This window comes from Gymnodraco acuticeps, unplaced genomic scaffold (genome assembly GCF_902827175.1).
Source record: "Gymnodraco acuticeps unplaced genomic scaffold, fGymAcu1.1, whole genome shotgun sequence".
Classification (NCBI taxonomy): Eukaryota; Metazoa; Chordata; class Actinopteri; order Perciformes; family Bathydraconidae; genus Gymnodraco; species Gymnodraco acuticeps.
In genome coordinates, this window is record NW_022991985.1 from 150,967 (window position 1) to 203,245 (window position 52,279).

The 52,279-nt window shown below is 44.0% G+C and overlaps 1 protein-coding gene across 1 annotated transcript; it reads right to left on the minus strand.

Annotated features, from left to right (window-relative positions):
- Window positions 1-35,929: 35,929 nt before the first annotated feature.
- Window positions 35,930-37,239, minus strand: LOC117536276 (protein ALP1-like). Its single transcript, XM_034201072.1, has 5 exons — window positions 37,234-37,239; window positions 36,965-37,107; window positions 36,738-36,900; window positions 36,499-36,619; window positions 35,930-36,418 (listed from the first exon to the last, which is right to left on the minus strand). Exons 1-5 carry the CDS (start codon window positions 37,237-37,239, stop codon window positions 35,988-35,990), a joined length of 864 nt encoding a protein of 287 aa, XP_034056963.1. The 3' UTR covers window positions 35,930-35,987.
- Window positions 37,240-52,279: the final 15,040 nt, after the last annotated feature.

Consider the following 52,279-nt stretch of genomic DNA (forward strand, 5'->3'; position numbering starts at 1 on the left):
GTCTGCAGTTCGGTGGACTAAGGATTGCACCACTGCTTTTTGCAGATGATGTGGTTCTAATGGCTTCATCGGTCTGCGACCTTCAGCACTCACTGGATCGGTTCGCAACCGAGTGTGAAGCGGCTGGGATGAGGATCAGCACCTCCAAATCTGAGGCCATGGTTCTCAGCAGGAAACCGATGGACTGTCCACTCCAAGTAGGGAATGAGTCCTTACCCCAAGTGAAGGAGTTCAAGTATCTCGGGGTCTTGTTCTCGAGTGAGGGAACAATGGAGCGTGAGATGGGCCGGAGAATCGGAGCAGCGGGAGCGGTACTGCAGTCGCTTTACCGCACCGTTGTGACGAAAAGGGAGCTGAGCCAGAAGGCAAAGCTCTCTGTCTTCCGGGCCATTTTCGTTCCTACCCTCACCTATGGTCATGAAGGATGGGTCATGACCGAAAGAACGAGATCGCGGATACAAGCGGCCGAGATGGGTTTTCTCCGCAGGGTGGCTGGTGTCTCCCTTAGGGATAAGGTGAGAAGTTCGGTCATCAGGGAGGGACTCGGAGTTGAGCCGCTCCTCCTTCGCGTCGAAAGGAGCCAGTTGAGGTGGTTCGGGCACCTAGTTAGGATGCCACCTGGGCGCCTCCCTAGGGAGGTGTTCCAGGCACGTCCAGCTGGGAAGAGACCAAGGGGTAGACCTAGGACCAGGTGGAGGGATTATATCTCTTCGCTGGCCTGGGAGCGCCTTGGGATCCCCCAGTCAGAGCTGGTTGATGTCGCCAGGGAAAATAAAGTTTGGGGCTCTCTGCTGGAACTGCTGGAACTGCTACCCCCGCGACCCGACCACGGATAAGCGGGAGAAGATGGATGGATGGATGGATGGATTTACCATGCAGCATTTCATAATCTACCATGAGAAAGAAATGTTTGTCTTTAGGCTGCTTCAGTTGAGCATCATAGGCATTTCATTGTGCTGCATTTTCAGTTAAAGATGTGCTTGGCTGAAAACAAAGCTGATTCGGTATGGAAAGGATACTCCACACGTTCTGAGCCTGCAGTCGACCAAAGCTTCTCTTTGACAGAGTTTCTGAGAGAATAAATGAGTTCAATTGTTATCTTTGCAGTAATAGAGCTACTTATCTCCCGTTGTTTAAAATAAGTCATATTATTAATTATGAAACATAAACAAACCCCTTAAGTCTTAGAGACGGTTTCTTTTCAGACTATTATGTTTCCTTTGCGTGCATGGTGTTTGAATGTATAATGAAGTAATTACAACAAGTAAAGCAAAACAGAAACGAACATCAAATATTTTCTTGATCTATAGGGTACAATAAAAAGCTGGCATAAAATATTCTTCAGATAACGATTTGTCAACATTGCCTTATCTATAGGTTAGTGTAGTGATGACGTAGTTTTAAGCAATGGAATTTCCCCATTGGATTTTGGAATGGTGCAGAAAAATAAGTTCTGTGGCAAACACACGTTTATGAACCTCAACACGTTTCGTTCAGTAGGATCATCTTCAAATAAGCCACTATTTTTGAAGAGTAAAATGCAATCGCCAGAAGTAAAAAGCTAACACTAGGCTATAAACAAACTACATCACGGTCGCATTGCCTATCACTTCCACTGAGCTCAAGGCTGCTGATGTTTAGCGTGTTGCGTTTGTAGTCACTTGTCAGTAGGGATGGGTATCGTTTGAAATGTATCGATTCCGATTCCGGTTCTGCTTATCGATTCCGTTTCTTATCGATTCCCCGTTTCGATTCCAACATTTTAAAAGAAAGAGGTCAAATGTTTAGATAACAAAAATATCTTTATTCTTTTAAGCTTTATCTGACATTTTTACAAATAAAAAATGTCTGGTCCCTCTCCCTGTGTTTTTCCTCCTGTCGTTAGTTTCCCTGGTGTCTAATTGTCTGATTGTGTTCACCTGTGGCCCTTGTGTTTCTCCTCCCCTGCCCGGCTGTTTCTCGTCCTGTGATTACCCCTCCCTGTATTTAGTCTCTTCTTGTGTTCAGTGTTGGTTCGTCTTTTGTTTGTGACTGAGTTCACCGGTGAGTGTTCTGTTTTGTCCAAGTTATTTTCATATTCCTTGAAATAAAGGTTAATCAGAGTTATCTGCATTTGGGTCCTGCTTCCTTCACTCAACCGTAACAGTACGAACCAACCACATATGGACCCAGCAGATGATCCATTTGAGGTGGAGTTATATTCATTTACCTACTTGCTGGCTTGCAGCTATGGTGAATGGAGAGGAGCAACCAGTGCGGAGCAAAAGAGGGCTTCCCTGGCAGAGGCGTACCAGAGGGCAACAGAGAAACCAGGGTTAGTGAAGTTCTTAATTGGCTGGATTATGGACTTCCTCCAGACATGCGTTTCCCGGCCTGCTAGCCCCAGGCATGCTAACCCCCTGCCTGCCACAGTTCCCAACATAGCTTATTTCGAGAACGCTTTTGATGGGTCTCGTCTGGCTGTTGGAGGTCCACGGAGCCTCCAAAAGGCTCCCAAGAGAAGGAGACACAGGTCCAGGCTACCAGCCCAAGCCCCTGCAGCCATGTTTCCGGCTCCAGCAGCGGCCCCTGCAGCCATGTTTCTGGCTCCAGCACCGGCCCCAGCCGCCATGGTTCCAGCCCCAGTTCTGGCCCCAGCAGCCATGGTTCCGGCTCCAGAACCGGCCCACACAGCCATGGTTCCAGCCCCAGTTCTGGCCCCAGCAGCCATGGTTTCGGCTCCAGTACTGGCTCTCCGGCCGACGCCAGCTCCCCATGTCCTGTCGGCGTACCGGCCAACTCCAGCTCCTCGTCTCCTGTTGGCTCTCCGGCCGACGTCAGCTCCCTGTGTCATGTCTGTGGTTCGGCCCACTCCAGCCCCTCGTGTCCTGTCGGCGTTCCGGCCGACCCCAGCTCCCCGTGTCCTGTGGGTGTACCGACCGACAAAAGTCCTCTCTCAAGTTTCCTCTCTAGTCTCCTCTCGAGTCCCCTCTCGAGTCCCCTCTCAAGTCACCTCTCAAGTCTCCTCTCGAGTTCCCGCTCAGGTTCCTTCTCGAGTCCCCTCTCAAGTTCCCTCTCAAGTCCCCTCTCAAGCCTCCTCTCGATTTCCCTCTCAAGCCACCTCTCGAGTTCCCTCTCAAGCCTTCTCTCGAGTCTCCTCTCGAGTTCCCTATCAAGTCACCTCTCGAGTTCCCTCTCGAGATCTCTCTCAAGTCACCTCTCAAGTCAACTCTCAAGTTTCCTCTCGAGTTCCCTCTCAAGCCCTCTCTCTCCCTACTCAAGTGCCGTTGGAGGTTCCTCTGGGGGTCCTGCCAACTCCATGTCCTGTCCCGTTGGGCGTCCCGTCAACTGCTCTCCTACCGGGGGTTCTGCCAACTCCATGTCCTGTCCCGTTGGGGATCCCGCCGACTGCTCTCCTGCCGGGGTTTCTGCCAACTCCATGTCCTGTCCCGTTGGGGGTCCCGCCGACTACTCTTCTGCCGGGGGTCCTGCCAACCCTGTGTCCTGTGCCGTTGGAGGTCCCGCCGACTGCTCTCCTGCCGGGGTCCTGCCAACTCCGTGTCCTGTCCCGTTGGAGGTCCCGCCGACTACACTCCTGCCGGGGGTCCTGCCAACCCTATGTCCTGTCCCGTTGGAGGTCCTGTCGACTACTCCTCTGCCGGGGGCCCTGCCAATCTTATGTCCTGCGCCGTTGGAGGTCCCGCCGACTACTCTTCTGCCGGGGGTCCTGCCGACTACTCTTCTGCCAGGGGTCCTGCCAACCCCTTGTCCTGTTCCGTTGGAGGTCCCGCCGCCACCTGTCTCGCCGGGGGTTCTGCCAACTCCTGGTCCTCTTCCGTGGGGGATCCTGCCGAAGCCTGTCCCACCGCCTCCAGTTCCTGCCCGGCCTCTGGAGCTGTCCCGTCAGCTTCACCCTCGAGCCCGGCCCCCTGAGAGCCGCGGTCTTCGCCTTCAAGCCCGGCCCCCTGAGTACAGCGGTCTTCGCCCTCGAGCCCGGCCCCCTGAGAGCCGCGGTCTTCACCCTCGAGCCCGGCCCCCTGAGAGCCACGGTCCTCACCCTCGGGCCCGGCCCCCTGACTCTTCCTGCCGCTGCCTTCGCCCTCATGCTCGGCCCCCTGAGTTCGCCCGCTGTGGTCTTCGCCCCTACATGGTCTCTGCTCCCGGGCCGTCCGCCCGAGACCCCCACCATGGACTCTGCCTTGCCCCCGGGCCGTCCGCCCGAGACCCCCACCATGGACTCTGCCTTGCCCCCGGGCCGTCCGCCCGAGACCCCCACCTTGGACTCTGCCTTGCCCCCGGGCCGTCTGCCCGAGTCCCCCTTCTCGGCTTCTGCACCTCGGGCCGTCGGCCCGAGATCCCTTTCGGGCCCTCCGCTATGCTCCTGGGCTGTCAGCCCAAAACCCGTCCTCCAGACCCCCTCCACCCACCCTGGTGGCCCTAGTTTTGTGTCCCCTCCTCCGGACCCCCTCTTTTTTTTTTAGGGACGTCTGGAATCTGTCCCTTGAGGGGGGTGTTCTGTCACGATTCTCATGTTATGTCACGTTTGTAGTTTTGTATGTTTGGGTTTATTTTGCTGTTCGGTTCTCCCTGTCTTGTTTTCCTCCTTGTGTAATGTCTGGTCCCTCTCCCTGTGTTTTTCCTCCCTGTCGTCAGTTTCCCTGGTGTCTAATTGTCTGATTGTGTTCACCTGTGGCCCTTGTGTTTCTCCTCCCCTGCCCGGCTGTGTCTCGTCCTGTGATTACCCCTCCCTGTATTTAGTCTTGTCTCTTCCTGTGTTCAGTGTTGGTTCGTCTTTTGTTTGTGACTGAGTTCACCGGTGAGTGTTCTGTTTTGTCCACGTTATTTTCATATTCCATGAAATAAAGGTTAATCAGAGTTATCTGCATTTGGGTCCTGCTTCCTTCACTCAACCGTAACATGACTAAGCTCGTGAACTGTCTACGGGAGGGTGGGGGGAGCCTTGCTGCGGGGCAACTGTGGACCTCTGTCGCCTGTCAGTGCAACTTACATGATGCCGTTTAAAAAAATGAAGGGCAGTGCCGGCCGCCAGCGAACCGAGCCGGTCGTCAACGGCCCGCTGACGACCGGCCGTTCTGTGATTCCCCAGAACACACAGATGGCCAGTCCGCCCTTACCCTGTATTCCACCGGGTCACCGCGGCGTAGACGGACCCGGTGGAATACAGAGTCTACCGCGTTTAGGAACCGTTAAGCAGAACCGAAATTGTGTATTTTGTATGGGTACCCGGTACCCAGCATTTTCTTATCTGTTCTCATTTGGAACCGAGTTTCGGTTCCCAACCCTACTTGTTATCAACTGCCATTTTTATGACACAAAGAAACTTCGGAGAATTACGAGACTTGAACATTTCTACAGCTTGTTTCACCTTCAGACCTTATTTCAGGCTTCTAACCACAACCACTGGTAAATGGTTAAATGTTGACACATCTGGGTTTTGGAACTTTTTTCAGCACCACTGTACTGTATATTGATGTTATACTAATTGTATTTAACTTAGTATGTTCCTGTTGTGTTTCTGCTGCTGCCTTTAAAAGATGTCCATGGTTGTTGCAGGTATATCCAGAAAAAGTCTTATATTTATTATATTGCACAGTATACTGTAATAATACATTACATGTTATTTAGCCCCCACTTTAATCCAAAGCCTCTTACATAGACGTCAATAGACAAGACCACCGGATCTTTGTAGGGTTCAGTATCTGGATCAAGTATACTTTGGCATGTTGACTGCAGGAACTGGGATTGAACCACTCACCACTGATTAGCAGATCAACGCATTAATCCCACAGAAGCCGCATACTTAGTATCAAGTGATGAATCTGCAGAGAATTATCAGCCGAATCTGCAGCTCTGCGCGACTTAACACAGCTTTATGGTGAGTTCCAGCTCACTTTTTCGGTCCGTAGCTTTACAGGGGTCTTGCAGAATGATCGGTGAGTCAGAGCTTTTTCTAGAGTCCCTGTACATCAGATAGTTACAGCGGTTATCTAGCTCCATGTATAAAATGGTGTATTTGAGCCTCTTCCTAGAGTTTGGAGGTTAATGGTCCCAAGACATAGAACAAAGCGGTCTAAAAACCGCTTTGTTCCAGCAGTCATTGCTCAGATGAACAAGTGGTAGCAATGCTGCAGAGATGCTGTCGAAGCATCCCCTATTCAATTATTTGAGTGGTCATGTTTGTTTTGGTGGTTTTTAAAGCATTGTCTGTTGTCTGTGTTGTTTATGCTAAAATAAAAGGAATAATGGCCTATAGGGGTGTAACCGTTCACAGAATTCACGGTTTTGGGGTTACGGTTCGGTACGGGTTCGGTACAACAAGAAAAAGAAAAGAAAAGTCCCAAATGCATAATTCCAGGTTTGTTTTTTATTTATTTTGAACAGTAGTGCAAGTTTCAGTTTAAAAATAAGGAACTCTTAACATTTTGAATAATGAACTGGAAGAAGATTGAAGAATATTTAACTTATTGTCATTACGTAGTACAGGTACTATGTAATCAATCAATCAATATTTATTTATATAGCCCAATCCCAATGTAACAAAACGGTTTCTCTGCGTTTGACCGATCCTAGTGTTAGGAGCAGTGGGCTGCTATTATGTACGGCGCCCGGGGAGCAGTGTAGGGAACGGTGCCTTGCTCAGGGACACCTCGGTAGGACTTGGTCTTTCCGGGACTTGAACTGGTGACCTTCCAGTTGCCAAGCCAAGTCCCTATGGACTTCACCACCACTTGATTTCCAAGAGTAATAGTGTTTTTTCACACTGTCAATATACTCTCAGAAGAGACCTGTTGATATAGATGGCTGAGGTCCTATTAAGACTCATTGTAATTCCAATAAAGTGTTTGGGCTGTGAGCAGAGTGTTGATGGAAGCACTGGGACTGCAATTCATCCCGGGGCTTGGATATTGAAAGGCCAAATATGTTTTGGCAGTTATATTAACATTTAAACAGTTTTTGAGATATAAAGAGAATGTATTATAATTATACTAAAGACCTTCAAACCACTTCAGGATGTCTTGCTAAGACCCGCCAGGCAAGAACACTAAATCTGAGAATACCACTGCTCACTTATAGCAAAACGTGTGCAGATAGTCATCAGAGTGCTAACATAGTTACACATGCTCACACATACACAGAGACCCTCTGATATGCAAAGTAATAAAAGTAAAAATACAATGCAGTCCCTGTGAAAATGACAAAAACTAGAATCATTCCAGATTGGGAGGGCTGGTTTCTCCTCTCAATATTGAGAGTATTAGATTGGCTGCAAACTACTGACATCAGATAATAAAAAATAAACACCGTATGAATGGATTGTTCACAAAATCATTATCCTGTGTCATTTTATTACATATCAGTATAAATCATATCAAGGAACCGTATAAAGCTTCATACCTAATATCTTTAGATGACCTGTTAGACTTTTCAAAAATGAATCTAGAAATGTCAGATTTTGTTTTGAGTTTCAGATTTTAATTGGCCCCTTGTAAAGAACAGCTGATCTCAGGTAGACCCTCAGGATTTAACAGGGTATAACCACCACTGCCATAAACTCTGCTTTCAAATGAATGTCAATCCATCAAGTAGTTCTCAAAATGTGTTCATTTGATTCATTAAGTCATAATAATAATAATCCTTACCATTCAGTGACCAATTGTAACTTGTTTGGAAGTCTATATTTTTTATTTGCAGGTTCTAATTGGTCAGTCTTTCTACTGGTGAGCTAAAGATCAATCTTGAGCAGTTATTCAGACCAGTAAGGTTCAAAGGGGGATTAGGAGCATTGAAGGAATACCCGGTTAATATTCTTACAGAACTATTACTTAGGTACACTAACTGAAACTTGTATATGTTGATGTAAAATATGAGCATACATACATTAAACTGGGGGGTTATGGAATTTGTCAGTTTGCCTTTGGTAAATTTTCTATTTTACAAATGGAGGGGTGCTATGTTAATGCACCATTAGTCTGCGCTCGGTGAGGTTCAGCAGGTTACGGAAAGGTACCATCAGATAATGTAACCAAAAGGCCACCAAAACACAGCTGTGTGATATGGGCTGTCTGATGCAGAGAGGGGCATGGCCCAGTGCAGGACGCTCAGCAGTCGGCCTATCTGAAGGACAACAGCCTTTCAAATCAAATCAAAGTGCATTTTTATAGCCCAATATCACAAAACACGTTTGTCTCAGTGGGCTTTACAGAATAACAAACATAGATGAAATTGTAAAATATAGTTAAAATTACAAGAACAATTATAAAAAACATGATAGAACATGTCATGAATGGATTGACGTTGATGGGACAATGTTGTCTCATCAACATTGCGCGGAAGTCGGAAACAGTACCGAAGGAGTGGCAGACCGGGGTGGTGGTTCCCCGATCAGAGTGGGGATCAGAGGGTGTGTGCCAATTACAGAGGCATCACACTACTCATCCTCCCCGGGGAAGTTTACTCTAAGGTACTCGAAAGGAGGGTCAGGCCGATTGTCGAACCTCAGATTGAGGAGGAACAATGCGGATTCCGTCCTGGTCGTGGAACGACGGATCAGCTTTTTACTCTTGCAAGGATCCTGGAGGGGGCCTGGGAGTACGCTTATCCGGTCTACATGTGTTTTGTATACTTGGAGAAGGCGTATGACCGAGTTCCCAGGGAGTTACTGTGGGAGGTGCTGCGGGAGTATGGGGTGAGGGGGTCTCTACTCAGGGCCATCCAAAGTCTGTACTCCCAAAGCGAGAGCTGTGTCCGGGTCCTCGGCAGTAAGTCGGACCCATTTCCGGTGAGGGTTGGCCTCCGCCAGGGCTGCGCTTTGTCACCAATCCTGTTTGTAATATACATGGATCGGATTTCGAGGCGTAGTCATGGGGGAGGGGGTCTGCAGTTCGGTGGACTAAGGATTGCACCACTGCTTTTTGCAGATGATGTGGTTCTAATGGCTTCATCGGTCTGCGACCTTCAGCACTCACTGGATCGGTTCGCAATCGAGTGTGAAGCGGCTGGGATGAGGATCAGCACCTCCAAATCTGAGGCCATGGTTCTCAGCAGGAAACCGATGGACTGTCCACTCCAAGTAGGGAATGAGTCCTTACCCCAAGTGAAGGAGTTCAAGTATCTCGGGGTTTTGTTCTCGAGTGAGGGAACAATGGAGCGTGAGATGGGCCGGAGAATCGGAGCAGCGGGAGCGGTACTGCAGTCGCTTTACCGCACCGTTGTGACGAAAAGGGAGCTGAGCCAGAAGGCAAAGCTCTCTGTCTTCCGGGCCATTTTCGTTCCTACCCTCACCTATGGTCATGAGGATGGGTCATGACCGAAAGAACGAGATCGCGGATACAAGCGGCCGAGATGGGTTTTCTCCGCAGGGTGGCTGGTGTCTCCCTTAGGGATAAGGTGAGAAGTTCGGTCATCCGGGAGGGACTCGGAGTTGAACCGCTCCTGCTTTGCGTCGAAAGGAGCCAGTTGAGGTGGTTCGGGCACCTAGTTAGGATGCCACCTGGGCGCCTCCCTAGGGAGGTGTTCCAGGCACGTCCAGCTGGGAAGAGACCGAGGGGTACACCTAGGACCAGGTGGAGGGATTATATCTCTTCGCTGGCCTGGGAGCGCCTTGGGATCCCCCAGTCAGAGCTGGTTGATATCGCCAGGGAAAATACATTTTGGGGCTCTCTGCTGGAACTGCTACCTGTGAGGTATCTATATTACTTTGTAAGGGTAAAACCCCAGCTCGGTTCAATTATACCAGATCCAGTGAACAGAGATAACAGTACTCGAGTTTCAAGTTTACTTGCTGCAAGGAGAATCGGCGAGTGACATGCAATGTCAACTCCTTAACCAACTCCGCTCGCCTTCTCCCATTGCATTCTTTTTATTTCAACAATACAGTAACATGACAATCATGTGGTGTTGACCAACGCCTTATTTGTTAGTGTGAATCTTGTGACTCTCAGTCATGTGAATCTGTGTGTGTGTGTATGTGTGCCATTTGAACAGACTATTCTCTGTTCCTCCATTAACACATTTTATGAGAACACATTATGAAAACACAGTTATGAAAACACTTTTATCCTTCAATAAAATCTAACATTCCCTCCTGTTTTTCATAATTACTAGCTGGTTACAGTGTCTTTATTACTTTCAGAATTAATTCACTTGTTTTTGACATTTTCGAACCATTCGTCATATGACAGACAGTAACCTAGCTTTAAGTCTTACACATTGGAGGTTAGGTGAGTATATTCGTCCTTCTGAGAGGGGTCTGTGTCAGTATAGTCACCGTTATCTGTCTGTTGCAACATCGTTGAGTAGTGACCATTTTTTCTCTCGATGGACTTCTTCTTTTGTTGAGGATTCCTCACTTAATTGTCTTATAGTCATTAGCGTCAGACCCAGCAGGGTCACTACAAACAACACCTTTCCCAACATAGTCTATTTGTGATAGTGGTTCTGTTGTTTTCTTCACCAGGGTTGAGACCAGTATTTCCTAATGAAACACCGCCCTTTGTAGCCGGACTTCCACCACTTATCCGTCGTTAAGTTGGAGAGGTATTATCTTTTTGCAGTGGTTCTGATGTATCCACGTAGTTCTTTCGGCGATTTTTAGTGCAGTCGGTGTTGTCAGCAGTACCGTGTAGGGACCGTCCCACCGTGGACAGTGCCAATGCTTCCTCTTAATCACCTTCACAAGGACCTGGTCACCAGTCTGCACTCGAGTATCCTGTAAGGGAGTAGAAATGTCTGGCAAGTTATTTGTTCGAGCTATCTCATTGCTTCTGAAGAGTCTGCTCATCCATTCAGCTAATGTAGTCTCTGCCTCAGCATCATCCTCCTCCCTCACCTCGTCTGTGATTGGTAGTCTGAATTGCCTTCCTGTTATGATCTCAAAGGGAGACAACCCTTTTGCCGTGGGCGTGATTCTCATGCATGTTTCTACTAGAGACACACATTCCACCCATGGTCTTCCTGTTTCCTCCATTGTTTTCCTTAGTCTTAACTTTACTGTTCCGTTTGTTCTTTCCACTAAGCCTGCACTCTGTGGATGATATGCACAATGGTTTTTTAATGTTATCCCCATATGTTCGGACAGTTTGGTAATAACCTGATTTACAAAATGGGAATCATTATCACTGTACAGTTTCTCTGGAATACCTCTGTTTGGTATTATTGTCTTGCATATGGCTTTTGCTACGGTAATAGCGTCTGCATGTTTTGCTGGGAATATTTCAACCCACTTTGAAAACGGACATATCATTACCAAACAGTATGTGTACCCTTGGCATGGTGTTTAGTTCGATGAAGTCCATCTGCATGTGTTGAAACGGGTATGTTGGTGGAGGGAACTTTCCTCTCTGTGGTCGCTCATTGCCTTGAGCATTGTGTCTGCAACATACTACACAGGCTCTACAAAAGTTTTTAGAAAATGTAATGTAGTTGTATGTATGGAAGTGTTCATTTATTATTGTCACCATCCCTCCTGTTGAGACATGGCACGGCCCATGACTCAAATGAGCTGCTGTTTTGTAGAGACTAACAGGGAGTACTATCTTGTTGTATATTCTGAATGTTCCCTCAGGGTCTGTGGTTAGTTTTTGGTCTAACATGTATAGGTTTTGCGTTCACCATGCGACCTACATCACATTTTCCTTGTGACCATACGCATGGCGGCACCGTTTTCAGGACCTCTAAGGCCTCTTCACTTAGCATACATCATTGTTGTTCAGGGTCGTCTAGGTGGGCGCGTGGTGTCATCACTAGGGTAAACCCTAGAGTTTTGCGCTTTAACCCGCCTCCAGTTTGCCAACCGTTTTTGTCATCTGTCCATTTTGTTATCCTGTTACCTCTAGCCACTAATAAACCTAAGTCTCTCCATGAAGTCTCTGGGCCCCTAGCTACTGATATGTGTGGCGTGGAACCTGGTTCCATTATCAAGGCAGTGGTTGATGGGACCCTAGCGTCAATTACAATATCCCCGTGTTGGTTTGCATACATCGAGTGGAACACTACCCTCTGTGGTGTCAGTCGATGCACGAGCACATCATAGTCCTTGTCTGGGCCAGGGGTGTTCTTGTACTTTAGTGTAACGTGCAATGCGTCAGGTTTCATTACTTCTTGGCCATGTTGTGGGGTGAATAGTGTTAACAGGTGTTCACCTGTGTTTGTCACGTCAGGTTGTGGCATGTCTAGTGACCAGTATTAGTTGGGGGTGTTTATGGATTTTTGAAGGAAGACCTGGTCTTCCACCTTTTCTCCGGGCCCTACTGCTCGCATTCCCCCTTTGACTGGTACTACACTGATTTTTCACATTTCCATGCCGTCTCTCCCTAGCAAATTGACAGGGCAGTTTGAGATGAACACAAATTTGAGGGATGCCTGGAGGCCTGAACTTCTATCTTCCATAAAAAGTGGCTTTGAAATCGACTTCTGATTTATGTGTCCATTTGCTGATTTTACAAACATAGTGCCAGTTGGTGGCCACATTCTTTGGACCTCTTTTTTCACTACTGATGAGTCTGCACCGCTGTCACATAATAATTCAAATTTTTCCCCATTGATTTCGATTGTCCTGGTAGGTTTAATACTGTTGTCTGACAGATTCAGTAATACTTCAGAAAGGTCAATGTGATGTGTGTGGACGTCCTCTTCTTCCTTTTCTACGTCTAGTCAGTTGTCATAACTATGTAGGTTATGTGAAGGGGGGGGGGGGCATGTCTTTCGTCTTTGTACTGTCCCTTTTGTCCCCCTTCTTTGTTCTGTGGTCTCTGTTCCTCACAGTCTCTCGCCATGTGCCCCTCCTTTCCGCACCTGTAGCAGAGGAATTTGCCTTCTGCGTTTCTGCCACCTCCTCTGCCTCTGCCTGTTCCTCTACCATTCCCTCGTCCTCTGTTAAACCCGCCTCTCCCCTGTCCTGGTCCCACAAAGAAAATCTGATTTTCTTCCCCATCTTCTCCTATGAAGAAAGCTGATGCTGACGCTTTCTTATGTCTTTTTTCTTTGATCTGGGTTGCTGCATGTTCTGCATAATTTAGGCACTCTTGTAAGTCGCATGTCCTATGGTTAACATTATGCTTGCGGATAAAGTCAGCAATACCTGGGTGGAACCCATTCATCAGGCTTTGTTTCAGCTGCTGCACATATGGAGAGTCAACAGCATTGTTGGGTGGAATTCCGCTATGGATACGGAAACAATCTTCCATTCTGATTCTGAAATCTTGTACTGACTATTTTTCTCCCTGTCTACACCCTGAGACTTTAGTAAAGTCTCGTGTCAGTGCAAAAACCCTCTCGATTGAGATATTTACGGGAGCGAGTGCATTTATGAGGTCCTGCTGACCTGGTTCCAGCGGGTTTCCATTGGGCCAGGACCCGGTGAAATCTCCCTTTACCCTGGCCCATTCGTGGCCAAAGATTGTCATAAGGGTTCTTAAAACTTCATGTCCATTTAAACCATATGACGCTATTAATGCAGTATGGTCAAGGACAAACTGCGCCGGGTCCTGTTTGTATGGAGTCAGTCCCTCACAAGCCTTTTTACACTCATCCATTGTCCATGGGCGGAACACTCTTAACATTCTTTCTCGGTCCTCGTCAACTCCATAGTGCGGGTTGGCCACTTGTACTAATGGATAAGCGTCACCCTAATATGCTGTTCCGTCGAAGGATTGTTCTGCTTCTCTTAATTCTTCAACAGGATATAACTTGGTTACCCCCTTATTTTTTCTGGTGTGCAGTGGGCTTAATGCATCTGCCATTTCTTTGTCGATGCGTTTTTGTGTCTCTCTTTCCCTGTCTTTTCTCTCTTTCTCTTGCTTCCTTTTTATTCTTTGTTCCTGCGCTTTGTGTTCTTCCACTATCGCTCTCTCTTTCTCGCGGCGTACAGCGTCAACTGACCCTGAACGCCCTGTCTCCTCGTCTGCTTTCACTGAAACAGCCGCTGCTATCATACCTTCTTCTGCTCCACCTGTCCTTTTATGGGCTTGTTCAGCCCATAAAGCTGCAACCCGCAGTTGAGCTTCTAACTTCTTTCTTTTCTTGCCTTGTGTTGTTCCAGCTGTTGCTGCTCTCAATTTGTCGCTTAATTCTCTTACTGCTGTTTTCTCCAACTTTCCTCGGAAGCCGTACAGTTTATACCATTTGCTACAATAACTGGTGCTGCCATGACTATATATTTCCATATATCTCATGTCCCCTGTAGCGGCAGGCTTACTCCCATTGGACCCCATGATTCTAGCTTGGTGTTCCTACTGGACAACGTGCCGGTCAGAACATAATTCCTAATTCACCACTACGTGTACTTCAACAGACCACAGAGTTTGTGTTATCACCGTTAGGTTTCCACTCTGTGCGCTGATTCCACTGGTGACACTTTTACACACCGCTTTCACTCAATCACTCATAAGTGTACCCAAAGGCACGTCGATCCTCCTCCAAGGCGGAGTAGCCTTTCTCTATCAACGTTTTATCAACCTCCTTAATGGCGGAGTAGCCTTTCTCTATCAACGTTTTATCAACCTCCTTAATGGCAGAGTAACCGTGTATATCAACGTTTTATCAACCTCCTTAAGGGCGGAGTAACCGTGTATATCAACGTTTTATCAACCTCCTTAATGGCGGAGTAACCGTGTATATCAACGTTATATCAACCTCCTTAATGGCGGAGTAACCGTGTATATCAACGTTTTATCTTACCCGTTATCTGTGGTCACTGGTCCGGTTGGATTCCGTCAATCGTGCCTAGGATGAGGGAGGTTGGACATATAAGCACCGGCCCGGCCACGAATTCTGCGTCCCGGGTCTTTCTCGGGGTCGGCTGATGATCCCGGCTGTCGACAGACTGCGGCGTGTCTTTTCCCTCCTCCTTCCCGTCACGATGTATTGGAATCCGGCTCCGAAGGACCAATTAATGTGAGGTATCTATATTACTTTGTAAGGGTAAACCCCCAGCTCGGTTCAATTATACCAGATCCAGTGAACAGAGATAACAGTACTCGAGTTTCAAGTTTACTTGCTGCAAGGAGAATCGGCGAGTGACATGCAATGTCAACTCCTTAATCAACTCCGCTCGCCTTCTCCCATTGCATTCTTTTTATTTCAACAATACAGTAACATGACAATCATGTGGTGTTGACCAACGCCTTATTTGTTAGTGTGAATCTTGTGACTCTCAGTCATGTGAATCTGTGTGTGTGTGTATGTGTGCCATTTGAACAGACTATTCTCTGTTCCTCCATTAACACATTTTATGAGAACACATTATGAAAACACAGTTATGAAAACACTTTTATCCTTCAATAAACTCTAACACTACCCCCGCGACCCGACCACGGATATGCGGGAGAAGATGGATGGATGGATGGATGATAGAACATGAAATACCAATAAAAAAGATCAAATGTGATAAAATACAACAAAAATACAGTAAAAACAATAAAATAAAAGGAGGACAAACATAGGGGCATCTAAAACCAGCTCTAACTATAGGCTTTATTAAACAGGAAAGTCTTCAACACACTGTTAACATTTTGGACGCTGTCGGCCTCCCTAATAAAACAAGTTGGTTCCAGAGAAAGGGAGCATGGTAGCTAAACTCTGGGAATCACTAACTGACCTACATTCAAATATATTTTAGGTACGATGGTGCCTTTCTATTTAGTGCTGTGTAGGTTAGAAGAAGAGTTGTCAATTTGATTTTGGACTTTACTGGGAGCCAGTGTTGAGCTGCTCAAATTGGAGTGATGGTCCTTTCCTGTGAGTAGAGGGGCTGCAGCATTTTGTACCAGTTGAAGATTTTTAATGGATGTGATGGGACAGCCTGATAATAGGGTTGCAGTAATCCAGCCTAGATGTTATAAAAGCAATTAGTTTTCCTGCAACGTGTGTCAGATTGTGTGTGATTTTAATTATCACGGAGATGAAAGAAGGCAGGTGAAACGTGATTCATGTGTGATATGGAGGACAAATCCTCGTCGAAGATAATTCCAAGATGTTTTACTGTGGAGCTGGAGGTCAAGGTAATACCATCAAGAGTAGTTGTGTTAATTGATGCTTCATTCCGGATTTGTTTTGGGCCAAGTGAAATGACTTTGGTTTTGTCAGTGTTTCATAATGAATAGTTGCAGGTCATCCATGCTTTTATATGACACACATTCTTGTAGTTTTGATAATTGATATTGTTCATCTGGCTTGAAAGATAGGTACAACTGTATCGTCAACATAACAATGAAACATAATTGTAATATTGCCCAATTTGATTGTTACTATGCAGCTGAAATATGCTAATTGTATAGTTTCATAGAGCTCTTAACCCTTAGATGCACGAGTGACTGGACAATACACTCTTCCATAAGTGGGTGTAAAAGGACCCGTATTAGAATAATATGTGTTTTTATGCCATGTTTGTCATTTTGGTTAAGAAAAATCACTTGTATAATATTTAGTATTATATTTTGGTTCACATTAGAAATATTTTACATTTAATTTATCACAATTTATAATTTTAGACGTTTTATTTACATTTTGAAAAAAAACGTCTTCATCATATTGTCCCAAACATCTCCGCTATTCTGAGACCCTCACAGTATTCCAGTCCCTTTTCAAAACTCATCTCTTCTCCTCTTGTCTACTCATAGCCCCCCCCTCCCCCATCAATCCATGCCGGTTGATCAAGTTTGATAGTCCTATACCCCCCACCCTAACCTTCCCTTATATTGTAAAGTGATTTTGAGTCCTTGAAAAGCCCTATAAAAATATAATGTATTATTATTATTATGATTATACTGACAGGTATCAGATCTTGCTGTGTAAAATAATCTTCCTGAGAGGTGTCACTTGTGATGTAGTATGTGTGGTCTACAGTGAATGTATTCCTGACAGACACAGGTGATAAGAATCAAAGGTTCCCAGAGGATCCCATAGGAAATGCATGCGGGTCATTTTTGACCCACTTATGGAAGCTTGGGGTAGTAATAAAAAAAACTACAATTTCTTAAAATTTAAAAGGCATGATAACCAAAACTTGTTTTTTGAGGAATAGCTGGAATATGAAATGATAAAAAAATGTAATTACAAAGATACTTCAAGAAAACCACCTCAACGGGTCCAAAAATACCCACTTATGGAAGCTTGGGGTAGTAATACAAAAACTACAATTTCTTAACATGTACATTTTAAATTTGAATGGAATGATATCCTGTATATTTCCTGCAGTCAAAATTGTTAAAATTCACAGACCTGGTAGAATTCCAAACTGCACAAATCATGTTTAAGGCAAATAATAACGTTTTACCAGGAAACATCCAAAAAGTATTCACTCAACAAGTGGGGGGATATAGTTCAAGGAGACAATTTCAATTTGAAATTCATAGGGTCCGTACAACCAGAAGAACTTTTTGTATCTCAGCCTGTGGAGTGAGACTATGGAACAGTGTGAATGTGGAGCAAAAGCGATGTCCAGACATTAACCAGTTCAAGAGGAAATACAGAGAAATTATTTTCTCGAGGTACAGGGATGGGGAAGGTGTTTGACTATGTGTATGTGTATATGTGTGAGTATGTATGTGTGCATATATGTATATCAGTGTATGTATGTGTGTATATGTATATATGTCAATCAACAGGCAAAGCAGATTAATAATAATAACAATAATAATGAATAATAATGATAATTATTGCAGATTATAGATTATAAATAAATCATTTAGGGACAAGGGGGTGAGATTAAATAAATTATACTTCTTCTCACTACTTTTCGAACACTAGATGTGGGACTGTTTATGTTGCTAATGCTGCTGTTGTTGTTGTTGTTGTTGTTGTTGTAAATGTCATTTTTTTGTTTTTATTTATCTTACATGACTATGCACTGCAACATTTGTTTTGTTTTGTAATTATTTATTTTACTTGTTCAAAATAAATGTATCAATCAAATCAATTAATCAATATCCAAAACATGTTTTTTGAGGAATAGCTGGAATATGAAATGATAAAAAAATGTAATTACAAAGATACTTCAAGAAAACCACCTCAACGGGTCCAAAAATACCCACTTATGCATCTAAGGGTTAACTGGCAGTAAACTCTTAGTCTTACCAAAATACCCAATTGTAAAGGTTATTAGTCAATGAAATCATTAAACCTAGTGGCTGAAAACTGATGTGAACAACTAGACTTGAAAAATCCACATTATTTGTTCTTTACAAAAGTGCATTTTCCAAGGTTAAGCAGAAGTTCATTTGATACTTCAGATACTAAGGAATAAAATATAGCGGCTATCCTCATTAGGGCAGTCATGTGAGTGGATGCTGGTGTTCTGACCACAGGCCTGTACTACGAAGCTGGATTTTCGCTTAGCGAGCTAACTTCAGGGAAAACTCTGGGTTTCCGGTCCTACGACGCTGGTTCTCTTTTTACCGGGCTAGATCTCCATGGTAACTTATGCTGAGCGGCTTGCCTGGTCGGGACCAGGTTAGCTATCGACCATTGAAATCTCTGTGAAAATGGCGTCGCCATTTGTCGATGACACTGTGGAGCTCGGAGTGATAATTTTGAGAGGCGCTCTCAGGCGGGAGATGATCTTTAGGGACAGACTAAAACCTTTGGCTTTCTCTGAAGAGTATTTGTGTGAAAGATACAGGTTCTCGTCAGAAGGGCTGACTTATCTGTGTCAGCTCCTCGAGCCATATATTGCTAATGCCACACATCGGAGTTGTGCCCTTACAAACCTTTGACCGTGTGAAAGTAATCAGAGATAATCAATTAAAGCAACATGTCCACACCCTCTCTGTCTGTGTTAGGGCACATTGGAAACTTCATATCATTGGTAACAAAATACTAAAGTGTACCGCCAGAGCACTCTCCGAGCTGACCGACAGCGTCTCATCATCATTCTAGGCCCTCCTGAAAAAAAGAAGAATTTTTTTTATCCATATTCAGTGACCATATAGGTGACATACCAAAGGTTAAGTTACCTCTGTATGAGGTAGTTGGTGATTAGGGGGGGGCAGCAACACCACGTTCTCCCCATCATCTGCAGAACAATAAAATAGGCCAACATGTTACTTACTCCCACAAAAATAGATATATAATTGTGTTTTATAGCATCCCAGCTGTTTAAAGCTCCCTGACTCTTACCCTGTATAAAATTGTAGTGGGAGCTGCTGCCACCAGGGTCTGTAGAGACCCCCCCTTCCACCCCTACCATCAAGGGCCAACCCTCATTGTTACTGAGGGCCAGCTCCTCGGCAGGGGTGAAATCTGGCGGATGAGGGCCCCCTCCTGTCTTCCTCTTTTCATTTTTTCCCCCTGTTGGCTGCAAGAATTGGGAAAAAATGTGATCGCTTTCCTTACAGTTATGAAACACAGACTAATTGAAGCAATACAAAACTTGTAGTTGTATTTTTAAGATCTCAAAAGAGGGAAACTTACCAGATTGAATGATGTTCTTATATTTTACTTTCATTTGTTCCCAGGGGCCTCATTTATAACGCCGTGCGTAGGATTCACGTGGGAAGGTTGCTTATGTAGTAGAAATCCAAAAAATAGGTACAGAAATTTTCCGACATTTTCCGATTCACCAAACATTGCGAACCGGCGAGGAAAGTGCGTACGGCACTTCCTACGCCGGTTTCCCTTTATAAATCACAATCGACTCGAAATGCGGTGCAGCTTTTGCGGGCTTCACGTAACGCCCATATTTGCCTATAAATAGTCAAAGAAACGCCCATTCATTCATTCTGACTGACTTTATGAAGAAGATCGCAGGAAATGACGACAGAACAGCTAAAAAAGACATCTCACACCGTGTCAGATTTTGGTTATTTTGGGGAGGTGGAGATAAATCATATTGTTTGGTGGATGCCGTTTGAACCAGAGTAGCAGCATGGAGGTCGGATCGTCACCAAAAAAATAAATAAGTGGTCCGAAAAAGGTTAATGACAAAATAAATACCTTCCTCAGGCAGTGTGTTTGTACCGAGGACAGGAGACCCTCCCTTGATGAGAGACTGTAAGAAATGATCGGAGAATCCCTCCGGAGTGGAGTCATGACGACTGGATCTGAATTATGTTTTTGTATTTGGTGGTTTGTGTCCCAGCTGTCGATCAGCTGTGCGCAGCATCTCCACTGCAGCCTGTGCATCTAAACCCCCCCCCCCTCCCCTCAGCAACTCTATATCAGTGACGTGCGGTGAGGTTCATGGCTGGTGAGGCACTGACTCTTTCAGAGTCAGATTTACAAATATTATATTTTGACCTTAATCGAAATGTTCGGTTATTTTCAAAAGCTTTTTTAGTTTGATGCTTCGATTCATTTTAAACAGACCGTTCAACAAAAGGATACCCACAATCTAAATATTGGATTGTTCTTTCTTAGTAAGATCCCATGTTCATTACAATTGTGGTCTTACCTTGACTTGAAGATGAAGTCCATGCTATCCTTCTGGACAACAATCTCCATTACATTTTTGTAAAAGTCCTCCTTATCTTCCTCTAGTTTCAAAAGTCTAGCTTGTTGTTTGCCTCTGCGTAGAATAACAGTAGCAACAAGAACCTGTGGGCTCACGTGCGCTCCCTTCAGTGCGGTAGAGGTTATGGCTGCCTCCCCTGGTGCTTTTTTCATTGCCGTTGTATGATGAGACCAGCGGGCCTAAATATATACGTGAAATAAGTTATTTAGAGACTATGGATGGCGAGGATAAATGTAATAAAGGGATCTATAAACATTACATTGGTGACATACAGTGAGATGGTGCAGGCATGCACTTAGGGCCCGCCTTCCAGACAGTTTCTGTGGGGTGACGCATTCTGAGGTGAGGCAGATCTCATCTGTTACTGTTTGTTCCTCCGCGGTGAAATATGTTGCTCTAGGCTCCTCCATTATTCCGATTGATCGAATGCGCCAAATGCCGCCCCTTTTATGTGAACACGCTCATAACAAGATTGGGCAAACCTGGCTTGAGTTACCGAGTTGATAACCAGCGTCGTAGGACCGCTTAGCAAGAGCACGTTTGTTTTGGCCAGCTAACTCAAACATATCCAGGGTATGTTGAACTGGATTCGTAGTACATGCCTCTGGTAACACAATAACATTTGAACTTAATGTGTGAAGTAATAAAGAGAACAAACCTGTCCAAAAAGAACATTTCAATAGAAAGCCGACCTCAGCTGAGCACACACTGACCTTGCTCCAAGGCCATGGTATTCTTATTTGAAAAACATGAAAAGATACAGGTTAATTGACACTGAATAGCGCACATCTATATACTCGAACAAGTGTTTGATTTTAATAATAATAATTTCAATTTATATAGCGCCTTTCACGAAACCCAAGGACGCTTTACAATGGATCATACAGATACATAGGCTGAAGAAAACAAAACAGGAACAGGTTGCTGAGTACTGTATATTAGTTGAGGCCAAAGGCCTGAGTGAACAGATGGTGTTTGAGGTGTTTTTTGAAGGTGTCCAGAGTGTCTGCATTCCTGATTGCAGAGGGGAGAGAATTCCAGAGGGTGGGGGCTGCGACACTGAAGGCTCTGTTGCCAAATGTTTTCAGCTTGGAGCGCTGGATGGAGAGCAGCCCTTTGTCAGAGGACCGCAGGTGACGAGAGGGGGTGTAGGGCTGAAGGAGGTCAGAGATGTATGGAGGGGCTAGGGAGTGGAGAGATTTGTAAGTTAGCAGGAGGAGTTTGTACTGGATGCGTGACTTGACCGGGAGCCAGTGAAGGTGGATGAGGGTAGGGGTGATGTGTTGCCAGGGCTTAGTGTGGGTGAGGAGCCTGGCTGCAGAATTCTGGAGCCTGTCCAGGGCTTTGCTGGTGACCCCAAACAGAACTCCATTGCAGTAGTCCATACGAGAGGAGATGAAGGTATGAATTAATGTTTCTGCAACGGGGTCGGGGAGAGAGGGCCGGAGTCTGGAGATGTTTCGTAGGGGAAAGAAAGCGGTTTTGACAGTAGACCTGATGTGGGAGTTGAAGGTGAGGCTAGAGTTAATTAAACAATTATAGACCCATCTCTAAATTGTCAGTTCTGGCCAAGGTTCTTGAACGCCTAGTGAGTGAACAGGTAAAGGTGTTTTTATGTAACAATGACATCCTGTCTAAACATCAGTCAGGCTTCAGAAAGCAACATAGCACCATCACTGCCACAATGAAAGTGGTAAATGATATTACGAGTATTTTAGATAATAAGCAGAGTTGTGCAGCTCTATTTGTTGAACTATCCAAAGCTTTTGATACTGTCGATCATCGCATTTTGAAGCAAAGACTGGTCAGTATAGGCAGTTTTGATGGGCTGTCTTCTGAGTGGTTAAACATCACTAATGGTGTACCACAAGGTTCAGTTTTAGGTCCGCTATTATTCTCTATCTATATTAATAGTTTAGGTGAAAATGTCGAAGCAGCAACCTTACATTTTTATGCGGACGATACCGTTATGTACTGTGCAGGTCCCTCGATTAACGAGGCTGTTGTTAAATTACAGGCTGTTTTTAACATTATTCAGGCTCAGCTCTCTGAGCTTAAAGGGATAGTGGAAATCCGCGAATTTTGGGTTTAACTTGTGTATTTTATTAAAAATAAGCATAATAAACCATTTTTTTTTATTTCATGCGCCTAGTTTCATTTTATTTTCAATTTTACTGCGCCCTCTCAATGAAACGAAATACTTCGGGAATCGTCGGGAATCTTCGGGTGATGACGAGAGCATAGGAAGACGGGCACAAACAATGGCGGACATTCAATAGCATTTGCATGTGAATAGCCGACCTTTATTATGGTGAATAGATGTGTTTTGTATGGCTGTAGTGCGACAGCAAATGCAGAGAATGGCGTATCGACGCATGCGTTTCCAAGAAACCCAGCCATTCGTCGTCAGTGGGTGAAATTTGTTCAGATAACACGGGCAAACTTCACGGAGCCGAAGCTGACGAGTAATTCGGCAGTCGTGTGCTCCCGTCATTTTACTGACGATTGTTTCGAGATTTCTCGGTCTCTAGCTCAAATTGAAAGTGGAATACATAAGAAGTGAGTATTTTATTATGTTTTCTTGTTGATTTAATGCATCATTAGCCTGTACCATTTTGTACAACGCCATTTATCCGGTACACAGTGTCGAATGTGTACACTACAGTCATCATATAGACATGATAGACTAACAGTACTGTGAGTACAGCCTACACTTGACAGGCAGCCTGGCTAGCCTAGGATTAGGACCCTACTACGTCAAAAGACCGATTGGCTCTAGCTGTATATCATGCTAGTATACAATTCATTTCAATTTATTCATGTAATTAATGCCCATAAGGCTGTTAAGGCATGGTCACACTGCCCAAAACGCATGAATTACGTAAAAATGTTGTTAAGATTTGGTTGTGCGTGATTGTTAGTGGAGAATTTGACAATTTTTGCTGATTTACGTGATGAAAAATCACCGATGAATTGCGCAAGAACTACGGAAATGTCACGTACAAATCACTAACAAGCACGCACTTCAGCGCAAATCAGAGCATAGCCCCCAAACATGGCCAATAGGTGTTTGTGAACGACGAAAGCTCCACGCATAACCTGCGCTCTATCACTAATGAACTGCGGTCGCGCATGAATCACGCAGGAATCACTTATGGATCGCTCATGAGCCGCTAACAACGGGCGTCACTATCGCATCCGCTCCGCGCATATATAAGCTGGCACTGACGGGGGTGTGGCATTACCGTTTCAACAGTCGAAGCCACCACATCATACTATAGAGAAGAGACCATGCCTCCCAAGAAAGGCCGTCAGCCATCCAAGACCAGGGAGAAGAAGAGGAAGGCCCCAACTGCTCCAGTAGATGTGCCTGTAGATGCTCCAGTAGATGCTGTGCCTGTTCCTACTGAAAATAATGCCGCTGAAGATGAAGATGAAGATGAAGAGGTCGCCAGGTCCCCGAGCCCTCCACCTGCTCTTGAAATCCAAGCCGAGGTGCATGCTCCCCCTGCTGCTGCTGCTGCTGATGACGCTGCTGCTAAATCTGGTGCTGAAGATAACCGTCCTGAACCCTCTGCAGGCAAGGGCAAGGGCAAGGGCAAGTCCAAGGGGAAAGCAAATCCCAAGCATGACTACTCCATTGAAGCAGAGAAGGAAGAAAGTCTGCTTGAGTGGATGGCAGAGCATGAAGCAGCGTGGCGGCGGGGCCATCGAGACTACAAGAAGCGCAGGGAGATCTGGGGTGCCAAGGCTGCTGAGATTGGTATGTCTGTAGAGCACATCATGGGCTGGTGGAAGTCTGTGAAGGACTGGTATGTCCGGCTCAACAAGGTGAAGTCTGGCCAGGCATTGAAGAAGTACACAGACCGGGAACAATTCATCATCGACAACTGCAAGTTTTACAAGACCCAGTTGCCATCTACCAAGTCAGCACCCATGGTCAACTTGCAGATGACCACGTCCACCCAACCAGCCCGTGTCAGTGACTCTGAGCCAGACAGTGACCAGGAGCAAGCACCGACTTCCCTTGATGCCAACCTGGAGGTGGTGGAGAGGACTTCAGCCGAGGCAGCCGAGGCAGGCCACAGTTCCAGACCCATGAAGAAGAGGAAGAGGGAGAGGGGCGACCAGGAGGAAGAGTGGATGAAAGAGCTGAGAGACACCATGAAGGCGAACCAAAAACTGCTAGCTCAGCTCATACAAGAGAAACCTGCCCAGTCCTCTGAGCGTGAGGTGTTCATTAAATATGTGTCGGACAGCCTGCGTGCAGCACCAGCAGAGCAATACCAGCAGCTGAAGACCCGCATCTCTAATCTCCTTGACTCTGCTTCCCAGGACACTGCTCCAGCTCCTCAGCCTGCAAGACCTGCCCAGGCCACGTCTGCTCCACCTGTCTTCCACCAATCACAGCAGCAAGTTCCTCTGTACCAGCAGCAGCAGGATCCTCACTACCAGCAGCAGCCTTTCCAGCAGTACCAGCATCAAGGTCTTCAGTACCAGCAGTACCAGCAGCAGCAGCCTAGTCAATACCAGCAGCCTCACCAGAGCCAGAGTCACACTTCCTCTGCTGCTTCTGGTGAGCAGCGCTTGTCGGCATCCAGTTTCAATCTTCTGCAAACAAGCCAAGAAGTTCTCGATGGGTCAATAAACCTCTCCGCCTTCAGCCTTGACAGCCAGCTCTTGCCGACCCCCAGCTCCAACAGACCCAGCACACAGTCCCTGAATACACCTCCAGCTCCTCAGCGTGATGAGAAGGACAGTGACTCTGACTAGAACTAGTTGCAGCAGAAGATTGTTATTGTTATTGTTGAATAAATGAAATTTTCTTTAGCTACTAGTTATTTGTTTTGTGTGGAAGTTGGTATGCTTGACATGTGAATATGAATAGACATGGTGGTGTGAAGTGTTATCAATTTTGTAATAAATAGTCTTTAAAAGAAATGAAGTACAGTACAAAACACTAGACAAAACATGAAAAAAGTTCTTCAACATACCACAATAAACATATACTACATATAACAAACATACAGAAACATACAAAATACAAATTATTTCATATTCCATTATAACAATAAAACATAACAGCCTCCTGACTCCAGGTTGTCTAGACGTCCACCATCCGGTCTTGCCAGGGGACAGCACCTGCTGGAGAGTTGCACCAATGCCTCAACAAGTTCCTTTGCCTCTTGCCTTCCTTGGATGCTCTGTTGGGTGCCTGAACAACACGGGTGTCTTCCAAGTTTCTCCCCTCTCGCCAGGCACCAGGTTGCAGGTTGCCATTCGGGCCTTGCACATCGACCAGGCGATTCTGAAGCACAGGGTACCGAGTCCGCATGAGGTTGTGTAGGAGCATACAGGCCTTGACGATGAGCCTTACATTATCAGGGTGATGGATCATGGTGCTCAGAAGAACTTGGAATCTGTTGGCAAGGATGCCAAAAGCATTTTCCACCACTCTTCTGGCCCTTGACAGCCTGTAGTTGAAGATTCTTGGTTCCCTGTCAAGGTTCCTGGTACCGTAGGGCTTCATCAGGTAGGTTCTCAGGCTGAAGGCGTCATCTCCCACCAGGAAGTATGGCACATCTTGAGTGTCGTGGGTCAAAGGCTCTGGCTGTGGCCATCCCATGATGTTGTTGTGCTCCAGGCCTTCACGCAGCTCGCTGTTGTTGTAGATATGAGCATCTGAGGAGGAGCCATTACCAGACACGTCTACCCACAGGAACTTGTAATCAGACGTCACCATAGCAAAGAGGATGATACTGAAGAAGCCTTTGTAGTTGTAGTACTCAGAACCAGAGTGAGGGGGAGCCTTGCATGCCACGTGCTTGCCATCAATAGCGCCGATGACGTGGGGGAAGTTCCATCTCTGGTACCAGTCATTTTCCAGTTCCAGCCAGCCTTCTTGAGTGGTGGGAGGTGACATCTGCTCATCTCGGTACTCCTCTATGATGGCCTCGCAGACTTCTCTGACAACATTGCTGATAGTGTTGTGGGCGACCCTCCAGGCATACTGCATGTCACGGTACTTGGCGCTAGATGCTAGGTGACGAAGGGTAAGGGCCACCTTCAGACCAGGATCAAGGGGAGCTCTCCAGTTGGTTGTCTTCTTGGTAATTCTGGGGGTCAGCCTCTGGACAATCTCGTCAAACATGTCTGGAGGCATACGCATGAAGTTCTGGAAGGATCTTGGGTCTTCATTGCGGAGCTCCACCATCAGTCGATCATACAAGCCCAGCTCTGGTCTTCTAAAGATCCACTCTCTCACCCAGATGTTTCTAGCTTGTCTTCTCCTCCTTCTTCTCCTTCTCCTGGCCAACATCTCATGAACGTGCAGCAGCTGATCATTCTGGTTTTGGAGCAGGAATACTAGGACATCTCTCCTCTGGGAGTTCATGCTGATGAGATGTGTACCCCTTGGTGGCAGGACTTGAAAAAATAGCCGCTTTTATATAGTGCCAATCATACGTGAGTTGTTAGTGATACATCAGTGACTCATCAGTATTTCATAAGTATTGCATGCGCTTATTTACGTGTTCTGTTAGAGGTATATACGCCAATAAAGATTTTTTTTAAGTGATTGTCAGTGATTTTAAGTGAAATATACGTGTTACTAGTGCGGAACATGCGTGATATGTCTGTTATTCTTCAGTGAAAAGTCATCGATGAACGCGATAGCGGCAACATTTTCGCGAACAATCACTAATATTCTACGCATATTTCGCGCATTGTCCACGTAAGAACTACGCAACCTACGCAGAAATAACGTAAAAACAGCTTAAAACTGCGTAACCTCTTACGCAAACCGATTTTTGAGCTGCTCAAAACCAGGAATCGCGTAAAACGATGATCGGGCGTACATCCACATACAACCACTAAGGTTCCACGTCAGAAAAAATGATGAAATACGCAAATGACAGATGTATCGCGTAAGACTAAAAATGTGTGCGAAATTCATACGTAATTCATGCGTTTGGGCAGTGTGACCATGCCTTTACATATACAATAATAAATGTGACAAGATAATTTATGTGAACCTGACCCTGGTATGTTATGAAATGTACCCTACATGCAGTGATCCTCGGGCATAGCCATAGGCCTACAGTACATGCATGCCAACTTTTGCAATATATAATATAGCGCCTAGAGCCTACTCCTAGTTACTGTGCTTTTTTCTGTGGGACCAGTACTACTACTACTACTCAGTCTAACTGTCTAGGGCTTGGATGGTGGCCTTCAAAATGTCATGAGGAGTTCAGCATTAGGCCTGCACCTACAAATGATTACAATCCAAGGCTCAAATCCATGCTGCATTCAACTGTCCAATAATCATGATAATTAATAGCTAACACTTCAAAGTCTAGTCACTAGGAATACTATACCAAATACATGTAGTACCATTCACCATACTCCATGTTAACACCATCAACTTTTTTTATAGTTATGTACACTTATTTTCTAGTATATTGTATGACTACTGTAATTCATTGATGTAGGTTTAAATAGTCAATACAATTAATTTAAATTAACAGGGTTAGTAGACTAAAAGCTTTAGGAATCCAAACTATAACATATAATAAGTACCCTGTATCAAGATTGATGCAAAACAAGTGAAATTTGACCTTTTTAAAGAGGTTTAGAAAAATAAAGTCCAAGCGGACTCACCTCTGGGTAATTTGGGAACCAACAGTTCCATTTGACCTTTTTCACTGTAAAAATCATTTTATTACTTAGAATTTTCACTATAGGTAATACTATAAGACTGTAAGACGGCAATACTTTATACATAGTATATTGCCATAAATATGATGATTGATTATCAGTAAAAAATTCTACGTGACACAACGACATTGGATTAACCTTGAGATGCGTTTTTATTCCGTTGAACACAACTTTTGATCACAAATCAAAAAAGGTAAGACGTAATTATTGTAATATTTTTGGAACCGGATGTTGTTTACTTTCTCTTTTCTGGCTGATAGCTCCAGGAATTCGAGGTCTTACAGTGATGACATTACATGTGTGGAATCTGTGGAGTCTCAGCTTTAAATCGTATATCTTGTTTGTGCAGTTAAGATAGTAATAAGGGCATTTCTACCGTGTGTTGTGTGTAAAAAAGCGTTAGCATTAGTTAGCATTTTTTCGCTCAATGCTAATTCAAAGGCTTGGTATTACTCTTGTGTTTTTTCTAGCTAACAATTGTTCTTATTGTCAGTTAGCGGAGTTTCTTACCTTTAAAAGGGTATGAAACATTAATAGTTTCATAAATGTTAAGAAGCCCTGAGACATGTGAGAGAAAAAAAACTGTGGGAGGGGTCCACTGGGGGGACCTTCGGGCTTAACTGGTTAACAATGATTACTATTTGTAAAGGCTACAGGTGATCTTAAGATGCGTGAGCTATGCTTAGGGACCTACCAGTCAAGATTATTTGTGCGTAGGGGTGCATCATCTGGCGCCTGGTCCTGGTCATCCTCGCCATTGCCCATGCCGTAAACCATCACCTCGGGCTCGGGCTCGAACAAATAAGGACGTAATGGTCCATCGTCTGGCTCAATATTGTCACCATCGTCGCTTACTGAACCGGATTCAGATTCAGTTCCTAAAACGACATTTCGTAGGAAAGCCGAGAGGATGTTTCTGACTCGCTATCATCACTGGATACCTCGTACAATCCTTCTTCTTTGTCTGGTATATTTGCCCTTCCACGTTCATTCTGCATAGACGCCATGGTTTGTTATCGTATCGTCTTCCTAAGTTTTCGTCACTTCCGGTTTGGCTGAGTCGAACATTTCGTTTCTAAAAAACTTCGGGGAAGCTGCAATAAAGTAACTAACATGCGTAAGGCAATTATTATATTTTTTTAATCAGGTGTGATTGTTTTGGTACGTAATTATGCTTGTATATAAGTTAAAACGAAACTATTTGAGGTTCCATTTCCACTATCCCTTTAAGCTTCTTTTAAATGTGGATAAAACCAAGGTAATGCACTTTTCGAAAGCTAAAGCTAAAAATACACCAGAGACTACTTTGGATATTGTAACTACGCAAGGAATACAACTTGAAGTGGTTACCTGTTACAAATACTTGGGTATCTGGCTTGATGACTGTCTCACTTTAAACTTCATGTCAATAACCTGCTTAAAAAGCTGAGGGTTAGGCTAGGTTTCTTTTACAGAAATAAGTCCTGTTTCTCGCTTGAGGCCAGGAAAGGCTAGTCACTGTGACCTTTTTACCTGTGCTGGACTATGGTGATTTGTTATGAATGCACCTGCCAATTACCTGAGCAAGTTAGATGCTGCGTATCACAGTGCACTGAGATTTTTGACAAATTGTAAAGCACTTACGCATCACTGTACCCTGTATACCAAGGCGGTTATGCCATCACTTACTGTACGGAGGCTCAGTCACTGGTACTTTTTCATTTACAAAGCCATGTTGGATAAACTACCATCTTATATCTGCTCCCTGATCTCTCTGCGAATTGAAAGTACTTATTGCCTGAGATCGCATACTGTGGTTTTATTAAATGTGCCAAGTGCTAGGACTGTCTTAGGGAAGAAAGCTTTTAGATGTGCAGCTCCACTAACATGGAACAGTCTGCAAAAAGAATGGAAAATTACCAAGCTAGTACCACTACATGTTTTTAAAGCTCGGTTGGATGCTACAAAATCAGATGCTGTTGGTACCTGTACATGTGGTTAAATATGTAAATTGTAATCCCTGTACATTTTGCTGTATGATGTCCTTTTGTTGTTCTGTTGTTTATGTTTTTATGTCTTCTTGTGGAACCTACTGCTGCAGGTCTCCCTTGAAAAAGAGATCATTGATCTCAATGGGATTTTACCTGGATAAATAAAGGTTTTGAATTGAATTGAAGAGTCCAGAGTGACGCCCAGGCTGCGAACCTCAGGGGAAGGGTGGATGGAGCCGCCATCGATGGTGAGGAGCAGATTTCCAACCTTCCGGAGCAGTGTTTTTGGGGCCACAACCATGAGCTCTGTTTTGTTATTGTTGAGTTTAACAAGATTTTTTGACATCCAGGCTTGGATGTCGTGGAGGCAGTTGACAAGTGACAGTGGGGGTAGCTGGGATGATGGATTGGTACTGATGTAGAGTTGGATGTCGTCGGCATAGGAGTGGAAGTTGAGACCATGTCGGCGGATGATTTCACCGAGGGGGAGCATGTAGATGTTGAATAGAAGGGGGCCGAGCACCGAACCTTGCGGCACACCTTGGTTGACATGGGCTGGGGCAGAGCTGGATTTTCCGATGGTCACAAACTGTTGCCTGTTGGAGAGGTAGGAATGGAACCAGGAGAGGGCTGTACCAGAGAGGCCAAGGTAGACGGATAGGCGGTTGAGTAGGATAGTGTGGGAGACTGTGTCGAATGCGGCGGAGATGTCCAGGAGGATAAGGATGCTGACGGCGGCTATGAGAAGGTCATTGGTTATTTTAATAAGGGCCGTCTGTGCTGTGGTTGGATCTGAAGCCTGATTGGAAGGGTTCGTAGAGCTCATGGTCGGACATATGATGGTGGAGTTGGGCAGCAACTGCTCTTTCCATGATCTTGCTAAGAAAAGGAAGGTTGGAGATCGGCCGGAAGTTGCTGGGGTCCTCAGGGTCGAGACCAGGTTTTTTGACGATGGGGGGTGACAGCTGCTATCTTGAGGACGGCGGGAACCTTGCCTGATTCCAGGGAGGAGTTGATAATTTTAACAATGGTGGAGCAGAGGATGGGTAGGCAAGTGTTGACCAGGGCAGAGGGCATGGGGTCGAGGGAGCAGGTTGTAGCCTTAGCTTTTGAGACAAGTTTGGTAACCTGTGTGACATCCACTGGTGCAAAGGAGGAGAGACAACATTGAGGCAGATGTTGAATTGAACGAACAGTGACTGGAGGTGGTGTGGCATGTAGATGGGATGGGGCAGAGGCCTGGAGTTCCTGGTGGATGGAGTTGACTTTGTCCTCAAAGAAGTCAAGGACCCTGGTGCAAAGCTCGGGGGCGTCTGCTGGGTTGGGGGGGTCAATTGGGTGGAGTAGGCGGTTTATGGTGGAGAAGAGCATACGGGGGTGGTGTTGCTGGTTACCGATGAGTGAGGAGTAGTAGTGTGCCTTAGCTTTTGAGAGGGCGTCCTTGTAAGATTTGACATGCTCTCTATACGCCTCCAGATGGACGGTGAGGCCAGATTTTTTGTGGATCCGCTCCAGTTGGCGGCCAGAGGCTTTCATGGCACGGAGACTGGTGGTGAACCAGGGGGCTGAGTGGGTGAAGGAGACAGTGCGAGTAATGAGGGGGGCAAGTGAGTCGAGACTCAGGGAAAGAGCAGTGTTTTACTGGGCTACCAGTCCGTCAACCGAGGTGTCAGGGGGATCGGAGGCCAGGTGGCTAGCTATGAGGCTGGTTATGGCTGGTGCGCTCACTGATTTTAAGCTCCTGTAGGTAATTGTCCGCAGTACAAGCTGTCTGGGGAGGGCGATAGGCACAGTGAACAGGATGGCATGATGGTCGGAGACAGCCAGGTTGAGGCACTGCAGGTGGGATGCAGTTGTGCCAGTGGTACATACCAAATCCAGGGTGTGGCCTTTGGCATGGGTGGGATCATGGACATGCTGTTCAAAATTGAAGCAGTCCAGAAGTGCCAGGAAGTCAGAGGCAAATGTGCAACAGGGTGAGTCCACATGAATGTTAAAGTCTCCAAGAAGGAGCGTAGATTGGGACATGGAGCAAATTGAGGTGAGTAGCTCAGATAGTTCCGACAGGAAGATGGCGGAGGCTGAGGCTTTGGGGGGGCGATATATAAGAACAGCCTGGAGCTGTGCAGATCCAGATAGAGTGAAGGCAAGACATTCAAGTGAGGTGGTGTTGGGTACAGGAAGCTCTTTGATCGAGATGTCTGCCCTGTATATTACAGCCAGCCCACTGCCCTGACCAGTGGAGCGGGGCTTTTGGAGGTAGACATAGCCAGGAGGTGTGGCTTGGTTGAGTAATAGGAAATCCTGTCCAGTTTATCATGTTTCGGTTAAGCAGAGGAAATGAAGTTTATGATCAGTGATAATGTCATTGATCAGAGGTGCTTTTTTGTTCAGTGATCGAACATTCTGCAGCATGAATGTTGCATTGTTGTTTGTAGTTGTTGAGGCAGAGGGGGTGAATGGGCTGATGACGTCGATACAGCTGAGAGGTCTCAGATTACAGCTATGCACGTAGGGTGTGCTCTGATGATGAAGTGCGACGGACCGCCTGTCTGTCTGTGTGGTGGGGATGTCATGGGCTGCTTCTCAGGTCGACTATTTTCATTTCCTCGCTCCTCGGTCCTCGGTCTCACCAGAAGTTGATTTGCCTGCGCCATCTTGAGTACCGTCCCATGGCTCTTATTTCTGCCGGAGGACCGAGGATCGAGGAGCGAGGAGCGATGATGGAGGAGCGATAACCGAGGAACCACCAGACCATCCTCCGATGAAATCCTCAGATACTCACCCCGCCCCCTTACTGAGTATCGCTCACTGATTGGACGAGGCAGTGCATGCACTGATCTGATGCTTCTTGACATGAGAGCAATACCCCAGCGGAGTGAAGAAAATACATGAACCTCACGGGACTCACTCCTCAGTTTATACCGTGTTTTGTTTCAATTAATGTATCATTTAGTTACAAATATGTGATCTGAACAAAAGTGGTCAAAAATCATTATTGGAAACATTTTCATGATCGATTTTTTCGTTTTACAGTTTCATTTATTGTCATTTCCATTCAATCACAGCTGAGGCATGAATCCTTGATTTCACTCGGTTTAAAAGCCCTGCCTCCAGCATGCAGCTGGCACATTTGAAAGACATGGCGGCAGAAAAACTACACAAGTGTAAGTACCTATTACTTCATGTTATTTGTATGCCTACAACGATACCGTTACGATAATGCAACATCTGTTCACATGTATTTAACCCACAACTCATATATTTCTGTTATTGAACGCTTTATATTTTCTCAACAATGTTCATGTGAAATGCCAAGGCAAGATTTGCAATAGGCTACATAACGTGCGTATACACACGCAGCATTCGTTATTTATCGGACATATTTAGGTTGGAAACCACTTGTTTCTTCATTTAACTAGGCTACCTGCCACATACAGACGTAACTAAGGTACCATCATTCATTTGGCTGGCAGTCACAATGTATTTGTAATACATAATTCAATACATTCAAATCGGCTCAATTCAATAATTAAGCTGTCATTTATATGCAGCATTATGTGAGTGAAATGTTAATGGCTTAAGGTTTCCTTTTGCTGATGTATGTATAACATAATTCTCCTTAAACAGGGACGGAGGCCCACACCAGAGCCCTCATTCTACAGAGGACTGACAATGAGCACCTGTTTACAGGAAAGAGGTTCACAGCCAAGAAGGCCTGGGGGTGAGCTACAGTCCTACATGAGTTGTTTGACAATGTTGTTTTGGTGCATGGTATGATAATCAATGTAACCACTACTGTGAATGAACCACAGTGAACCTGAGTGTGTCATGGAATTATTATGCATGAAGCATATTGTCAGAAGTAATCAGACTTTGCATGCCTGGATGCTATAATTTAAGAAATGGTTTACTCCACAGATGCCCCTTTCACACCAGTGCTTTTTCAGCTCCGGCTCGGAGCTGGAGCCTGAAAAGCGCCGGTTTTTCCTGTTCACACCGCAGTGGCGCCGGCTCTTAGCTCCGGAATCCGGTTCACTTCCAGCTCCAAAAAATTGTCGGTCTAGAGGCAAGAGCTTCGGAGCTAAGAGGTGGCGTCGCTTACGTCTCTCTTACGTCAGGCGTGCAGGAAACTAAACCCACCTCCCCTGAACATGGGTCGACTGTCATGCCTGCCTACAAGCAGTAGTGCTTATAAACACACTTTATAAAGTCAGGCAACACTAACCAGGCTTCGTGTGATTCTGTTTATTTGTACCTTACTTTGACCATCCGTTCATTGTTATTGATCATTGTGGAGAGAGGCAGACGTTTTGTTTTGTATTATAGCAGCTATCGGATGGAATCAATACATGGGCTGCACAGGTTGTCGTGTCCGACTATCACAAGTAGAATCATAATAAAAATACGCCGGTAAAATGTGCCTGTAGAAAACGGTTTATGCCACAATAGGATAGCAATAGCAAGTAGTCAGTTTAGCTTCGGTTGCTATGCTAACATCACCCATTTTATACCAGAGAAACTTTCATAACAGCGTTGTGATACCAAACAGCGTCAATTCAGACTGACACACATTCACTTAGGCTAAGGGGAACTGGGGATATGTATCAGCTGCTTGTGTGAGTCGGACAGTGAATACTTTAGAGCGGCCGCAGCAGTGTGAGCTAACCGGGAGCTAACGGGAGAATAAACTCCCGTGGAAGAGCAGCCAACACTGCTGCGGTCGGTAAATGCTGCAGAAACACATTAATAAACAATGAACCACGGCACTCTGGAGCAAAGTATAAGGTTGGAGAAGTCGTTATTTAATTTATTCTGGCTTCGTGTGATTAAAAGCAACACGATCATCGACCCGACGCAGTTCCCCGTTGTTGTTGTGAGCGCCGTAATGCCGTTGGGGAGCAAATCAGCAATGTAAACGGTGACGTCATGACGCAGCAGCGGCAGCACCAGTCGGGTGCTGGGCGGTGTGAACAGAGCGGGAGCAGAAAAGGGAAACCGGAGCTGAACCAGAAAAGCTCTAGCTCGGAGCTAGAAAGGGAAAAGCGCTGGTGTGAAAGCCGCAAGAGAGGTTCTGCAGAAGATGGAGTTGGAGGAGTTGCTCACTCCCACCCAACTGGCAAAAAAGTGAGACAACCTGAAAAGAAAATATAAGGTGAGATATTGTATTTCTAGATGCATACAATGCAGCTATTTCTATTGTGTCTTCATCTGACTCATAGATTCCTTGTTCTCCCTCAGGAGCTGAAAACCCCCCCTACAGGGACGGGGACAGATGCGGGGGAGGCCACGGCAGCCACATGGTCGTGGTTTTCCCTGATGCATGAAGCCATTGGGAGTCGGCCCTCCATGGAGCCTCCAGTCCTGATGGACTCGGCTGATGTGACCCCCAGTGGGATTGGCTCTTCATCCAGTGGAGCTGGGGCTGCTCCTTGTGGCCAGGCAATGGAGGAAGAGGAGGATCCTGGGCAGCCTGGCACAAGTAGCAGCACCACTACACTGGATGAAGAGCCATCCACCTCTCTCAGTCCCCCGCCTGCCAAGAAGAAGAGGGCAAGTAGGGGGGCCTTATTAGAGTTTTTCAAAGAGGAGGCCCAACGAGAGCAGGAACGCTTTGAGGCCAATCAGGCTAACACAAAAATATTTTTGGATTTATTTGAGAAATTGGTAAATAAAGGATTTTGTTTCTAAGTTTTTGCAACATTGTTATTGTTCCATTGAGATACACTTTGTTTGTCAAAACATTGTTCCTTTATTTGTTAAATTATAAACATCACAATGCAATAAACCGCAAATGAAGGCACACAGCTTTTCACACAGTGTGGTGTCCAAGGCCTTCGTGTCCCCAAGTCCTACAAATAATCATGTTCTTGTAGTTCAACTGGTTGCACACATGGAGCAGAGAGCAGCCCTGCCAGTCGGTCTCGCTGGCCATGTCCGCCTCGATCCCCCCTCACCAGACGTGGTGGAACCACACCAATGTCCCCAACATCCTCTTCAGGCTCCAGGATGTCCCCCGCTGTGAGACAGATGTTATGGAGTACTGCACAGGCGGTGATGACTGAGGGGACAAAGGTGTGGTGGACCTCCAGAGCCTTGAAGAACAGCGATCTCCACCTGCTTTTCATCCTGCCAAAGGCCCGCTCTATGATGGAGCGAGCCCTGGCATGATGCTGGTTGAAGCGGCTCTGCACCCTCCCTTGCAGTGGTTCTCTATATGGGGTGATGAGGGCCACAGGTCCTTCTATGCAGGGGTAGCCACCATCACCCAAAAGGAAGAATCCTAAAAAGAGAGAGAACATATTTAGTATACTAAAAGTCATTGATGGATTTTGATGTATAAACAAGAATATTTGGTGTCACCTGAGGGAGGATACAGAGCCTGTTTGTAAATTGCGCTGTTCTTCAGGACTCTGGTGTCATGGACTGAACCAGGATCCCCAACAAAGGTGTTGAGAAAGAAGCCCTTCCCATCACACACTGCCTGCAATTGTATGGATGGGAAGAGCTTTCTGTTGAGGTAATCCTGGCCCAGAGGTCCTGGGGGGGGTCTTTATGCGGACATGGCAGCCATCAATGGCCCCCACACACCTGGAGAATACTGGGCTGTTGGCCAGCCTTGCAAACTCTTGGCCAACCTCCTCCAGTTCTCCAGGGGGGGGCAGTTTGATGACCTCCTGGCGAAGGGCTGCAATTTGTTGTACTCCAGTGTGCACCAGTCTGCAGACGGTGGACTTGGGGACATCAAAGGCCCGGGACACCACACTGTATGACAAGCCGTGTGCCAACCAATAAAGGGTAATTAAAATATTCACCTCATGTGACCAGCCTTGTGTGTTCTTTGATGGCAGGATCCTCAGCAGGAGACTGGCGCCCCAGTCTGTAGTCCTGCATGAGGTCCTTCTGGCCATCAAAGAACGCCGCAAGGACTGGCACATGAGGGTTTAAAATAGCTATGGGATCGACATCCGTCTGCAAAATAAAGATACATGTTACCTTCAGCACCTAGCTTTTATTAAACTGACAATTAATTGATCTTACATGAAATTGCTGTTGTTGGTGAAACCATTCATACTGCAACAGACTAGTGATGCTTACCTCCATGAAACCAATAGCCTGTTGTAGTCGTGCCCGACGGCACCTGGACTGCTCCTGCTCTTGCAAGAGCGCATTATATACATCAAGGTCTACTGCAATGCACGCCATGGTATCAGACATGTTGTGTTTGGAAAGGTTAAACCTCTTTCTATCCAACATGTATATTGGAACCTTCTTCCTAAATGACCTTAATGGGTTTCAGCTTGTAGTTTTTCACTGACCTGCTTAGCTTTTAATTCAGCTGCCAAACCGCAGTCATTAAGTCCTATTTAAAATGTTAATTTGCTCCACACAAACAAACAAAGTGTGCAGTCCAATGAATGTTAATCTAACTGGGTTTTGTTAACATATCTGTTTTTGTTCTCTGAATAATTGTATTCCTATTGTGCACTCTAATTAATATTAATCAAACTATTATTCGTTTAAGGGTTAGAGAGAGAGAGAAACAGCACAGAAAACACGATTTTTTTGGCTACGAAGTGAAGCGGCGACAAACACGCCTGCGTCCTCACTCACGCAACTCGTCAATGCCATCATTGGGCTTATGAAATATTCCTTTTCTTTTATTCCAGGTTAGGGGAATATTTTACCATTCTATGGCCATACATGACGTGCGATTCATGCACACATATGGAGAGGAAAAGAAACATCTTACATGCTGTTCATCTGTGTTTTTAAACAAGAAACCAGGCTCCTATGCTTCCACTTTATTACGTTATAGTGGAGCTGCAGTACTACGGTGAGAAAGGCATTAAGCTTATTGTCCATGTGCTATGTACAGTGTTGTGCTAGTTACTGAAAACCAGTAACTAGTTACCATTACTAGTTACTTAATGCAAAAAGTAACTCAGTTACTTTACAAGTTACTTAAAAAAAAGTATTGCGTTACTGTGAAAAGTAACGTTTCCGTTACTTACAGAAAATGTCTCCCATTAATGCCCTTATAGCCTTCCTTTCAGTACTGTTATTGCATTGGAGAATAATACAATCTGTTGATCAACTTGACATGCATTATATGCAATCTGGATTGCATCAATATTAGCTGGCTTTCCATTTTTGTATATTCTTTCTCCAGGTAGTTGGAAAAAGTTTTCCGTCCCATATGCCGTGTGCCGCCCGGACATGCTATCATGCTAACTAGCTCCCTGAAAGCGGGTGACTCCACTGTAGCAATAGCCTGCATGTGTTCTACAACATACCGTGCAATGGCTTTATCGACTTTTCCCTGGCTAGCAGTCCCTTGGTTAAAATCCAGCCGCTGTTGCTTAGGTGGAGGTGGAGTGGCGTCGGCTGAGTCTCTGTGGTCTTAGCTACTAGCTTCGTCCCAGCATGTTGTTTTTGCAGATGTTTTAAGAGATTTGAATTACTGGTTTGGGCAGTAGATAGGATCTTTGACCCGCCAGGACACAACTTACATTTAACTAAAACGTTCTTTTCTTTGTGCTCGACAAAAGTGAAATAGTGAGAATATCTCCAGGTGGAGAAACTAGACTTGAGCTCCGCCGCTGCCATGATAGTCTTGTTAGTCAACAACACAAACACGCCCACAGCCCGTCTCCGCAACTCCGAACTGTACTTAAGTACAGTTCTCATCTCTGTTCGCCTGGCTGTTGACTATATAAAAAAAACTAACGCAGTAACGGAGTAACGCACCATGTAGTAACGGTAACGGAGTTACTGAATTTAAAAAGTAGTGCGTTAGAGTACTAGTTAGTCCCAACACTGGCTATGTAGAGTCATACAATAACAATGTGTTATGATCGCGGAAAAGGTAGGACCCAAAAGCAGACTACAAAAAGAGGTAAAAGGTCTAGAAAACAAAAGCGAGCTTTATTTTAAAAGCTGATGGCAAATAACATGGCATAAAACACAACGTTAGTACAAGGAAGATACATTACCAAAAACCTGACCGTGACTGACATGGAGGGAGACAGGAAAGACAAACAATGAACCCACGGGGGAACACAGGGAAATACAAGACTAAATACAGAGAGGGGTAATCACGGGACGAGAAACAGCTGGGTAAGGGAGGCAGAAACACAAGGGCGACAGGTGAACACAATGAGACATTCAGACACAGGAGGAAAACAAGAGACAGGGAGAACAGAACAGCAAAATAAACCCAAAACTGAACACACAAAACTCAAATCATGACACAATGTGAACACAAATATTATGTTTCTATTAATATTTCATTTGTAAAACATATTGGACAGTCTTTTTATCGGGCTGGACCCGTCCAATTCCAGTTTTGTAAAGTCTGCCATTGTTCCATTCCATTTCATATAGCTGTTTGACGCTCAGCGTAACCTTGTCGCACTGTCACTCCAAGATCCAATCACAGGGCTTGATGACTAATCACGGGGTTTGTAAAGCAAGGCGGATGTTATAGTCCCAAACGATAGCTGGGGATTCTGGGTAGTGTAGTGTCTTCGGACACTGTAGTGTCTTAACTCCGAAAAAACTATTTGTTTCTCTGAATCGAAGGTTAAAAACACAAAAGCATTGTACACAATTTAAACCAATCAATATTGTGTAATTAACAAGGATAAACTGATGTTTCTTAGTGGATGAGTAATGCAGATATCACTGTGTAATCATTTGACAGTGAGGGGAATATATCCGGTTTTATTATGAAAACTTCGAGACCGGAAAAACTGTTTTCACCCACGCTAACTTTACATGGAAGCTGCATACACGTTATCCTGGCGAGACCTCAAATCATCTTCGTAATATCTATCAAACTATAGATCCTACACATCCACTGGACGTGGATTCTAAGAGTACAATATACACTTCTCGCCAGAAATCGAATCAAAAAGCATTTTAATGGCCAAACTATTCCAAAATGTAGGATTTTCCAGAGAGGGTTATTTGTGAATAAACGTCCCTCCGGAGCGTGTGCAATGAACGGGCCGGGAGCATGTTGTTTCTTACACGACCACTAGAGGTGCTCTAGTGGTCGTGTAAGAAACAACATACACTTTAAAACTAGGGATGTCCCGATCACCTTTTTTTTTCTCCCGATCCGATTCCGATCATTTGATTTTGACAATCTGCCGATACCGATTTTTCCCGATCCGATCTTTATACAATGCATTAAGAGAAAAAAAGATAACAGATAACGGCTGGTCATCTAACGCGATGAATTCAGCTATCTTGGCTGTTATTTTTGTTGGCCTTTTCACTGTTCTGGGGCCGTTTCTCTTTCCTTTTAAAAGTCTCTGAAAGTGTCGGTTGTTTCAGTGCCGTTACCTGAGTGGCCGCTGTGTACTCGTCGTGTTGTTGGTGTTTGCTTCTCAGGTGGCGTATTAGATTGGTCGTGTTGAACGTAGCTCTGTTCTTTCCACCACGCGGAACCTCCGCCTTGCAAACATTGCATCTGGCTGTTACACTGCCTTCGCTTTCAATTTTATAATACTTCCAAACTCCTGACATTTTCTCTGTCCCGACTCCCGAGTCACCAGCTGAACGTAGCCTCTCGTTAGCTTACTGCTACTATTAGACACTGCGCCCACTCTGTTGCCAGATTTGAGAGAAATAAGCAACCAGGTCTATGAAAACAAGCCCAAAAGAAGCAACACATACATGATGTTGTGTAATTTTAAACCAAAACTAAGGCCTCAGGATGACTTTAAGACGTGAACATGGTCATTTTTGTTTTGTAACATTACATAAAATAATAAAAATATTTTATAAAAAAAATCCCGATCCCCGATTTTTTTCTCCCGATTCCGATCTTTTGCAAATCACGTGATCGGCTCCGATCCCCGACCACGGATCAGGACATCTCTATTTAAAACGTGTCTCTGGGTCGTAATAAGGGCATGAACAATTTGCCTATATCAGGGGTGGCCAACCAATCAGAGGTAAAGAGCCAATAATTGTCCTGTGTTACTGCAAAGAGCCACATCATACAGTACACACAGGCACACATGTCCCCCGACCTCTCTCTCCTTCTCTCTTTTGCTCTCAGCCTTTCTGTGTGCTCCCTCACTCTCTTCCTCTATGTGCCCCTCTCTATCTCTCACACATACAAAATGAAAATCTAAAAATGAACAATAATTGACACACACACACACTCACATACAGAAACACATACCTCCGCTCAGCCAGATTTCCTATAAATGTCACAGTCCATGATATTGACAGAAATTGACTTAAACCTCTCCTACCAGTATTAAGACCAGAGGCCAGTTATAGTCAACCATTAATATTGTGTCTCACACAAACTCTCAGTTAAAAACATTTGAAAAAAGTAGTTATCTTACTATGCATGTTGCTTCTTGAAATTTGCAGAGGATGTGAAGGGGCTCAAATGCATGAAAGGGCACATTTGCGATCTTTGCGATTTTTTTCTCCATGTCTGTATCTCACACACAGATTCATGACAGTTATTTAAAAATAAATGAAAATAAATAAAGTGTATTTTTGTTAATTCTCCTCACATGACATCTCAACTTTTACCTTACCCTCTGACTGACAGAAGCTCTGCTAACAGAGATGCACTTTCTCTCTTGTTTATTTCTTTACCGCGAATCACCAAATTCGGGAGCCCTTCTGTGCCAGTAGCCAGCTTTCCGGGAGCAGGCCTTCTCACATACACATATACATCTGCAAATTGTTACCGTTTTGATTTGACAACATTATATTGAGTTATTACGGTTTTATCTGAGTTATATTTCTGCCAATCGGAAGCCGATCTCTCCCTTCACTGTCACATCGCGAGTGCAGTAAAGCCCGCCTCCAGTACTGCAGGATCTGCATTTTGATTGGCTAAAGCACTTCTTTGTTGAAAACTCTGTGTAACGATTGGGCTGGAACTTGTGTGTTGTTAACCCTTTGTGGACTGGGATACATATGCGCAAAAAAAAAAAAAAAAATTCAAATTCGATATGAACTGAGGAGCCGCATGAGACTGGGCAAAGAGCCGCATGCGGCTCGAGAGCCGCGCGTTGGCCACTCCTGGCCTATATGGTCGTTTTTTGTAGGAGGACAGGCTGGTTCTAACGTGCCCCACGAACGGCAAGTTTTATGACACTTAACCTGTTAAGCCCGAAAGACCCCGGTACCGTGACCCTCCTGCAACATCTTGCAGGAAACAGTGTCTGAGGGCTAGTGCTGTAGCGACGACTTCAAAATATCGTCGACGACATATTTCCGCGTCGACGCGTCGCTACACACACGTGGGTCACCCAAAGCAACAAGCAGTTCGCAATCGCACTTCAAACACAATGGAGACTGAAACGGCTACCACCTCCTCCTCACAGGATTGCGCACGAAGCCCTGCAAAAAGCCCCCAAACAAAAACATCTCGCCCTAGGTCTTCAAAAGCATGGGAATATTTTTAAGTTAGTCCAAAACGCAAAGATATTGTCATTTGCAGTATTTGCCAAATGGAGTTGGCATATCACACAAGCACTGCCGCATAGCCTAGACCGGAGGCAGCAGCTAGCTGTGGTGGCTACCATTAGCAGCTAGCATTTGCTCTCCGATTTTTACATACAAATGGAATTATGGATTATAAATTCAATCATTTTTTTATACATAGACGTTTAAAAACCTATTGATTAACCGATTCAGCCGCGTTTTTTCTCATTGTAATGCCATTGAACACGTCTTTTGATCAGATTGACAGCTACGGTGGTGAGACGATCTCCCTAGAAGCTCTGTAAAGGTACGTGTTGTGATGACTGTATTTGCTTCCCCTGTCGCGAGTCCGGATCACTCAGTGATGATACTATATACCTACATAATCTGTGGAGTCTCAGCTTTAATCGGATATATTGTATGTGCAGCTACGATAAGTAATAAGGGTACTTTTATCTTGAGTTCTGTGCCAATGTCCGTTAGCATTTTTCACTCAGGGGTCATTTAGATGCTTCTTATGAGACTTGTGTTTTGTTTTGGTAAACATGGTTTGTATCGTCAGTTAGCTGAGATTATTTCCGTTAATCTGGTATAACACATTAATAGGTTCTTAAATATTAAGATCCCCTAAGACACAGTATCGTGACATTTTTATTTTTACATTACGTTTTTTTTACATTACGTTTTTTATGAATTGAATAACAGAAAAATAATCGTTAGATTAGTCGACTAATCGATCAAATAATCGCCCGATTAATCGTTTTCAAAATAATCGTTTCCCCCCAGCACTACTGAGGGCATATTCATTTAATAAACTATGAATGTTTTATATCCATGTAACGGGAAGAAACTCATCTAACTGATCATTTTAAAAAAAAATTTTAAAAAAACAATGCTAACGCTGAGCCTCTGAATTAAACAACGAGCGAAAAATGCTAACAGATGACTGCACCAAAATTCACTCACAAAACCTTATTATGTATCTTTAATGCACATCCAACCCATCGTTTCACATCGTGAGGTGACACAGAATCGAGGGGTACCCTTTATTTTCACTCAATTATACAAACTCTCGGAGATAATAACAAGAACAGACATCAAAACATATGGCGCTAGGTAGCTAAAAACGCTAACATGGCTCACCTGTGTCGTAGTCTGGTCAAAAGTGGTCTTCAATGGCATTAAAACGATAAAAACACTGCTGGAGTTAATCCATAGGTTAATCCAATGTGTCTGTGTCCCTTTGAAATTATTTCTGATAATCCATGAGCAATAAACCTGCGTTTCGGTTTCCAGATGTCTGAGCTAGAGCTATAGCTCTAGCTCAGACATCTCACTCTCATGCAAAACTGTGTGTGCGAAGCCCCCACCTTTTTGTTTTACCATGTGTGTGAGTGGGGAGATTCCCCTTCGATTCTATTGGCTCTAACGGTCAGAAAGAGATGTCAATCACCAAAATTGACCAATGGGTTCCAGAGAAACGGTAAAACCCCCATTTCCACCCAAATCACCTCAGAGGTGGAGTTTTTTTTGCTAAACCTCTCTAAAAAGGTCAAATGTCTCTTGTTTTGCATCAATCTTGATACAGGGTAATTATTATATGTTGTACTTTGGATTCCTAAAGCTTTTAGTCTACTAACCCATCATCCAAGGGTGGTTTTCACTATAAGTAAAAAATAATCTTTGGACGGACACTTTAATTTACATTTTGTTACTATGTTCAATCTGGATTTTCTTTAAAATAAAAAACATCAATATTGATTCTGACTTTTCTACATCCAACTCACAGTTTTATCATTACTTTGAGAAAAAATATTATTGATTTTTCCCTTTTAGAAGTCTAGTTATGGTAATTTGTTCTGGAAATGTCATTTTCGAGCCTGAGGCCTGAAAAACAGGGATGGGGTTTAACAGGTTAAGCAGGAGAGGAGAGCGCAGATGTATTTTAAGTTGTCCCAATCCAAAAGGTGGGATCAGTTTATTTGAAGAAAAATTGGTCCACACTTATACAGGGTTTCTACCTTCTCTCGTTACAACATGACAATCCTACAAAACATATCATGCTGTGGTCATGTTCTAATATGAAACTCACATTTCTCATATTTCCCTCCATGGAGGGTTCAGAGTCAGAAAGAGACATGCTTTGCACCTGCACCATCACATGCGTGTATTTAAACCCTGATCATGTGCACTCTGTGTTGACTGAAACATGCTTATGCATGTCAGACATGACCGGCCACACACAACATGTGTTGGCCTTGACCTTTGGCCTGTGCTTCATGTTTTCCAACATCTGTCTATTGGAGCTGTTGATGACTTCCAAATACAGAGGCTTTTTAAGCTTTGGTAAGACGATAGGCACGGCACAGAGGCAAGCTGATGGCGCTAAAAATGGACAACTAAGGAGCTTTGTAATCCCAATGGAAACAGATATGTGTTGAAAATCTGTGAGATCAACAATCAGTCTATGAAGTACTTAGTGAGAAATGATGGATAAACTCTGACCACCAGTTTGTGAGAGGAGCCTCTGGACTTACCAAATGCAGATATATAGCCTATAAATAAGCCCTATACACTGTCTCTTCATCTTAATGATCCCTTCCTACATATTTATATTGTTATCCTAGGAATTATTCTTATTCTGCTACGGGAACCCGTTTTTGAGGACTTTATATAAAAGATTTGAGGGTATAATTTAGCATGGGACCGGTGAAAAATTTGACATTCTTGAGTCCATGGGTTCAAATTGGGAACAATGTACATAGTCGCACAGTAAGGCCGTTTGACCTGACATTTTGCACACTCCGGGTGGACCTGCTATACATATAATCCTCTTGAACCTCTATGCTCCGCACTTTGAATTGTTAGCGTGATGTTCAAAACAGTGAAATATTCACTTCAATTTACATTTTTAGTTTTTCAACACCAAACTTAGTATTCAGCATCGGTGGAGGGTCACACACATTACCGTAGGAAATGAGCATGTTCTAGCTCCTGTGTGTTGTGTGAACTCGCCATAGCTACTAACTTTTCTTCTTCATGTATTGTGTTCGTTTTATTGTGTTTGTTGTTCTTGTTCTGCATTTGTTATTTACGGGCGGCTGGCTTTTAGGCGCAATACTGCCCCCTGGATTATATATAGTGTAATACTGCCCTGAGTGACAGACTTTTTTCCCACTCGTAAAAAAAGGCGTATTCGCCGTGTGACTGCATGTGCCGAACCGTGACGGTACGGGACGAATACGGATACCGTTATACCCCTATTACACAGTGATATCTGCATTACTCATCCACTAAAAAACATCAGTGTATCCTTGTTAATTACACAATATTGATTGGTTTAAATTGTATACAATGCTTTTGTGTTTTTAACCTTCGATTCAGAGAAACAAATAGTTTTTTCGGAGTTAAGACACTACAGTTTCCGAAGACACTACACTACCCATAATCCCCAGCTATCGTTTGGGACTACAACATCCACCTTGCTTTACAAACCCTTGATTAGTCATCAAGCCCTGTGATTGGATGTTGGAATGGAATGGAACCACGGCAGACTTTCCAAAACTGGAATTGGACGGGTCCAGCCCAGCCCCCCCCCCCCCCCAGAACTACACATGCTGGCTATAGTGTGTTTCGCAACATGTTCTATGGCACCTGTCTTTATAAGACGTTTTCGTATTTCCTACAATTAGAAGTTGCCAGTATTAAACTGTGTACACTCTGGAGGTTTAGGGGATACGAAACAAATTGGTGTTATCAAATGTAAAACATATAATTAATAAATGGGTGAATGAATATACCCACATGACACCTAAGGTCATAAGAGCTTTATTTAACAGCTGGTCTTATGTCTGTGACCCCTCCTGTTGTTCATTGATAAGCCTGAAATATGCACTTGTCAAGGTTCAGAGGCACATTTTGCCAACATGGCAGTAGCCATCGATCATCTTAAGATAAGATATACTTTATTGATCCCAAGTTGGGAAATGTGTTTGTTACAGCAGCATACTGTTCTACTCCACTACAATTCAGAGGTTAACCTGGTATGTTTACTCCACTACATTTATTTTAGTTACTTTGCAAATTCTGATTAATGATGTGAAATGTAACCTGTTAAGCCCCGAGCCTGTTTTTCAGGTCTCAGGCTCGAAAATGACATTCCCAGAACAAATGACCATATCTTCCCTTCTAAAAGGGTTACATTAATAATCTTTTTTTCTCAAAGCAATGTTACACCTGTGAGTTGGATGTAGAAGTGTCAGAATCAATATAGATGTTTTTATTTTAAAGTAAATTCAGATTGAACACAGTAAATTATTGTGTCCGTCCAAAAAAAAATAAAATACTTATAGTGAAAACCACCCTTGAATGATGGGTTAGTAGACTAAAAGCTTTAGGAATCCAAACTACAACATATAATAAGTACCCTGTATCAAGATTGATGCAAAACAAGTGACATTTGACCTTTTTAGAAAGATTTAGCAAAAAAAAAACACTTCTGGGGTCATGTAGTAGTAGTAGTAGTAGTAGTAGTAGTAGTAGTAGTAGTAGTAGTAGTAGTAGTAGTAGTAGTAGTAGTAGTAGTAGTACCTTTATTTATCCAGGAAAATCAATTAAGAACAAATTCTTATTTACAATGATGACCTGACAGGAGGCAAAGGCTTCCTGAGGGGATGGGGTTTGGGAGGAAAACAAATAAAAAGACAGACTCCGGGCACGACAGAACCCAGGAGACAACACAAACACATAGAGCAAAGATGACAGGCATAGCAGTTAAACATATAAAAACTCTAAAACAATATTGCTGTGGTTCAATCAGTCATTACAATCAGCATCAGGCAAAGCAGCTACATGTGTGCACCAGGGTGTCAATAATAGTGACATGTGGGTGTCATGTGTCATGTGTCATGTGGGTGGATTTGACCTATCTCTGGCCCCCCTTGGTCGATTTTGCTGATTGACATATTTTTCTAACCATCAGAGCCAATGGAATCGAGGGGAACTCACACATACTCCTTATTTGGTAATGTGTGTGTGTGAGACTGCCGTATAGCCAAAACCGGAAGCTACGATAACTCTGGTGGCTAACTTTTACTCTACTTTTTTTTTTACATACAATTGGAATTATGGATTATAAATTAAAAAACGTATTACCCAGAAACATTATCAACCTATGGATTAACCGATTCAGCCGCGTTTTTTCTCGTTTTAATGCCATTGAACCAGTCTTTTGATCAGATTGACAGCTACGGTGAGACGATCTCCTGTAAAAGCTCCGTAAAGGTACGTGTTGTGATGTCTGTGTTTGCTTCCCCTATCAAGAGTTCGGATCACTCAGTGATGATATATATACCTAAATAATCTGTGGAACCTCAGCTTTAATCGGATATCTTGTATGTGCAGCTACGATAAGTAATAAGGGTATCTTTTATCTTGAGTTCTGTGCCAAAGTGCGTTAGCATTTTTCGCTCAGGGGTCATTTAGATGCTTCTTATGAGACTTGTGTTTTGTTTTGGTAAAATGGTTTGTATCGTCAGTTAGCTGAGATTATTCCCGTTAATCTGGTATAACACATTAATAGGTTCTTAAATATTAAGATCCCCTGGGACACAGTGTCGTGAAAACAAAAACATAAGTACCCGCCGGTGGGGACCTTGGGGCTTAACAGGATAAACAACCCTTAAATCAGACTTTAGTTACACCTGAGTCAAATTCAGGGAAGGTGATTGTCAAGTGCCAAAATAAACTCTGCAATATATTAGACGTTAAGTACTTTGTCAGACTTCATATTTATCTGTGGATAACCCCAAGGTTTTTTTCTTATTCAAAAGAAGACCTTAACTTAAAGTATTATTTAATGTTTAAATAAAGCCTTATTAGCTTGTCTGTTTTGCATCCTCCTGTTAATATCTTTGGACGTCCTGCACTAAACTGTTTTATTGTAGAGATCACTACAGTATCTTCTTGATATTTTCTATTCTATATTTCTATCATGCCTTCTAATTTCCCCCAATTTTGTATGTAGGCTACTCTTAATATTTAAATGTTTTCATCAAATAAAACAACAACAAAATTAAATAATGTGCTTTAACCACTAGGCGGTGCGGGTTAAAAAAACAGTGGTGTAGTTAATAAAACATAATAATATCAAACATAATATGACTATTCATTTTATTGTGAAATTAAAACAGAACGGTAAAGGAAAATACAGTTTCAGTCTCTCGATTTGATCCTCCTGGGACCCGAGGAAAAATGTCTTCCAATTTCCTTTTTTTTGTGATTTCCTACCTATTTAGGGTTAAAAAAACATCTTGCAATTTAGACTTTTTTTATTTTATTTTATTTTAAAAATGTTACAGTATGTCCACTGAAGAGGACGTCGGGACCATATTAGTTTGAAAAGACAGCCACAATTAACAGATGGACTATGTAACGTATTATGGTTATAGAGTGATATTAATACAATAATACATTCACCTTTATTTAAAACATGAATAAGTAATTGATCTGAACATTGCTGTTTATTTGGTCAATACAAAACTAGCTTGTTCTTTGGTGAATCTTTCCAGATCTTCAAAGACTTTGTAGTCGATGTACTGAAAGTACCTCATTGACTCCAGTCGGCACGGGCTGTAGGGTCATCTTGACTAGTTTTATGGATGTGGTCTCCATTTGACCTGCTCATAGAAACAAAGCTTGCATTCCTGAGGCAACTCTCATTTTTCATGGCTCCACTTAAAATAAAAACAACAATAAGACATACGTGCTACTCTTGGCCCACAGGGGGCCATGTCTTTCCAGCTCGTCCCTATCTATCTCTATCTATCTGTACGCTCATGGAGCCCCCTGCATCTTTCCCCCCCTTCTTCTTGACCCTCTTCTATCCCAGGTGTGAAATCCTCACCTCTCTCATCATCTGAATCTCCCTCAACTATCTGGTACAGAAAATGTCTGCTTCAGTTCCGTCTCCTGCAACAATATTGAGTCATAAAGTCCATGAAGACGGTCCTGACGTCCACTAGAATGGACATTTCTAAATGAGCTGTTATTTGAAAACTTGAATTATTGAATTGCTTTCACAACTAATTATATAGTTCCTCACATGTTAATAAACAAGTAATTTTTTTCATGGTAAAAATTACAATTATTCAACAATATTTGACTTCTCCTGCTTCTATACAATTTTGTTTTTGGTATGCCAGCCATTTTGGATGAAAAGAAAGAGGAACTTCCCAGCATGCAATTTTAACCAATGACATATCACTGGAAAGACCAGGATGTCCTCTGTACAGTACATCAGGGATTGATAGAGTAACTTAAAAGAGTAAAAGGAGATGCATGTTAACAAAATGTCCACTACAGTGGACATTTTCAATGGGCTGGGTCCCAGGAGGATTTGCATTGTACCATGAACCTGTATAGACCTGTAACAGTCAACTGCATGAGGAGTTGGAAAGGTAGTAAATATTATCTTTAAAAACTACAAAAAAATCCCTTTCTATCAGCTGTGCACCGTTATGGTGTAAATATAACCTATCTACCAATTGGATCAAATATAAAAGTCAGCCGAATTAGTGTTGATACTGCAAGGAGACGTATTGTGTGAAAATAAATGGAAGATGTTGTTTAATCCACGTCACATATTCAGTTTTGGCGGCATTTCTTCCAGTTTGTCAAAAGGTCTTCTGATCAGGGCTCTATAAATAAATATCTATGGCAGATATGTAATATTTAATGCAGCCGAACCATGTATTACAATGCCGTTATGTGATGACTTCCAAAGAGAAAAGCAAGAACACTCAGAATAAAGTATTATTTTATTTAGAATTTATTTTTTTCAATTTCATATCATATAAACACCATATCCCGACATGCATTGCGGCTAAAACAATCGATGTTTTAGCCTATCAAAACCTCTGATAAAAGAAAGGTGTCTCTCAGAATCGAAAGAGAAAAACCTATGTGAAAAACACAAAAGCATTGTACACAATTTAAACCAATAAATGTCGTATAATTAACAAGGATAAACTGATGTTTTTTAGTTGATGAGTACTGCAGATATCACTGTTAAATCATTTGATCATTGGTTTTATTATGAAAACGTAGAGACCGGAAATACTGTTTTCAACGCGTAACTTTACATGGAGGCTGCCGCATACCTCAAATCATCTTCGTAATATCTATCAAACTATAGATCCTACATATCGACTGGACGTGGATTCTAAAAGTACAATCTACACTTCTCGCTAGAAATCTAATAAAAACACGTTTTAATGGCTAAACTATCCTACAATTTAGGATTTTACAGAGAGGGTTATTTGTGAATAAACGCGACCATCTGTAACGTTTGCATTCAACAGGAGCACTAGAGGGCGAACACTTTAAAACGTAATTATAGGACGTATTATATTACGTATTTTATCAAATGTTACATCAAATAAAGCAATGTTGATTGTGTTCCCGATTTTTTTTGTTCTATTCCTTAAAAAACGGCCCCCAGGAAAATAAAGTTTTACCGGGGGAGATTCAGGCCCCATCCACACGGAAACGAAAATGAAAACGAACCGAAGTCGATATCAAAAAAGTCTTTCGTCCACACAGAATCGGCTCAAGAAACGTGTCCGTCCACACGAGACCGCTCGACCCGCTGGAGACGCTGTAGTACATATGCCGGGCATGTAAGTGGCACTGTACTTCCGCCACAAAATACACCAAAAGCAGCATATAAGACCACCCGAGCATGGTTGCCATGGTTGCCCTTCTGTTTATTTTCCGTGGTGGATTTAGCAACATGTAGTACACATGAGTAGTTCTCCATTTCCACTTGTTGCTGATGGTTGTGGTAGAGGAGCTGTAGATTTTGCACTAACATCTGTAGCATGGTCAATAGCGTCTGGAGCACGAAAGCAACCCTGTGATCCGCCATTGTTGTTTTTGTTGTTGGCGAAACACATCAGCAATGACGCGGGTGACACGGGGGTTAGCAGCAGAGGTGGGGAGAGGGCGGGGCTATGGCTTCATCGTTATCAGGAAATGATCGTATAGGGCGTACACACGGAGCCGTTTGGCCCCGCAGAGCGTTTCGTCCGCAGATCTACCCACCTTGGGAGCCGTTATCGTTATCCGCGTTTCCGTGTCGGCCTTGCCACACAAGGCCGACACGGAACCGTCTATACGATAGAGAACTGTAGCGGATACAACCCGTTTCGTCTCCGTTTGGACGGGGTCTCAACCTGCTCAGAGCATCCTGGGTACTGAGCTACAGTGATAGTGAGGGGGGGGAGGTGAGGCGCCTGCACAGAGCCCACAGAGCCCACAGGATATTAAAGGACAGAATATCACACTCACCCCCTCCCCCCACCCAAAAAAAGATAGAGAGCTGTATAGGTCGTACCACCAGACTAAAAAGCAGCTTCTGTCCTCAGGCTGAGAGCCTACTCTACTACCTTCTACATTTTCCTTTAAACTAATGCTTATCCTTTACTGAAGGACAGGAAGTTTACACAAGCTTGTTTAAATAAAGATTATTCTATTTTGCAGCATGGACTTTTCCAGTCTTTGCAACAAAAGTTTTGACATACACCAGTCACAGCATTCACACAAATCTATACAGAGGCAGAAGTTGCCAAACAACCCGCTCAGGGAGCATAACACCAATTTGGGGTGAATTGTCTTT

What these genes read in the sequence shown, in the direction of transcription:
- LOC117536276 (XM_034201072.1), bottom strand. An exon ending in CAAGGCTGGCCAACAGCCCA is followed by an intron (nt 36,620 to 36,737) that starts GTATTCTCCAGG and finishes ATACAATTGCAG; the next exon opens with GCAGTGTGTGATGGGAAGGG. An exon ending in GGCTCTGTATCCTCCCTCAG is followed by an intron (nt 36,419 to 36,498) that starts GTGACACCAAAT and finishes CTCTCTTTTTAG; the next exon opens with GATTCTTCCTTTTGGGTGAT.